This window comes from Perognathus longimembris, chromosome 24 (assembly GCF_023159225.1).
Source record: "Perognathus longimembris pacificus isolate PPM17 chromosome 24, ASM2315922v1, whole genome shotgun sequence".
NCBI classification, from domain to species: Eukaryota; Metazoa; Chordata; class Mammalia; order Rodentia; family Heteromyidae; genus Perognathus; species Perognathus longimembris.
Window position 1 is genome coordinate 1,309,244 of NC_063184.1, and position 72,089 is coordinate 1,381,332.

The window sequence follows — 72,089 nt, forward strand, 5'->3', positions numbered from 1 at the left end:
AAATAAATAAAAATCTGGGAATGGAGCGGTCACGCTAGTAGCACAGCACTACAGCCTTGGAGCAAAAGAAGCTCAGGAAGAACACCCAGGCCCTGAGTTCAAGCCCCAGGACTGAAACAAATATATATACACACATATCTATACATTAAATATAATGTTGTATATATATTATACATTTGATATTTATGCAATGTAGTATACATTATATTGCATGTATTGCATATATAACATTATATATGTTATTACATTTGTCATCATACATATATTAATATGTTATATATGATAACTATTACATATGCTATATATAGAATATGTGCTATATAATGCACAATATGGAATATAAGTTATGATATTTAATATATATTGCATATATTACATATAACATTATGTTATCTATTTGAGAGAGAGAGAATGGGTGTAAATAATGGCAGCCATTCAATTCTCCTGTGGGTCGGACCTTTCAGACTCCTGACACATGCACTGGTTGAGATTTCTAATGTATGTATGGCATTCAAATGTCCAGAGTGAACTCCTATCCTCTCCCCACCCCCTCCCCGCCCCACCAAATCTCCAAATTTAGCCTTGTGTGGACTCAGCATGAGTGTGGGTGAGAACCACTTTCTCTCCTGTATTTGTGCCCTCAGCTCCTCCCCATTAAGAATGAAAAGAATGGAGGATGGGGGATGGAGGACATTCTGCAGTCTAATTTGTCAATTAAGCTCCTTCCTCACTGTCATGGAAGTGTGGATGTACTCACACACTTTTCCTGCATCTACTTTCTTGGTTTGCTCTTCTGTTTAGATAGAGTGCACCCTCGTAATGAGAAGTGCTTTTGTGTGTGGGTGTGCCAGTCCTGGGGCTTGAACTCAGGGTGTTGGCATTATCCCTGAGCTGCTTTTGCTCGAGGTTAGTGGTCTACCACTTGAGCCACAGCTCTACTTCTTGTCTTTTGTGGTTCATTGGAGATGAGATTCTCACAAGCTTTCCTGCTTGGGCTGGCTTTGAACCAAGATCCTTACATCTCCGAATCTCCTGAATAACTAGGATAAGAGGCATGAGCCACCAGCACATGGCTGAAAAAGATGTGTGTCTCTTGGATATGTTTGAGTACTTGTCTGCATAGGAGAATGTCCTTATCTTATCCGCATAATGGTCTGGTAGTTTGGCTCCCTACACAACCATGCATTAGTCATGTTGCTCCAGAATTTGGCCTTCCTGGTCCCTATGAGACAGTCACCTCGTATCCTGATCATCTGGATGTGATGACTTCTTTTTTTTTTTTAAGTTTTTATTATAAAACTGATGTACAGAGAGGTTACAGTTTCATACGTTAGGCATTGGATACATTTCTTGTACTGTTTGTTCCCTGACCCTCAGAACCCCCCTCCCCCCTCCCCCGTTCCCCCCCTGAGGTGTTCAGTTCACTTACACCAAACAGTTTTGCAAGTATTGCTTGTGTTATTGTTTCTCTTATTTTACCCTTTGTCCCTCAAGTTTGGTATTCCCTTTCAATTTCCTAATTCTAATACCAGTATACATGGTTTCCAATACACTCAGATAAGATTACAGAGATAGTATAGATACATTCACAAGAAGGTGATACAAGAATATCATCAATAGTAGAAACTACAGATACACATGGGATGTTGAAAGTAGTTACAACTCTGATAGAACAATCATTTCCATAAAATGGCGTTCATTTCACTTAGCATCATCTTATGTGATCATAAGGGTATAGCTATTGGGCTCTTGTGATCCTCTGCTAATTATTCCCAATAAGGGAGACCATAGAGTCCATGTTTCTTTGGGTCTGCATCACTTCACTTAGTATAATTTTTTCCAAGTCCTTCCATTTCCTTACAAATGGGGCAATGTCATTCTTTCTGATAGAGGCATAAAATTCCATTGTGTATATGTACCACATTTTCCTGATCCATTCGTCTACGCAGGGGCATCTGGGTTGGTTCCAGATTCTCGCTATGACAAATTGTGCTGCAATGAACACTGTTGTGCTGGTGGATTTACTGTGATTTTGTTTGTGTTTTTTTGGATAAATACCCAAAAGTGGGGTTGCTGGGTCATAGGGGAGTTCTACATTTAGCCTTCTGAGGAATCCCCATACTGCTTACCAGAGTGGCTGAATCAGTTTACATTCCCACCAACAATGAAGTACGGTTCCCTTTTGGCCACATCCCCTCCAACAACTGTTATTGTTAGTTTTCTTGTTATATGACATTCTTACTGGGGTGAGATGGAATCTCAATGTTGTTTTGATTTGCATTTCTTTTATGGCCAGTGATATAGAGCACTTTTTCATATGTCTCTTGGCCGTTCTCATTTCCTCATCAGAGAAGTCTGTTTGTAGGTCTTTAGCCCACTTGATGAGCGGGCTATTAGTTCTTTGCGGTTTTGTTTTGGAGGAAGGTAATTTTTTTAGTTCTGCATATATTTTAGATATGAGGCCTTTGTCCGTTGAATGGCCGGTAAAGATCTTCTCCCAGTCTGTGGGCTTTCTGTTTATCCTGCAAGCTATGTCCTTTGCCATGCAGAAGCTCTGCAGTTTGATGCAGTCCCATTTGTCCAACCTTTCTTTGATTTGTAGCCTTTCTGGGTCTTTGTTCAAGGAGCCCAAGTGTTTCTCCTACTTCTTCCTTTAGTGTTTTCAGGGTGTCTGTTTTGATTTTGAGGTCTTTAATCCATTTGGAATTGATTTTGGTGCAGGGTGATAGATAAGGATCTAGTTTTAGTTTGTTGCATGTGTTGAGCCAGTTTTTCCAGCACAATTTGTTAAAGAGGCTATCTTTCTTCCAAACTATTGTTTTAGCCCATTTATCAAAGATTAAGTAGGCATAGTTCTGTGGGTTCATTCCCGGGTCTTCAATTCTGTTCCGTTGGTCTTCAGGCTTGTTCCGGTGCCAATACCAAGCTGTTTTTATTACTATAGCTTTATACTACAACTTGAAGTTGGGTATTGTAATTCCTCCAGCACTGTTCTTTCTGCGTAGGATTGTTTTTGCTATTCTAGGTCTTTGATTATTCCATATGAATTTCTGGATTGCTTCCTCTATTTCATCAAAAAATGGTGTTGGGATATTAATGGGTATTGCATTGAATTTGTAGATAGCCTTTGGCAATATTGCCATTTTGATTATATTAATCCTCCCAATTCAGGAGCATGGGAGGTTTTTCCATTTCCTTAGTTCTGACTTAATTTTGTTTTTCAAGATTTTAAAGTCCTCCTCAAAGAGTTCTTTCACTTCTTTGGTTAAGGTTATTCCTAGGTATTTTATGTTTTGGGGGGCTATTGAAAAGGGAGTTGCTTTCCTGATATCAGCCTTGGTCTTCGGGTCATTAGCATACAGAAAGGCCATTGATTTTTGAAGGTTTATTTTATACCCTGCAACTTTGCCAAAGATTTGGATCAGCTCTAGTAGCTTGGGGGTAGAGTCTATGGGATTCTTTAGGTATAGGATCATGTCATCTGCGAAGAGAGAAAGTTTAACTTCATCTTTTCCTATTTGGATCCCCTTTATATTCTCTTCTTGCCTAATTGTTCTGGCTAGGAATTCTAGTACTATGTTGAAGAGCAGGGGAGAGAGTGGACATCCCTGCCTTGTTCCTGATTTTAAAGGGAATGGCTTTAGTTTTTCACCATTTAGAGTTATGCTTGCTGTTGGTTTGTCATAAACTGCCTTGATTATATTCAGGAATGTTCCCTGGAATCCCAGTTTTTCCAGGGCTTTTAGAATAAATGCGTGCTGGATTTTATCAAATGCTTTTTCCGCATCCAGAGATAAAACCATGTGGTTCTTTAGCTTGCTCCGGTTGATGTGGTGGATTACATTAATTGACTTGCGTATATTAAACCAACTTTGCATCCCTGGGATGAATCCACTTTGATCGTGGTGTATGATTTTTTTGATGACCTGTTGAAGTCGATTGGCCAGAATTTTGTTGAGAATTTTTGCGTCTATGTTCATCAGGGTGATCGGTCTATAGTCCTCTTTCCGTGATGAGTCCCTGCCTGGTTTGGGGATGAGGGTTATACTGGCTTCATAGAATGAGTCTGGAAGTGAATGTTCTCTCTCAATTTCATTGAAGAGTTTGAGAAATATTGGTGTGAGTTCTGTTTTGAAGGTCTTGTAGAATTCTGCAGTGAATCCGGCTGGACCTGGGCTTTTCTTGGATGGGAGATCCTTTATTGCCGTTTCTATTTCAATACTGGATATGGGTCTGTTTAGGAGGTTTAAATCTTCATGGTTCAGTTTGGGGATATGAATTTTTTCTAGGAAATTGTCCATTTCTTCCAAGTTCTCGAATTTGTTGGCATAAAGGTTTGCAAAATAGTCCCTTATTATTTTCTGAATTTCGGTTTTTTCTGTGGTGATGTTACCTGTTTTATCTCTTATCTTGTTTATTTGAGCGTGCTGCCTTTGTTTTTTGGTCAGGTTTGCCAGGGGTCTGTCTATCTTGTTGATTTAAAGAACCTACTCTTTGTTTTGTTGATTCTTTCGATGGTTTTTTTGTCTCTAATTGATTTAATTCTGATTTGATTTTAATTATTTGCTTCTGTCTATTGACTTGGGGTTTGGCTTGTTGTTCTCTCTCAAGGAAATTAAGGTGGTTCCTTAAATTATTGAGTTGCTGTTTCTCCCATTTGTTGATGTATGCACTCAGAGATATAAATTTTCCTCTGAGTACTGCCTTTGCTGTGTCCCAAAGGAGCTGGTACTTTGTGTCCTCAACTTGGTTGAATTCCATAAACATTTGAATTTCCGTTTTAATTTCTTCAATGACCCTCTGATGGTTCAGCAGTGTGTTGTTTAGTCTCCATGAATTGTAGCAATTTCTGTGGTGGCTGTTTGAGTTGAGCTCTAATTTTATTCCATGTGGTCTGAGAGAATACAGGGAATGGTTTTGATACTTCTGAATTTGAACAGATTTTCTTTGTGCCCTAAGATGTGATCTATTTTGGAGAATGTTCCATGTGCTGCCGAACAGAATGTGTATTCTGTCCTTGCTGGGTGGAATATTCTGTAGGTGTCGATTAAGTCTAGTTGGTCTATGCAATTGTTTAGTTCTGTGGTTTCTTTGTTCAGTTTTTGGCATGTTGATCTGTCCAGAGGTGATAGTGGAGTGTTAAAGTCCCCAACTATCCATGTGTTTGGGTCTATGAGTGTTTTTAGAGCCAGTAGTGTTTGTTTGATGAAGTTGGGTGCTCCTGCATTTGGTGTGTAGATATTTAGAATGGTTATTTCTTCCTGTAGGAGAGATCCTTTTACTAGTATGTAGTAACCTTCTTTGTCTCTTCTTACCTTTTTTAATTTGAAGTCTATTTTGTCTGATACTAGGATTGCAACTCCAGCCTGCTTATGGGGGCCATTTGCTTGATAGATTTGTTTCCAGCCTTTCACTTTTAGAAGATGTTTACTTTTGCTGGATAGATGTGTCTCTTGGAGGCAGCAGAAGGATGGATCTTGATTTTTGATCCAACTTATGAGCCTATGTCGTTTGATTGGAGAATTAAGTCCATTAATGTTGACAGTTAGGATTGAGAGATGATCGTTTGTTCCTTTCATTATCACTATCTTGTTTTAAGCTGTGTCTTCCCATTTCTTGATCTGATGTTAATTATTTAGGGTTCATTTCTCTGTCTGTATTGGGATCTTGATTATTTTCCCTGTATAGTACATCTTTAAGGATTTTGTGTAAAGCTGGTTTGGTGGAGATATATTGTTTCAGTTTTTCCTTATTGTGGAAGACTTTTATTTGACCTTTGGCTATGAAGGAGAGTTTGGCTGGGTACAGAATTCTTGGTTGGTAGTTGTTTTTATTTAGAGTTTGGTATACTTCATTCCAGGCTCTCCATGCTTTCATGGTCTCTGCTGAGAAGTCTGGGGTAATTCTGATTGCTTTTCCTTTATATGTGATTGTTTTCTTTGCCCTAACAGCTTTGAGTATTTTTTCCTTGCACTCTGCTGAAGCTGTTTTGATCACAATGTGTCGGTGGGATTTCCTATTCTGTTCTGGTCGATTTGGGGTTCTAAATGTTTCTTGTATCTGTATAGGCCTTTCCTTCTGGATATTAGGGAAGTTCTCAGCTAATATTCTGTTAAATAGCTTGCCTATCCCATTAACCTCTTTCTCCAAGTTTTCCTCAATACCTATTATCCTTGGATTGGGCTTCCTGATCGTGTCTTGAATCTCCTGTAGCGATCTGTTTTGTCGATTGGACTGGATTTGTATTGATTTTTTATCTTTCTCCATAGAATCTAAGGAATCTTCAGCTCCCGAAATTCGATCCTCTGCTTCAGTTAATTGGGACTGTAGGCTATTTACTTGATTTCGAATCTCTTTTGCTTCTGACTGGTCTTTCCTGATAATTTCCATGTCATTTCTTAGGTCTTGTATGGACTTCTTTACTTCATTAACTTCATTACTTTGGTTTTGAGAGTTGTCTCTCAAATCTTTAAGCTGGTTAGCTATCTTTTCATTTGACTCTTGAAGTTCATTTATCTTTCTATTTGTGGATGCCATGAAATTCTCCATTAATTTTTGCTTTGTCTCCTCACGCTCTAGAATAATTGACTGAAGAGATTCGAACTTTTCATTTATCATGTTTATCAGTAGACTTTGTAAAGCATTTTGAGGGTTCTCTTCTATGTCTTTGATTGACTGCTCTGCTTCCTGCTTGTTTTGAGTGGGGGATAAGACTTCATTGTTTGCAATCTTTCTTGTGTTTCTTCTGCCCATTTGAATTGGGGATGCCAGTCTACCAGCACCTGTGAGCACCGTTTAAGACCCAAAGCAGCCCTTACCAAGCACTGTTGTGTAAATCTTACAAGTTCACAATTATGTACAGATACCCTGTATACCTGTCTATAAAATTAGATTTGGTGTTCCTAAAGAATACAATCTCAATATAACAACTGATCCTGGGCCCTGTATTCAGTAGTTACTTATTTACTGTTACAACCCTATACACAATTCTTGTTTTTATATTAAGTTCTTTTAGGACTGGCTTTCTCTATGAACCCCTTTGATTCACTCGGATTAAGCTGGGATACCCTCTATCCAATAATCAGGAGTCATTGGAGACTGGAGGTCCAGGCAGTAAGTCAGGAGGGTAAGTTGGAGGTAGTAAAGAGAATAGAGTAAAATGTATTGGGGAGGGGAGGTGGTGCTTTTGGTTTAGTTTCAGTGACATGGAAGTGTCAAGAAGAGTAGAATCAGTAGAGAGAATAAGGTTGCAATGATAGATAATGGAGAGTTAGCAGAAAAGGGTGGAGGTGTTCTTCATAGGAAAGTAAGTTTTATGGAAAGAGAACGCAAAGAGAGAAATAAAGTGAAAGTAGTGGGAGACAGATGCACACAACAGAGAAAAATTATTTTAAAAAGAAGATAAAATAAGAAGGAAAAATAATAAAAAATCAGAAAAGGAACAACCCAAACAAACAGAAAAGAAACAAAAAAACTTGATAGAACAAACAGGTAAAAATAGAAAACATGTAAAAAATAAATAAATAAATAAATAAACGACGTTTCTGAATTGAAAAAAAAATTTTTTTTTTAAAGTTTAAGAAATGTTGAAAAGATAAAAAAAAAAAAAAATGGAGTCTTCCTTGCTTGGGTGGTCTTTCCCCAGTCTCTGGTTTCCTTGTGATGGTCTGCAGTCTATATTCCTGATTTTCTGGGCTGGCAGAATTCAGCTTGCTCCTCTGTCTGCTGCAGGGCCTCAGCCTTTAACGCCTGCCTTTGAATAGGCTGTGAACTCAGCAGGGAGGGGCGCCTCTGGCCTGTTTTACCCAGCTGAGAGGTGCTTGCCTGTGCAAGGCTTCTGCCTCCTGTGCCGGGTGGCCACCCTGGCGGAGGTGGCTTTGGAAAGCAGCTCCTTTTCGGGCTGGGAATTGGGCTTCCTCTGTGATGGGACCGTTTAACTGTCTCAGGTTCCTCCGTCTGGTGTTTCCGTGCCGCCGGGAGCTGGTGGCTGTTTTCGCTTTAAATTTAAAAGTTCCAGCGGGCAGGGCGGGGCACCTCTGGCTAAGCCGAGGCCCAGGGCACACCACCGCCTGGGCAGGGGGCGTTCTCCTGGGTGGAGCTGGCTCTCACTGGTTGGTCCCTCTTGCCCTTTTCAAAGATGGCTAATTTGACCTCGCTTTTCCCAGGCCCGCTTTAGTTCAAATCTGGTCTGACCCTATGCCAGTGGCAAAGATGGCGCTTTGCTCTGGCGGTGGGGGCAGGGCTGCCTTGCCAAAGCTGCTCTGTGGGCGCAAGTGAGAATATCTTTCGTGGGTACTCACGCTTTCTCTGCGATTTCAGTTCGTCTGTGCTCAGGCGCCGGCTGGTCTCCGCTGTGTGCTTTACCTCCCTGGAGTGCGGGTTGCTGTGATGGGCGCTGTGCCAGCGCCGCCGACACTGGGGTGGCGGTGGGATACCACCCAGAGCTCGAATCTGTGTTTTCAGATGTGCAAAGTCGATTTTTCCTTCCTGGCCAGAATCCCTGTACTGTTACAACTTAAGCTGGTTGTATTTCTAGTGGTAAAAGTTTCTATGGGGTGAGAAAACTGCGATGCTGGAGGGAGCTGAGCTAGTGCACTGCAGCTGCTCTGCTGTCTTCCCAGAAGTCTGTGATGGCTTCTTTGTGGGCATGGAATCTGCTTTTTGTCCCGCTGTCTCAAAGTTGTACATCCGTGAGCCTCCATGTGGCGCAGCTCTGACCGCTTTGCAGGCTGCAGGGGTTTCTTTCTCTTCTCAAATTATTTTCCTAGTGACTTCACCCATTATTTATTCTGTTCTCTCTTGGTAGAACCTCTGTCATTCACATTTTTTTTTATTTTCTAGATTTACTTACAGGCATCAGCTTTAGCGGAGTTATAGAAAGGGGGAGATCCAAATTAAATACCTGTGTTTGGTCTCCCACCTTAACAATAAATCCACATGTACATATGTATCTACATACACATATATATGTATGTACACACACACACACATATTAGATTGTGCCAGGCACAGTGACATGTACCTATAATCCTATCACTCAGAAAATTCCAGCAAAAGAATCAAAGATAGTCTGGGCTACATTGTGAGACTCTGTATTTAAAAGGCGAGACCAGATTGCAGAGTGAGGTGCAGCAATCATGAGTTTATTTGCCAACTGGAACAATATTCAGAAATGAATATTTTCAAGTGCAGTTGTATCTCCTATTAAGTATTTTGACATGAGAAATGCCTATAAATTTGTGTTGTAAATTCTAAGACAATACTGTGAAGAATACGGAAATGCACCACTGTGCAGCTTTACAGATCATCTTTAACTCACTGCTATCAACTGCTTTCTCCAACTTCCCATTTCCTAACTCTTATTCTTAACATACAGAACCAAAGTAAAGACAAATGGTGGAGAAATTACACCACTTGAATTCTCCCGTGAAAAATACCACATTTCAGTTAGTAGTACATTTGGAAAGGTTAATTCACAGTCTAACAAAATTGGTACCAGGAAATAGGTTCTTGAAAGACAGGAAGTTAGAGCCAAGAGGTGGAGGAGTAGACAAATGAAGAGAAGAATAGGAGGAGGGAGAGGAAGTCATAAAATGTAATACATATCCTACAACATTAAGAAAATTGAGGTGAAGGGGAGGGTTGATAAGAATGTGGGAAATGATGAAAGGGTTGGCATCCGTTAAATGCTTTGTACTCATGAACTGATTTGTTGAGTGGTAACATTTTTTGTAAAAGTACTTAAAGACAATAATAATAATTTTTTAAATAAAGAAAAGCCAGACGTTGACGGCTCACTTCTATAATCCTAGCTACTCAGAAGGCTGAGGTCTGTGGATAGTGGTTTGAAGCCAGCCTGGGCAGAAAAGCCATGAGACTCTTAGCTCCAATAACGTACTCAAAAAAAGCCAGAAGTGGGGCTTTGGCTTCAGTGCTGGCCTTGAGCCAAAGAAACTCAAGAACAGCAATCAGGTCCCAGGACTGACACATAAAAAAGAAAGAAAGGGAGGGAGGGAGGAAGAGAGGAAGAGAGGGAAGGAGGGAAGTTTGACCTTAATATTTTGATAAAATTGAGAACACATTTCAGGATTAATGATGAAATATTCAAGTGCTCTTATACTTTAGACAATATTAATGCCAAATTACTGACTACTACCTCAAGGAGTCAGTAGTATATCATCCAACAATAGAAAGTTGGAATGATTAACTTATATAATAAGTTAAACAATGGAATAGTCAGGGGCTGTGAATGTAGTTTAGTGGCAGAGTGCTTGCCTAGCACTCATGAAGCCCTGGGTTCAATTCCTCAATAACACATAAACAGAAAAGGCTGGAAGTGGCGCTGTGGCTCAAGTGGGAGAGTGCTAGCCTTGAGCAAAAGAAGCCAGGGACAGTGCCCTGGTCCTGAGTTCAAGCCCCAGGACTGGCAAAAAAAAATGGAATGTTTAAGTCATTTCACATGAAATAAGAAAAAGACTATAGTTCTGAAGGAAGTAAGCACAGGCTCTTAGATCTTTAGTTCAAATATGTTTTGTCGGGGGGTGGTGTTAACAGGAGGAGGGCAGATGAATGGAGAGAGGAAAGGTGGGAGAGTACAGTCACAATATTCAATGTACTGATGTGAAGATGGAGCCAGGTAACTTGAGGGGATGTTTGGGGTGGGGTGGGGAGAGATGGAGAGAATGATGCAAGAAGTGACACCGATCAAGATGTTCCATACTCTTACACTGACATGTTGAATTGATGCCCCTTCACACAGGTATTCACAGTAATAAAATAAATAAATTTTTACAAGAAACGTGTACTGAGCATGTCCTTTGAGCCCCTGGCTCTGTCGCCATCGTGGAGGAGAGGAGGGTGGGCAGATGTGGGTGTAACCTCAGGGACTGCCTGGTCCAGTTGCTTTCCAGATGGCGGCCTGTGTTCTGCTAAGCTGTGGCTTCTTAGAGCTGCTCCGTCCTCAAATACAAATGCCTCTGGAAGCGCCTCGTGCCCTCTGCTTGCCTGTCCTATGGGCTATCACTGGCTACCGCACACACCGTCTTCCTGTCTACATGTTCTCAACCAAAACTCACAGGCTTTAGGTTGTGTGGTTTGTGATCGGTGAGTCAAGACCATCTGGGTTTAACCGCCACCTCTGACTATGTATTCATGGAGGCTAACTGACCAGTTTAAGCCTCCATTTTCTTCTATTAAAACAAGAATACTAACAATACAAATACTTAAGAATTACTAGCCAGATTGAGAAAGATGAATATTGTAAGTTCTATCTCATATGTGAAATCTAGGCCTAAATTTTAAAGAGGAAGAAAGAAAGAAAAACACCTGCCTGAGTGTAAAACTGGAGGACTGCTTGGGGGCAAGCCCCAGTGGGAGGTGGGTGGGTGGAAGGAGAGGGTGAACATGGTGGAGAATACTGGAGTACTTCATATGCTTGTATGAAAATGAAGAAACTCATTAAAACTTGTTCAGAGCCAGGCACCAACGGCTCACACCTGCAACCCTAGCTACTCAGGAGGCTGAGCTCTGAGGACTGTGGTTGGAAGCCAGTGCAGGCAGGAAACTCTGTGAGAGTCATCTCTTCAATTAACCACCATCACCAAAAGAAAAGAGAAAACCAGAAGTGAACCTCTGACTCAAGTGGTAGAATACTAGCCTTGAGCAAAAGAGCTCAGGAACAGTGCCCAGCCCCTTAGTCCAAGCCCCAGGACTGGCATGCACATACACATACATGTACACACATACACACACACCAAAAAAATGTTCATAAAATGGAGAAAAAGGAGAGTAGGAGGAGTAACAGAAGGGGTGAATTTGATCAGAATACATTTTGTGCATGTACAGAAATATCACAATGATCTCTATATAATTAATAGGTAGTAATAAAAATCATAGGAAAAAGTTATTGGGGGCAAAAAATAAGATAATACACAAAGCACTTTATATAATAACTGCTATAGAGACCCTCTAGTATTATACTAGCTGATCCATGTCTAATTCATTTATAAGCAGAAGCACCACTCTAAATCTCCAGTCACATCTCAGCCCAAGCTCTTATTTTTGTCATATTGTTTTTCTAACTCTTTGGCAAAAGGGCTTGTCTACAACATTTGGCAATAATCTAAGCAAAATTCAGGAGAAGTATTCAGACATTTGCCATCATATTTGTGCCTAGTAACAATTTATTTCATCCGAGGTGTCCCTCTAAACATAGGCCATGCTCCTGGAGACGTTCAGTCAAGCCATAAAGCATTTTTCCAACAAATCACAGCTGATGCTAATGGAGACACTTACGTAGCGTCTGGTTCGCAGTGGGTTTTGTCTAAGAGGTTGGGAACTTTATTGAAGGTTATATCATTGCTTTGAAATAGGGAAGTGGAACTTCAACTTCATCTTGTATTAGATAAATCTTGTATTAGTCATCGAGAGGCTAACTAGCAGTGTGTAAGCTTGAAAAGTAATAAGCAGACCTTGATCTCCCAACCCCTCTAATGCGTCCAATTGAGCCGTCTCCACTGACAGCACAAGAAATGAGTTTGATTCTGAGCTGCACAGAAGCAATTATTGCCTAGCGGCAATTCGTTCATCCATTCCTTCGTCTCCTGGGTAAGTATTTACTGAAGTTTTGCTATGTGTCACACACAATTCAACATGCTTGGATATAAGGCAAGAGCCCAAAGATAGGATCACATATTCAAAGAAACAAACAACCACAAAAAAAAAATAGACCCCTGTGTCTTTCCTAAGCTGAATTAGCCAGGAGCAATGTGATTAGGAGGATGACAGGAAGAGAGGCAGGAGCTGATCCTGCAGAGCTTCCCGACGGCAACATGTACTTTACATCTTGGACAAATAACAGAAAGAAAAAGAATATTGGAAGAGTTTTCAAAGGGGAAAAGACATGATCTGATATACATTTAAGATCACTCTGGCTGTAACATGAGTGTTCATTAATCTATCTTATAGGTAGGATCTTAAATGAAGGCGATAAGACCCTGTAAATCTAAGTTTTCATGTGTTCACTGTGAGGCCATTTTATATAAGGTGTGTCCCAGGATTGTTCTTGCTGGAAGGTTAAACAATTGGAATGACATTTATTTCTCTGACAGGTTTAAGATGCAATATCCAAAACTTTCTATATTTCAAGTACAGCAACATTTAGAGGTTTTCTTGAACATCTTAAAAAGTACTGACAATTCTTGTTGATTAGTTAGCCATTTTGCATAATATAGGAATCATCTGTTCAAAATAAAGTTTGCTTGAGGTAGTGGTGCATACTCATAATTCCAGCATTCAAAAGCTCAAGCAGGGGGCTGGGGACATAGCCTAGTGGCAAGAGTGCCTGCCTCGGATACACGAGGTCCTAGGTTCGATTCCCCAGCACCACATATACAGAAAACGGCCAGAAGCGGCGCTGTGGCTCAAGTGGCAGAGTGCTAGCCTTGAGCGGGAAGAAGCCAGGGACAGTGCTCAGGCCCTGAGTCCAAGGCCCAGGACTGGCCAAAAAAAAAAAAAAAAAAAAAAAAAAAAGCTCAAGCAGGAAGATTAAGAGTTCAAGGAGAGACAGGAATACAGAGTGAGTTTCGTGTCAGCATGCACCGAATAGCAAGACTTTGTCTATTAGTCAATTAACTAATTAATTTGGCTCTATAGTCCAAAATAGCTATCTGGTATCACCCACTGATTGAAGGAGAAAACTACAGACCAAATTTCTTATTGAACATGGATGTAAAGATTCTCAATGAGATACTTACAAATGGAATGCAACAGCATATTTTCTTTTAATTATTGGGCTGTGATGTAGCTCATTGCTAGGCAAGTGCAACATCCTGGGTTTGCTCCCCAGTACCACAAAAGAAAAGAAAAAAAAACAAAAAAAGCTTATAGATCATAATCGGTATGTTCTATTCCAGGGAAGCAAGGATTGTTGAACATAGACAAATCTACAAATGTAACTGTAGAACATTAACGCAGCAACCAGAGTATGTGATGATTTCAATAGATGTAGACAAAGCCTTTGATAAAATTCAACATCCCTTGATGATTAAAAAAAAGCCCTGTAAGATAGTAGGAATAGAAGAATCAGCTCTCAACACAGTAAGAGCTATCCACAGCAAACTGAAAGCCAAGGTTATATCGAATGGGAGGAAGCAGTGAGATTTTAGAAGAATCTGACCTCAGAACTAAGACAGCAGTATTTGCTCTTCACCACTCCTACTCAGCCAAAGCTAAAAAGAACCTTCCAGACAGGAAAGGAAAAGTCAAATTATCCTTATAGCAGATTCTGAATACTCTTTTCTGCAAAGTAGCAGGATACAAAGAAACATCAAAAATCAATAGCTTTTCTATATACCAATAATAACCTCAATGAGAAGGAAATCAGGAAAATATATCCTAGCACAATAGCCCTAAAAATGCCTCAAAATGAACTTAGCCAGAGGTGACAAATGAAAACCAGAAAACCCTGAAAGAAGTTGGAGAAGTCACTACACTGTGAAAAGACCTCTCATGTGCAACAGAATGAATATGGTGAAAATGACAATAGTACCAGAAGTGTGCCACAGAGTTACTGTACTCTCTGTCATAATTCAAATGATACTCAGGCCCCCGTGGAAGAAAGATTGTGGCTTAAGGTCATCCTGGGGAAAAGCACAAGATCCTCTGCAGAAAATAACCAAGAAATGTAGGAAGGCTGGAGCATGGATCAAGTGGTAGAGTGCTTGTCTAGAAAGAAACTCTAAATGCAATCCTATTCCCAGTACCACAAACCACTACCACCACCATCATCATCTTCATCATCTTCATCCAATGGCATCCTCCAAAGAACTAGAGGAAAGAATCCTCATATGGAACACAAAAGACCAAAATAGTCAAAACAATGCTGAACATAAAAAAAGACAAAGCCCTAAAAAAATAAGTGGTAGACAGTATTAGAAGGCCAGCAAAATTAACTGCAATACCTGATCTTGGATCATTTTCTGGAGAGAGGAATGGTATATCATAAGGACACACATCCTAATAGCCACTGACAGAATTGGAACGTACGTGGCATGTTTTGATGAAATGTTAGAACAGATTTGTGAAGTTGATAAACGTACAAGAAGTTTTTTAAAAACCTTTCCTTCCATCATTGGGAAATGCACACCAGAGTTCAATAATTAAGGGCTACAATAAAAGTAACTTCATGTATACAATCCATACAGAGAAAGAGCAAGAGCACAAACAATGAAATAAGTGGAAGAAAATATTAGCAAAGTTTGTAAGACTTTTTATCTCCAATTAACCAGCCAAAAGCTGGAAATGGAACTGCGGCTCAAATGAGTATTAGCCCGCAGTGGAAAAGCTCAAGGACAGTGCCCAGGTACAAATGAACAAACATCTCAAAGATCTGTCTGCCTGTTTGAAAGATTTGTCTTTAGATCTCAGGCTCCAGAGTAGTAGGATTACAGCTATTTGCCACCAGGGCCTGACGTAAACATCTGGGTATCTCTAGAGAAAACTTGTTAAGGAGCTGGGACTCAATCAGTTTATTGTACTTTTATGCATTCCTTCAAGATTCCATCCACAGAAAAAGGCAATCATCATTATTTAAGATAACAGGAAGGCCCATCACAATAGAACAGAATTTCATCTCTTTTTATCCACAGCCTTATCTGTAAGCCTTGACATTATAAGACATACCTAGCCTAAAGGTCAAAATAAATACAGTGGGGCTGGGAATGTGGCTTAGAGGTAGAGTGCTTGCCTCGCATGCATGAAGCCCTTGTTTCACTTCCCCAGAAGCACATAAACAGAAAAAAGCCGGAAGTGGCCCTGTGGCTCAAGTGGTAGAGTGCTAGCCTTGAGCAAAAAGAAAGCCAGGGACAGTGCTCAGGCCTTGAGTCCAAACCCCTGGACTGGCAAAATAATTAACACATACATACATATAATGGTTTAAAAAAAACACTTTATGGACTGGGGATATAGCCTAGTGGCAAGAGCGCTTGCCTCATATACATGAAGCCTGGGTTCAATTCCCCAGCACCACATATACAGAAAATGGCCAGAAGTGGCGCTGTGACTCAAGTGGCAGAGTGCTAGCCTTGAGCAAAAAGAAGCCAGGGACAGTGCTCAGGCCCTGAGTCCAAGGCCCAGGACTGGCAAAAAAAACAAAAAAACAAAAAAAAACAAACACTTTATAGCCCCATGTACCGATAAATACTTTTTCACACAAGGGCTCCACCTTCACTGATAGTGTGAGTCTGTATTTGTGGAGAGTTCTGGAAGCTTTTGTAGATATCTGGGGTGTTCTGCTCTCTTTATATCAAGAAGCAAGAGCTAAAGCTAGACAAGTTATTCCAGATCTAAAAGGTCAGAATGTTGCAATCAGCCAAATACACCTATCTTCAACTCTCTCTTCTAACGTTCCTGTTAGCGACTAAATGCATGTGCCTTCCCCCCAGTTCTGGCGAGAGGCACGCTGACAGACAACACCAATGGTGGAGGCCCTGCCCTCAACACTCATGTAGCTTTCTTTGGGGTAGAGAAGTAAATAAAGCAGAAGAGATCTTAAAGGAGGCCCCTGACCCAACAGGATTGGTATATTCTAAGAAAGGACCGGAGACTTTGCTTGTGCTTTCTCTCTCTCTTTTTTACCAGATAAGGACACAGCACACACATGATGGCCAATAAACCAGAAACAGAACCTTTACCAGAACCTGGAGTAGATGGCTCTTTTAATTTTGGACTTTCCATGCTTCAGAACTCTGAGGAAAATCAGCAGATGTTGTTAAAAACATTGAAGCTACATTATGCTGTGGCTGTCTGAGAAGACTGTGGTAGTTTCCATGGGAGCTCAAATTCATGTTTTTTAAAAAAGGAACCAGTCTCTAAGTTTTCCATAATTACCTATTCATTTTCAAAGCATTTACAAAAAGTCTACTGCCACAGTAGCCTGTCACAAAAGCAAGAACAGCAAGTAGGATGCCATCAGGTAAGTGCCCACTTCTTGGAGGCCATCTTCCCCATGTCTCTAACACTTCCCAACAGAATGCTATTTCCTCCCTCCCAGGATGCTGAGAGGTAGCTCACTAGGTTAATTGTTCAAATATTGAGTTTTGTTTGCTCCATACTGTTTTTTAAATGAGCATATATTTTGCCTGTACTACCTTTGGAATTTCATAACATCTACCAAAAGCAAAGAAAAAAATCTTACTCGAGTTATTTTTAAAACATGAATTATTTCTCAGGAGTAATATGTATGAAAAGATAATGAATACTGAAGTCTAATAAATTGAACTGTGCGATGCTAGTGCTTTCCTTCTGGCTTGCCTTAGGCAAAGAATTGGACTTCCCTGGTCCTCCATGCCCTCTTTTGATTAATAAAATAACAATGCCTACCTCGTGGGATCTGGTTTGATTAATGTAAAGATACTTCACAAACTTGCATATTAATGTTAGTTTGATCCCCACCTAATGTTGGGGGTATAGTAATCTCATAATGTTAATCAGGTAAACAACACCAACTACAATGGTTACTATGTGACATAACATAACCCTTCCCCTAAAAATGATTCTCAGGCCTACCGGAGCTTGCCTAGCATGTGTGAGGACCTATCTTAAATTCCCAGCACCTCTTTTTTTGGTGCTGACACTGGGTCTCGAAATCATGGCCTAGGCCCTACCCCTGTGGTTTTTGCTCAAGGCCAGCACTCTACCACTTGAGCCACACATATGAGTCTCGTGACTCTCTCATTGTTCACTTTTGATTTTACACATTATTAATGAAATCTCTTGGAAGATCTGCCCAAAAGACAATTTCTGAGCTGAGCACATTTATTCCTAGTGCAAAGCTCTGCTTTGCGTTGACTCCAGAAACAGAGATTAAGCCGTCAAGAGAGAATTAAAACCAAGTCTGTTGCGTCTCTCTCCCTGGCTTTTATTTGCAGCTCGTGAATGAGGATAGTCTCCAGGCTCCACAACATAACAAACAGGATTCTAGGGTTTCTAAAGTAAGAGGAAGAAAACAGAGCAGTGGAGAAAACAATGAAAAACGGATTGGGTAATAACAAGTGACTTTTGGATGTTGCTTTTGTTTTCTGTAGGCATTAAAGGCATTAAAGGTCGGGTAGAGTCGAGTCCCCTGTCTTCAGTAAAAACAGGTCTGTTTCAGAAACTGAATGAGTCCTTAAGGTTTCTGTTTGGTCGCTTGCCATTCGGTATTGAGGGTCTGATCTGTTGGGGTCTAGGACAAGAATTTTAGTGCAAAACAATGGTCTTCCAGTATTTTTTGTTTAACAGTGGTAATTCCAAGGCACCTTACACTGACCATTGGTCATCTATCAACCATGGCTGGCCTGCAGGATGTGCTCCGAGGTAGGAAGCGGATGGGGGGGGGGGGGGCCTGAATACCTAGCAAAGCCAGGAACTGAGGTCCTTATCTATAATCCTCACTCCTCAAGAAGCAGAGGTCCAGAGTACCATTATTCAAAGCCAGCAGGGGCAGAAAATCCATAACACTCCATCTCCAACTAATCAGCAAAAAGCATGACTAGGGACATCGATCAAGTGGTAGAGTAACCATCAAGCAAGTTGAGTGAGTGCAAGGCCTTGAATTCAAACCCCTGTGTAGAGAAGAGCTCAAATCAAAGTCATAGTACCAAAAAGGGTCTTATTTGTAGCCTTAGATGAGGCAGGCAGTGTCAGGCAGAACACTGGCCTTAACTCAAGTAGAGCTGGACTCCATCTCCATTCAAAGCCAAGGCTGAGGCTCTTGACATAGAACAGGGGCACCGTCGTGTAATCACAGAGAAGCTGAGCATCAAATTGGCTGAGATGCCTGAGGAACAGCTAAGACACTCCTGATTCCAAAAGTCACTCGTATGTTTGCCCTACTCTCAGCAGTCCATAGCTATAGAAGGAATAGCAGTCCTCCTCCCTAAGTGATGATGATGATAGCGATGACAATGATGTTGTGATGATAGTGATGGCGATGATTGGTGCTATCTGTCCTTAAATTCAAGGCCTCCTATCTACTCAGCGTGCTTGCTCATAGCTGGTGCTCTACCATTTGAACCACCATGCCAGCCCAGCATTTGGTTGCTTAATTAGTGATAGTTTCTCACTGAATTTTCTGTCCTCTTTGGCTTTGTTTAAACCACTCTCCTCCAGGCCTCAGCCTGCTAAGGAGTTAGGATTATGGACCTGAGCCACTGACACTCAGGGTTTGTTTTTTTAATGTATTAAAATCATTCTCCCTATTTTAACCATTTAAAATATCTCATTTGTTGTAAGGTGCCTCCGTCAGCGAGAAGCCACATCTTTTTTTTTTTTTTTGATTTTTTTTTTTATTAATTGGACATCATTTTTTTTACAAGGTGTTGTGCAAAGAGGGTGCAGTTACATAGTAGGGCAGTGTGTACATTTCTTGTGATATCTTACGACCTGTTTTTCTATCCCTTGTCTAGGTCAGGTTGACATATATGCAATATACAATGTATCAAGAACATATACAGTATTCACAGACTTGGTCTCTACTGTCTCTCCGTCTCCCTTTGTTAGCTGTCATATATCAGGGAGATCATGCCCCTTTGTTTTCTGTGTTCTAGGCTTGTCTCACTCAACATTATTTGTTCAAGTTCTGACCATTTCCCTGCGAATAACAATATTTCACCATTCCTAATCGCTATGTAGTATTCCATTGTGTATAAGTACCATATTTTTTGGATCCATTCGTCTGTGGAGGGGCATCTGAGTTGTTTCCATATTTTGGCTATTGTGAATTGTGCCGCGATAAACATGAAAGTACAAATGCCTTTTTGATATCTTGGATTTTGCTGTTTAGGATAGATGCCTAGGAGTGGTATGGCTGGGTCATAGGGTAGGTCTATATTGAGCTTTTTGAGAAACCTCCATACTGTTCTCCAAAGTGGTTGTACTAATTTGCACTCCCACCAACAATGGAGAAGGGTTCCTCTTTCCCCACAGCCCCTCCAGCATTTGTTGTTTCCTGAGTTCAGAGTATAGGCCATTCTAACTGGGGTGAGGTGGTATCTCAGGGTTGTTTTTATTTGCATTTCCTTTACTAGCAGGGATGTTGAGCATTTCCTCATATGTTTCTTTGTCATTTTTATATCTTCTCTTGTGAAGTCTCTCTTTAGCTCTTTTGCCCATTTCCTAATAGGTTTATTGGGCTTGGAGGGGCTTAGTTTTTTGAGTTCTCTGTAGATGACCGATATCAGGCCTTTGTCTGTTGCTGTGCTGGTAAATATCCTTTCCCATATCGTTGGCTGTCTTTCTATTTTGGTGGCTATGTCCTTAGCTGTGCAGAAACTTTTTAATTTGTAGTAGTCCCATTTGTCGAGTCTTTCCCCTATTTGTTGTGTCCCTGGGACTCTATTCAGGAAGTTCCTTCCTGTGCCTATAAGTTCTAGTGTCTTTCCTACTTTGTCCGAGAAGCCACATCTTAAGAGTCTATTAGAAAGCTGGAGTCTTCAGGCAGAGTCCTGTCACAGAGATCTGCAGCGCAGAGCAGAGCTTACACAAAGCCTTAAAGACAAAACCCACATGCTTGGGGTGGAGGCCAAACCCAACCAACGCTGACCTGACAGGAAGTAGCTCGGGTACCAGCAGACCTTTCCCACCCACGGAAGATATGCCTCGACCTCCATTCAGGGGAAATCTTCCAGGTGACTCAGAGGCGAGCGAATCAGAGCCACTCGGGGAAAGCTGAAGGCCAGCATTTGAAGTTAACAAAGCTTTCCGGAGGCAATGACATCCACATTTCATGAAACAGAGCCCTCCTAGCTCGCCTTGAGCTCGGCATCTTCATTCAGTGAGTGGCCTCGTTCACCCCTCGTCTTTTCAGCACTGAGATATAAATTCCTTCCATGCAGCAAGGCACCAGGATGCCTGTGAGAACAAGGTGGCGTTGCTTAGCTCTGTCACCTCACTCCCTTCATCCGCATCCTTATGCAACAGACGTGTCTCATCTTGAAAAACTGACACCTGCTACCCACTAAACAATAACTCACTTCCCCCGAGTCCAACAGCCATCATTCGATGTCTCATTTCTATGTTCTTAATCCTTACATTTATTTCTTTTTAACTGATTCACATCATTTTTAAAGTTTTCAGCTTTAATGGTGAACATACATTATACAAGTAGCCTTTTCACATATTATTAACTATTCTTTTACCAACCTAAAATTAAATGGTTGCTTCACTTTCTGTTCTCTGCCCTATCCTTGATTATTTTTACTTTAGTGATGACAACCCATCTAAAATGCCATGTTATAAAATATGTTGTGGAGGTCGGGATGAGAGGAAACATTAAGGAGCAGGTAGGCATGCATGCAAGCCCCCTGCTGATGGATGGGGCTTAATTCATCGAAACACTTTGTGACCCAGAATCTTAGCACAGATGGAATGACCTAGAGCTAATAGCAGAGTAGATGTACCATATCTTCCTCACCGAGGACTAACAGTCTAGGAGAACACTATGGACTCAACACTAGCCCAAATGTTTCCTTCTGGCTCTAATTCTGAATTGCCAATACCCAGCTAGGAAGATCAGATGCTCTACTTGCTGCTTCTTGCTTACTATACCCATGGAAGGAAGGGTGGAGTGTTAGCCCAATAGCCTCCACTCCTAGGCAACACTAGGCCCATGTAGTGAGGGCAGGAAATAGCCAGCCTCCACCCCCTCCTTTACCTTGAGATTCATTGCACTCCTTTGGGGCCTTTTGAAGGGAAATCAAGTCATCTTCCCTGGGGCTTCGTCTCTCTCCATCTTTCTCTCTCCCTCTCCATCTCCTCCCCTTTCCTCCTCTCTCTCTTCCTCTCCCTCTCCCATCCCTTTCTCTTTCCTCCTCTCTTGCCCTCTCCTCTCTCTCTCTCCTCTTTCCTTTTCCTTCTTTCTCTTGCTCCCTCCATTTTCCTTCCTCTCCTCTCTTTCACCCATGCCTGTCACACAGACATCTTTTACATGACACCTCTAAAGGATATAAAACGAACTAAAATATTCTATATATGTATTCTCCACCCTGTACAATGTTTTCACTGGGAGATTGTTTCAGAAACAACAGAAATAGTCTGCCTCCTAAGAAATGATTGATAGTTCTATACCTATGTCAATAAATAAGCAGCTGAACTGATTTAATTTCTCTAATCAATCACTGACTAACTGCTTCCAGGAGCACGCCTCTGCGAGCCAACCAATCAGGGACACGCTCACACTGTTTTGTTTTGTTTTTTTCATCTTTGTTTCTGGCAGTTGTGGGGTTTGAACTTAGAACTTCATGCTTGCTAGGCAGGCAATCTACCACATGGGTGACAGCCCTTTTTTTTTGCTTTAGTTATTTTATTTTGGATATCGTCCCATGTGTTTTCCCAGGCTGGCCTCAGACTGTACTCTTTCTACCTCTGTTTCCCATATAGCTGGGATTATAAATGCATGCCTAACATACCAAATTTTTTTGAGGAAATGAGGTCTTGCAAGCGTGTTGCCTGGATTGGCCTCAGACCATGCTCCTGCGACCTTCAAGTCCTGAGTAGCTGGGACTACAGGTACCGCCCACTGTGCTAGCACTTGCTGAAGTCAGTCAGTCAGCTGTCAGCTGACTCCATGGACCTCACTTCCAAGGCTGGTGTGAATACACTGTTGTCAACAGTGCTACGTGCTGCAGCCAGGCCTCTGGACTAATATTAACCAAAACTTACAGTCCCTAAACAAACTCTCCCCTGAAATGCCTATGCACAATCATCAGCCAGTTGAAGCAGCTTTTACTAAGCAGTTTGACTCTTCCTTAGTTAAATAAGCAAGAAATGGAGCCTTGCTTCTCCTCCCAGATTTCAAGTGTTGACCTCATCTATTCATGGCCTTCATTTAAAATGTTTCCATGTTGAGCCGTTGGCCTGTGGCTCGCGTCTGTGATCCTAGCTATGCAGGAGGCTGAAATCTAGGATCATGATTCGAAGTCCGCCTTAGCAGAAAAGTGCATGAGCATCTTACCTCCAATTAACCAGCAAAAACCCACAAGTGGAAGAACAGAACCAGACTTGAGTAGGGGGGAAGAAAATGAGAATGCAAGGCCCTGCATTCAAGTCCCAGTACTGGCACCAAAAAATATTAAATTAATATAATAAAATAAAATGTCTGAATGTTAGACTGAGTATTGATATTTCAGAGTTCTAGAACTCAGTATAGCAGTCATCTATTGTATGGTATTTGAACAAGTCTCTATTCATACCTGGCTATTTCTTCATAAAGAAGAAATGAAGAAGTAGACTATATGACTTAGTTTCTTTTTAGCTTACAGATTATATCATTTAGGGTCCTACAAATCCTTACAGCCTTCTAAGTATCTGTTTATAAATTCTTATCTCCGATATCTTAGTATCAACATATATTAACAATTGATATCCTAAAATGTGTAATAACTCAGGTAATGAGAGCCCTATTCAATTAAATACATGTATTAGCATGTGCAATTATAAATAGTTTAACAAGAAGCTATTGCCATTCCCACTTTTAGACTGGAAAACAGTGGCATATGTAAGGTGAAGATTCGACCCAGGCTGCCTAGATTCAGCAGCAGTTTGGCTAAAACAAGCTAACATGTAGAAAGAAAGACTGGTTTGGGGGCTGGGAATATGGCCTAGTGGTAGAGTGCTTGCCTCCCATACATGAAGCTGTGGGTTTGATTCCTCTGCACCACATATATAAAAAAAGCCGGGCTGGGGATATGACCTAGTGGCAAGAGTGCCTGCCTCGGATACACGAGGCCCTGGGTTCGATTCCCCAGCACCACATATACAGAAAACGGCCAGAAGCGGCGCTGTGGCTAAAGTGGCAGAGTGCTAGCCTTGAGCGGGAAGAAGCCAGGGACAGTGCTCAGGCCCTGAGTCCAAGGCCCAGGACTGGCCAAAAAGAAAAAAAAAAAGCCAAAAGTGGTGCTGTGGCTCAAATGGTAGAGTGCTGGCCTTGAGCAAAAAGAAGCCAGGGACAGTGTTCAGGCCCTGAATGGAGGAGGGGGGGGGGAGGGGAGGAGGAGGAGGGGGAGGAGGAGGAGGAGGAGGAGGAGGAGGAGGAGGAGGAGGAGGAGGAGGAGGAGGAGGAGGAGGAGGAGGAGGAGGAGGAGGAGGAGGAGATTTTTAAATATTCATCTTGGCTTCCAATTTAGACTTTACTTCTGTTGAACTTTTTCATTTACTCTTCCCAGCTCTGAAAAATCATTTTAGTCAATAACCTCTTTTATCATAGCATTATTAATTTTAACCATCTATCTTCTACCCTTAAGTATCCAAGTAATTTAATAAGCATATTAGATTAAAAAGAAACATCATTTCCTCAAGTAATAGTTTAATTTATGGTTGGAGTTTATATTGAATTGTCTTTTATTACCTTTCTGTTATACAGCAATTGAAGCAGCTATTTTGGTTTTAGTGATGGTACTGAGAACATAGGGAAAAGTTAGCTTCCCACTTTGTTTATTCTTATATTCATTATTTATTTATTCTTTATTATTTTTATTTTTGATGCTTTCTGTAGCTTCAACTCAGGGCATGGGCACTGTTCCTGAGCTTTTTCACTCTAGGCTAGTACTGTGCTACTTGAGCCACAGCTTCAGTGTAGCTTTTTTGGTTTTTAATTGGACATAGGAGTCTCCAGGCTGGCTTCAAATTGCTATCCTCAGGTTTCGACCTCCTGAGTAGTGAGGATTGCAGACATGAGTCACTGGCATCTGCCACTAGTTAGCTTTATTTCTCATCTCAAATCATATTCGGTGCACAGGACTCTTCTAGACAGCACCATTTCTATACTCTTTAAAAATCCAAACAAGGCCATTCCCAGCACTGCCCCAGACATCTGTATTTCCTGTAACCTTAGCAATCCTACCTCAACTCAATATTATCCCAGGCAAGAACTGAGTGCGGGGGAATATATGGCATGCATTAGGAACACAAACAGAACTGGGTGGCTATCTATCACTTGTAACATGATCACAGCCATTCACAAGGCTGGGATCCAAGGATCACAGTCTAAAGGTATCCTAGAAAAAAAAGGCCAAAAGACCTGTATCACCAACTAACCAGCAAAGAAGCTGCAGGGAGCCATGGCTCAAGTGGAAGAGTACCACCCATGAGTAAGAAACTCAAACAAGAGACTTGCTACATTTTTCCAGTATATATATTTGTGCGGGATATATCTCAGACGATTTCTTTGTCATGGTTGAACATTTTAAAAATTCTGAGATCTTCACAGAATGAAAAGCTAGGTTGACATATACAAAACACCACCGTCACTGGGCACCATCCCTGTAGTCCTAGCTGCTCAGGAGGCTGAAACCTAAGGATCACAGTTCAAAGCCAGCCTGAGTAGAAAAGTCTGTGAGACTCTCTTCTCCAATCAATTACCACAAAAGTTGGAAGTGAAGCTGTGGCTCAAGTAGTAGGGCACTAGCCTTGAGCAAAAAAGCTCATAAACAGTGCTCAGGTCCTGAATTCAAGCCCCAGAAACAGAATGTACATGCGCACGCATGCATGCACACACACACACACACACACACACACACACACACACACACACACACACAGACTCCAAAAAAAACTTACTGTGTTTCTGAGTTAGAGATGCCAAAATAACAAAATGTACCTTTTTGCAATTTTTATCATAATAAAAAAGAATAAAGACAGACCTATCAGAGGAGCTCAACAGCTAGGTACACATGATTATATAAGATGAGGCTAAGCAAAATGAGCTCCAAGAGAAGGAAACAGGAGGATTTTATTGTTGTCGTTATGTTTAATGTACTAGGTGAATTTCCTGTGGTGTATCCCCTGTGGTCACTGTATATGATTTTGATACACTGGATAATGTATATATGCTGACCTGAGCTAGGGAAGGAAAAGAAAAATGAGGGAGGGTGTAACAAATATGACTAGAAATGTACTCACTACCTTATTATGTAACTGTAACCCCTCTGTACGTCACCTTGTCAATAACTTTTTTTAAAAAAGAAGAAAGACATAACTAAAAAGTATTAGAAATAACAAAAGTAAAATAAATACACTGATGATAAAAATCAAAATAGTGATAGGCCGATGTTATAACATGATGCCATATCCTTTAAAAATGTAAGCAAAATTTTAAGTCTCATGGGAAAAAAACAACTACCTTACTGTGGCAACATCTTAGTGAGCACTGACTTCTTCTCTACTTCTGCCTAGAGGACAATTTCCACTCCATGAAGATAAGATATGGCCTTATCACAGAATTAAACTATAGGATTTTTTTAAAAAGTAACACATGCTATAATCCTAGCTCCTCAGGAGGCTAATATCTAAAGATTGAAGTTCGCAGACAGCCTGGACAGGAAAGTCAATATAACTCTCTCTTATCTCCAGTTAATCACCAAAGAGCCAGGAGTGGCACTGTTGCTCAAGTGGTAGAGTGCTAAAAAGCTAAGGGACAATACCCAGACTCTGGATTAAAACCCCAGGAACAGCGCAAAAAGAAAGAAGAAAAGAAAGAGTGGAAAAAGTAACAGTCACTTTCAGATTTAAGCATGACGATCTTCAGCTTTCACAAGATTTCTTTCTTCTTTGTGAACATCAATTACTGAAGTGGGTATTAAGATCTCAGAAACCTTTGCTACCCAGCACTGGAACAGGAAAAAGAAATGGATCTTTGTATCTCTGTCCTTGAGATTTAAAGGCTGTTTGTTGCTGTGTCCTAATTTATTTTTCTCAGACTCAAATCATCCTATTTGAGTCACCAGCAAGCCATTTCCCTTCAGAATGTGTACAAGAAGTCTGACAAACAAAGCAGAGATCTGAGAGAGTTCTGAGGACCAGGGGACATCCAGAAAGTGTGGGCACAGAGAGGCAGAAGAGGAAATAAAGAAATAGTTTACACCTCCAGCCCTAGGATCCCTAGAGTAGAGGAACCCAGTCTCCAAGCAAGGAAAGCCAGTGGTCTCTACTACAGACTCACAGGCCCTGCTGTGAGAAAAAATCCCCTGCAAGGACTTTACCTGAATGACAGACCACCGTCAGACAAGACAACCTTCTGCTTCTATCTCTGGCGGAGGAAATAGCTTCCACCAATAGGAGAGCTCAGATTACAGTTGTCCCAGAGAGCGGTTTAAGGTTCACAGAAAGGTTACCCATACAGGGTTCAAGCAGAAAGGAGTTTATTGGGAGGAGAGTAAACTGCTAGTCCACAGGAGATGGAGGCATGCAGAGGAAGAAGAGAAGGAAGAAGAGGGGGAACTTACAGTTGAGAGAGTATATAGGGAAAGGCAGGAGGTGCGACCACTGTCAGGTGGAAGGGATCTCAGAGCCTGGGGAATCTCTCACCGTGGGAAGGAGGAGTGACCAGGTTGGTTCAGGAAGTGACCTCAGCAGATGAGGAAGTGACCTCAGAGTCTGGGGTCCTTTGCTGACTCACGGTCAGGTGATTGACAGTCAGGGGATTACTGGTTTAAGGCAAATGATTTCTGGCAAGGCTGTGTGCTGTCTTTCACAAACAGGAAGTCAGGAGGGGGCTGTTCTCCCAAGCAGACCGTCCGGGCAAACTAACAAAAAAGAAGATTATGTGGCACAATCCTATGAGAAGAAGACACTGCAGATCTCCTTCATCCATCTTTCCAGTCTTCAGTGGTACAGACTTTGACCTTTCTTTAAATAGGAAGAATTAGGGGTAGGAAGTGAGGCTGTATGCACAGTTAAATCAGGTCCAAGTCATACACAGGTTCACAGGTGGCAGCTGGTGAGCTGATGCTCCATTATCTCTGGATTGGTCAGATGGGGCCTTGATGAAGTAAGAGACATTGATGTCTGGCTTTTCCTGAATTCCAAGATACCTGCAAAATGACTCCAGGACAATATGACTCTGGAGCATTAAATCCTTCCCTAGGACTAGATACTGGGGGGGAAAAGTCAGTGTCCCCAGGGTGGAAGAAGTTTGCTAAATTACCTTTGACCTCTAGAGCCTGGGTGGACAAGTTAACTATCTATGGTTTTAGAACTATATATTGTCCCACCTTATGCTATAATTAAGCCTAGCATTTGTCTTTAGATGGTGGGTAAAATACTAAAAACCAAAAAGTTGAAGGTCCTCAGATCTCAGCCTCTTGAACAGTTAGGAGTACAGGCATGAGCCATCAGTGGCTGGCTATTCCTTGAGTTTTAAATTGCTAGATGCAGCTCAGTATTAGAGACTTCCCAGGTGTAGCAAGCAGCTAAAACAAGACCTGCTTGTTAGGTCTGCCCAGGGGGGAAGGGGCTGTTCTTCCAGGCAGGCCTAACAACCAACACCTCTACTCTTAGCTACTCAGGAGGCTGATATCTGAAAATCAAAGTTGAAAGCTAACCAGGGCAGAAAAATTCATGGGACTCTTATTTCCAATTTCTTATCTCCAATTAAGTACCAAAAAAAAGAAAAAAAGCCAGAAGTGGAAGTATGGCTCAAACTGCCAGCTTTGATGGAGGGGATAAAAAGGCTAAGGGACAATGTTCAGATCCTGAGTTTAAATCACAGTACCAGCACAAGAAAAAGGAAGATAAATATAAAGATGAAAATAGGTGGAGAAAATAAATTCTACCAGGTGGAATAGCTAAGCAAACGAAGAGTAAGAAAGAAGTAAATATGACAAAAACTAACAAAATGACAAGAATTACTACATACCTATCAATAATAGCACTGAATATGAACGGTCCTAATTCTCCAATTATAAGACACACATGACAGGTTGGAATTAAAACCAAGCCATGATCACTTGTTGCCTACAAGAAATGCATTTTACTGACAAGACCAAACATTGAGTTAAGGTAAAAGGGTGGCAAAGATCTTCCAAACAAATGGACTCCAAAAACAGACAGGAGTAGCTACACTCTTCTTATAGGATCAAATAAACTTCAAAATCAGTCAGATGAGATCAAGGTCACTTCATAGTCATAAGGAGAAAGAAAATCTATCAAAAGGAAATAGCAATTTCTAATATCTATGCACACCAAATGTTAGAGCACTCAGCTTCATTAAATGAACACTACTGGACATAAAAGCACAAATAGACCTAAACACAATAATAGTGGGAGATTTCAATATCCATTCTCACCAATAGACTAGGTCTAAAAACTCAACAAAAAATTATTTGAATTAAATGACACTACAGAAAACATGTACATGGCTGACATCTACAGAACATTTCTTTTTTTTTTTTTTTTTTTTGCCAGTCCTGGGCTTTGAACTCAAGGCCTTAGCACCGTCCCTGGCTTCTTTTTTTGCTCTGCCACTTGAGCCACAGCACCACTTCTGGCCATTTTCTGTATATGTGGTGCTGAGGAATCAAACCCAGGGCTTCATGTATACGAGGCAAGCACTCTTGCCACTAGGCCATATTCCCAGCCCAGAACATTTCATCTATCTGCTACACAAAACATTCTTGGCAGCCCATGGAACCTTCTCCAAAATAGGTCACATTTTAGGACATAGAGTCTTAGAAAATAAAGTAAATTGGATTGTGTGTAACCACAATGAAATAAAACTAGAACTCAATAACAAAAAGTAACTCTAGAAAATAGTCATTCACATGAAGACTGAATAAGACACTGTACAAGGATACAAAGGAGGGAGGAATCCAAAAGCTCCTAGTGTTATACAGGAATTTGATAAGCAAGATAGGGAGAAGACACAGTTTGAGAGGCCGAATCAAGAGTCTTTATTACAAAGAAACTTCAAGTGCACTCATGTCCCAAAGAACGCTGCAGCCTCAGATGCAGTTAATACAAAGCCAGCAAAAATCACATGATTTGTATGGGGAAGTAAACCTATCAAAAGCGTGTTTACAGAAGCAAGGCAAGCTAGGTGGACCAATCTGGGGCTTAGGGCAAGAATTCCCTGGAGCAGGACTTTCCTGGAGCTAAATAACACATGACACACATGCAATTCAAAGAATGATCTATTTTGCCTCTAGAGTTTTTAGGACTGGGTGAAAAGTCCCCATCATCTATTAAAATGCCAAGATGGTGGTGAGGACAAGATAGCATTACTTAGACCCAGTATTCATATTTCATTCCCCACTGGTTTTAGATACATAAAATCAAATCATTGATCCTTCAGTGAGAAGAATTGGGCTCTTAGGACCATGAGCTGAACCAAGTTAATATGATTTTGAACAAAGGTTACAAGACAATTGAGAAGACATGGACTTATGATGGTTTGACCCAATAGAAGAATTAAGAGCCCCATGGCTACAGATATCAGAGTGGTTAGCCATGGGAACCAATTAAACAATTTTGGGAACCAGTTCTGGGAATTTGCAAATTTTGGCTTTCTTGTTTCTATGTTTTGGTCTCATCATAGAGAGACTCTCCTGTGTTAGAACTGGTTCAATCACATAAAGACAGCATGTTTCTCCTAAGGCCGTTGAGAGCCCCCCCTGTTGTAGAAACAGAAAGTCCAATCCCATTGGGGGTTTGCCTGGGCTGATGCCAACTGCCATCTGAGGAGTCTCCCACAAAGTTGGCTCGATATGATCAATAGTCATGTAATAAGGAGGCTTTGAACTTAAACCCAGATCAGGCTGGTTACGGTTTATAAATCTACATACCCCAGGAAGAGTGTCAAGCCAAGAAGGCTGCAGGAAAGGAGTCGCCAGGCAGGATAAAGTGTCATTGTGATGCTGACATCTTTGGGGAGGGTTGGGGGTGGCGAGTGCCTCCCACCCTGAGTCTGCCGGGTTGAGCCACGTGTGGTGGAGCCAGGCAGGGCTCCTGAGTGCATTCACCGTGGTGGGAGTGTCAGGACAATGAGGTAGGGTCCCTCCCAGGTGGGAATGAGGCCATCATTAATGGACTTTTTCCAGAGGGAATCTCCGGGTTGGAAGACATGGACTGGTGGGGAGCAGGGCAGTGCCAGTGTCTCCTGGGCCTGCTTATACATCTCCCTCTGAGTTGCATGCTTTGAATAGCAGGTTGGGGTTGGGATCAGTAAAGACGTTGGGGGCCCCACTGCTTTGAAAGCAGCTTCTCAGGCAGCGGCCTTGGCTGTTTCTTCCTGCTGCCACGGAATCTCCTTTCCGATGCCCTGGGCAATGCACCAGAGCAACCACTTGTGGAAACCAGATCACCTCCTATTAAGCTCAGATTTTCTGGGCAGACATAGAAGCTTGGGCCTATAACCGTCTCGCGTGGTGAGGTCTTCGCACTCAAGGGGGTTTGTACGTGTTACCACTCTTTTCCTACGTCTATTTTTCCTAATAAATTTGTTTCACTTTCTCTCCCAAAATGACTTTGGTCCCTCAATCTTAAGGGAAGCTTATGGGTGAAAATCCATCTTCTGTAACTGCTTCTGAAGTGCCAGACTGTAAAGTCAGGCCCCATTTTACCACGTGAACCCCATTTTACCACGCGAACCCCACTTTACCACGCGAACCTGATATAAGCAGGCCCTGTGAGCAGATCCAGGATAAGCCTATTAGGGCCCAGTCAGTCTAGAACTCTAACCGCTGGGAATGCTTAACTCTGACCACCCCTAGAATAGAACCCTGAGCCAATCAGATTTGTACCTGTGTCCTAATCTTGCTTGCTTGAACACCTGATTGTTGTAACTTTGTTCTTTGCCTTTATAAGCCCTGTGTAATCACAGATCAGGGCTTCCTCCTAACCTCCGCTGTGTCGGTGGGTAGGACGAGGCCTGAGTTGCAGCTCACTTAAATAAAGTCTTGCCTTGCTATTGCATTTTGGAATGTCTGAGTCTCGGTGGTCTTCTTGGTGGTGGTTTCACGACTTGGCACAACATTTGGGGGCTCGTCCGGGATGGCCCCAGAGACCCCCGAGACCCCAGACTCCGAAGGTAAGAAAATAGCACTGTTCATTCTGTGTGTCTGTGTCTGTGTGATTTGTAGTTTTGTTTTCTGTTTTGGCCAGCCGCCTGAATCTGAACCTGTAGGTAGTGAAGGACCAGCCGGAGTGGACACGCTCGTATGGGCAATCCTGGAGGACTTGGGGAACACCTCAAGCCCTCCACAGGGGGCTCAGGCTTCCCACTACCACCCTGAACCTGAAGGACTGGACCAGGAGGCCCTTCTAACAGGTGCCCATCCAGTCCAGTCTATATTCGGGGTTGTCTGGTCCGCTCCTACACAGGAACGGGAGAGAGAGAGCCTCAAGACTGTGTGGTCTGCCCCCTCACGGGGGCAGGAGAGACACAGTGAGACTGTGTGGTCTGCCCCCTCACAGGGGCAGGAGAGACACAGTGAGACTGTGTGGTCTGCCCCCTCGCAGGGGCAGGAGAGACACAGTGAGACTGTGTGGTCTGCCCCCTCACAGGGGCAGGAGAGACACAGTCGAACCTGTAAGCCGCGACTCCCTAAGTCTGTCTGTAAGTGTTGTCTGGTCTTTGTGCCTGTGATTATTTTTGTGTGTTTCTTTCTTGCACTGTGCCTGAATGACAAACAGATGATGGGGAGCGTTCCTTCCACTCCCCTGGACTTGACTTTAGCTCACTGGAAAGATGTACAGGTGACAGCCCACAATCAGTCAATCAGTGAGAGTGTCCACAAAAAAGAACTCTAGGGGGACCCCCACCCAGCCTTCTTAAGCAGAAAATTGTTTGGTGTGCTAACATGTTTTACTAAGACTAAAAATGTTTTACTAAAACTATCAAGCCCTGGAAAATGAGGCTGGAGAATGCTAAAATCATTTGTTAAAGGTTTTTGTCTTAAAATGTACGGCCGATGCTTATTCAGCACTTTAAGATCTTTTGAAAATGTATGTGTGTGCATGTGTGAGTGTGAACATGTTCAAGACTGCAGTATGATGCAAAACTAAGTTTAAGTTTAAATTCAAATGGTCATCAAGTTTGGGCATTACCAAATGCTTTAAAGGTATTATTGCATTGTTTTAAAGAGGAACTAGAGTTAAAAAAGGATTTCTCGGGGTTCTTTAATTAAAATTTTTTTTAAAAATCAGAGCTAAGTGTCAGAAATTTGGATTTAAAAGGATATATATATATATATATATATATACATATATATACTAAACTAATGGGGATAGAAGTAAACTCTCATTAACTCTTTGTATGTAGGAAAATGGCAAAATGGGCCAATGTTTCTCACTAATATATTGGAAAGCTTAATGGATAAGTATTTCTAATTGTGATTCTTGCATTAAGGAAAAATTCAAAGGTCTTCATGCCATGCAGTAACTGGGACTGAAGAAAAAAAAAAAAAGAGGCTCTTTTGAAACAAGCAGCCTGTAGGCAAAGGGCAGCACCTGGTTTCAGACTGCCTGTGAGCTTCAGTTTTTCCAATGCAGATAAAAGCTAAAGTGTTGTGTTAGTGTTAAAAAGGCTTTGGAAATCAAGAATACATTTCTAGATAAGAAATGTGGAAGTAAAATTGTCCTAAATAATTATTGCAAAGTGAGAAAAGGAGAATTATGGCTACCAAAATGTTTAATTGCCATTCCAGCTTCTTTGCAGGTTTTTTGTAACAGTTTCCAGCAGGCCAACAGAGAAGCACAGGTGATTCCTGAAAGTTTGTCAAGATCTAATACTAGCCCTTAATAAGTTCCAGGTAAGAGAGCATGCTTAAAAACTACTTCTGTGTGGACCACCTTGTTGCTTCTAATTGGAGTAAAGTGGCCTCTTGTAAGACTCACTGATCTGAAATCTGTGGTTCGAAGCCAGCCCGGGCAGAGAAAGGTCCATGTGAGAGACTTGTCTCTAAGCAGCCAGCAGAATGCTGGGAACGGAGTTGTGTGGAGCTCAAAGTGGTAGGGTGCTAGTCTTGAGCTGGAGAGCTGGGGGACAGCGCTCAGGCCCTGAGTCCAAGTCCAGTGGAAAGTCATTCCTCCTGGGACAAAGTGATGGAGCATCCAAAGGCAGTAAGCCGCTCCTTGGATGGCAGAGATGGTGTCAGATCCTGGAGTCACTCCTGTTTGGCCTCTCAAAAGTTAATCAAAGCAGGGAAGTCCTAGAAGAATAGTTCATAAGCATGCCTTTCCAATGCCCATGTCTGTCTACTGGGCAGGAACTTGCCAGTCATCTGTGATAGTAGTCAGTAAGGGTAAGTTTGTCAAATGAGAGGATAGATTAAAATCTCAACCCCCTGCATTTACTTAAAGTTCTGACTGGCAGTGAGAATTTTAAGCTGATACATCTGTTTAGGGAAAAAAGCTTGTAGACCTGAGATTGTGTCCTTATTGAGATCTGTTAAAGGCCTGCAAAGGTAACTTTTTAGGTCATCAGAGATCAGTTCCCCAGCCAGTCAGGAGAGCAAGCGTTGGGTGTCAGATGCACGTAGACTGTGCTGAAAATCCCTGTGCCTAAATCAGCCAGACAAGTCAGAGTTCCTGGGAACAGACTTTAGTAGACCCCGGGCCACGAGCTTTGCCTCCTGTGCCCCAGTATTCCCAAGAAGACCTGGAGTGGATAAATAAAATTCCCATGGCCCACAAACCCCTGGACAGAGAAGGAAACAATGACTGGTGGAAAACTTGTGAAGGGAAACTTATCTTGCCACAAGGGCTGGGTAAGGGGATCCTTAAGAGAATCCACCGAGCTTCTCACATGGGAACCCGAAGAATGCAGGACTTGCTCCGACACTCCAAAGTGAAAATTAGAAAGATCAACTTATTGAAAATATTGTTAAAAATTGTAAGGCCTGTCAGCTCACCAACACCCCCAATCAACCAGTCCTCCATGGGGATAGGCCAGGCGTGTATTGGGAAGTAGATTTCACAGAAATTAAACCTGGAAAAATTTGGATACAAATATTTGCTAGTTTTTGTAGACACCTTCTCAGGATGGGTTGAAGCCTATCCAACAAAGCATGAGACCACGAATGTTGTGGCTAAGAAGACCCTGGAAGAAATCCTACCCAGGTATGGCTTCCCATCCACCATTGGGTCAGACAACGGACCGGCCTTCATCTCAAAAGTAAGTCAGGGAATAGCTGCTGCACTGGGGACGGATTGGAAATTGCATTGTGCTTATAGACCCCAGAGTTCAGGACAGGTAGAGAGAATGAATCAGACTCTAAAAGAGACCTTAACTAAATAGGCCTTAGAGACTGGCGCAGACTGGGTGTCACTCCTTCCTTTTGCTCTGCTTAGAGTAAGAAATTCTCCCTATCAGCTTGGCTTTACTCCTTTTGAAATAATGTACGGGTACCCCCCCCCCCCCGCCCATTATCCCTAGCCTTCAGACTGAATTGCTTGCTGATTTGGATAATGCTGATTTTTTGTGTAAACTTGATTATTTGCAGCTCATGCACAAGAATATGTGGCCCCAACTTAAGGCATTATATGATTCTGCTTCTGTCCCTACCCCCCATTTATTCAGACCAGGGGACTGAGTGTTCGTCCGGAGGCATAACCCCAAATCCTTAGAACCACGGTGGAAGGGACCCTAGACAGCAGCCACTTGGGTTCATTGCTTCCACACCAGGCCAGCTGGCCCCTTTGCCCTGGACGATGACTACTGTGATGAAACATGGGAGGTCTCTGAGCACCCGACTCAGCCACTTCACCTTTGCCTCAAGAAAAGAAAGTTAGACTGAACATTGTTATAATTTTCTTCTTGCCTTCTTTCCCTGCTACCCAGGCTAATGTTGATGTTATTTTGGCAGCTCACTCCAAAGTGAGGTGACACCCTTATTTTAGGTATTTTGGGCTTGCTCAGAAATACAGGTATAGCCACCCAACCCTTAGAGCACAGCTGAGAAGTTTATGTATTTTGTTGCTTACATTTGGATACTAAACACTATACAGCTAACGGTAAGTCTGTATAGCTGAAAGTTAATTTTCAGTTTGCAGTAATCCTGCAGTCCCTTGGTAAAGTAGACTAAGGTTATAGGTTCCTGGCTAGGTAAGGTCAACGCCCCTGAGTCAGCCTGAAGAAGTTACAGAAGATGGATGATCTTCACCCATCAGCCCCCCTTTAAAACCGAGGGACCAGAGTTGTTTTGGGGAAGACGAGGCAGGATAAACTAGAGGCATGAAAAACAGAGGTACAGAGACTGTACTTGTGAGAAATGGTGACAGGCCCTTTGGTTACTACTTTGGGCCCTATTGGCCCATGCCTAATCTCTATATCATCCCCTAGACATGCAAGCCATTGAAATGGACAGAATGGAGCCATGATTGGCTCCCAAGGTACCAAAAAGAAAAAGGGGGAAATGAAGTGCCAGACTTTGAAGTCAGGCCCCATTTTACCACGTGAACCCCATTTTACCACGCGAACCCCACTTTACCACGTGAACCTGATATAAGCAGGCCCTGGATAAGCCCATTAGGGCCCAGTCAGTCTAGAACTCTAACCGCTGGGAATGCTTAACTCTGACCACCCCTAGAATAGAACCCTGAGCCAATCAGATTTGTACCTGTGTCCTAATCTTGCTTGCTTGAACACCTAATTGTTGTAACTTTGTTCTTTGCCTTTATAAGCCCTGTGTAATCACAGCTCGGGGCTTCCTCCTAACCTCCGCTGTGTCGTGGGTAGGACGAGGCCCGAGTTGCAGCTCACTTAAATAAAGTCTTGCCTTGCTATTGCATTTTGGAATGTCTGAGCCTCAGTGGTCTTCTTGGTGGTGGTTTCACGACTTGGCACAACACTTCAAGCTGAGTAGAAGTCATATCCTATCTTATCTAGGGGTGACATGGGAAATTTAGTTGTCAAATTACCAGGATCAGATGTCATTAAGAGATTTTTTTTACTCTAAACTGGAAAGGAAGCCATATGAAAAATTAGGGAAAATAACAAGCCACAGAAATAATACAAGAAACAACAAATCAATATCCCCCACATATTAGTACCCAAAAGAAAAATAACTATTTTTAACCAAGTGGCTCTACAGAAGCATAAAGTAATGGGTTCATTAAAACTGGAGCAGATGGAACCAACCCAGATGCCCCTCCGTAAATGAATGGATCAGGAAAATGTGGTACATATACACAATGGAATTTTATGCCTCTATCAGAAAGAATGACATTGCCCCATTTGCAAGGAAATGGAAGGACTTGGAAAAAATTATACTAAGTGAAGTGAGCCAGACCCAAAGAAACATGGACTCTATGGTCTCCCTTATTGGGAATAATTAGCACAGGTTTAGGCAAGTCACAGCAGAGGATCACAAGAACCCAATAGCTATACCCTTATGATCACATAAGATGATGCTAAGTGAAATGAACTCCATTTTATGGAAATCATTGTTATATCACAGTTGTAACTACTTTCAACATCCCATGTGTATCTGTAGCTTCTACTATTGATGATGTTCTTGTATCACCTTCTTGTGATTGTACCTACACTATCTCTGTAATCTTATCTGAGTATATTGGAAACCGTGTATACTGGTATTAGAATTAGGAAATTGAAAGGGAATACCAAAATTGAGAGACAAAGGGTAAAATAAGAGAAACAACAACAAAAGCAATACTTGCAAAACTGTATGGTGTAAGTGAACTGAACACCTCAGGGGGGGAAAGGGGGAGGGGGGAGGGGGTATGAGGGACAAGGTAACAAACAGTACAAGAAATGTATCCAATGCCTAACGGATGAAACTGTAACCTCTCTGTACATCAGTTTTATAATAAAAACTTTAAAAAAAAACTGGAGCAGAGTTATACACAACATCTAACCTTCTATAGCAGCACAGGTTTCTTCTTGGGCTACAGTAAGGATGTCTAAAGAGGTCCTCCATTGAATGACAGCTAATTAACAAAGAGATCCCTTTGGCAGCATCACTGAAATTTTCCTGTATGTGTTTTCTGAAGGAGTTAATATGCCATACACCATCCTCCAGGGTTACAGTTGTAGGAGTACTGAGGAGAACTGCCTAGGTTCCCTTCCACCTAGGTAACCGTTGATCTGAAGAAGTGTAAAAGCCATTTTTATAGAGCAGGCCGGTGCAGCCTGTTTAGCACTCCCGTTTGCAAAAGAGTTTTTCTGTCTGCCTGGGGAAGCTGCTCTTTGGTGACCCCCAGAACGCATAATGGTTATGTGTGAAGGTTTCCAGATAGCTTTGAATAGGGACACGATCTCAGGTCCATGCTCTAATGAGCAGTTATCATTAGCTGAGAACCCTGTTTTAGAAAATGTGTGCATGGGCATGGAGTAAAAAGAAAGCAGGTTTAGAGTCTGTAAGGCTATCTATAAGACCTCTTTACATGAGAATGTGAGGTCTGTTAGGCCCCATGGCCAGGTGTCGAGAAGAGTGTCTTGATTTACTCACACTCCAGCCTTACCCTCTCTTCCTGACCAGCCGAATTCACACACTGGGGGACTGGGCTTTTTGGTAATTTTAAACTATCCCCCATTTGACAACGCTAGTGCTTCACTCCCCACTGTAATTACAAATAGCAGGTGACGAGAGCAAGGGTGGAAGTTCCAGCTCAGTTACAAAGTAGGCAGGAATGGGCATGAGATGAACATGCTTGTGAACTCTTTTTTTTTTTTTTTGTCCTCCTGGCTTTGCTTGCTTTTAAAGGGGCTGGCACGAAGTGACTCCATTCAGGATCTGACACCATCCCCACATGTGAGCAATTGTTGCTGTTGGTTTTTTTCCCCAGCAGCCTCTGGATGACCCCTCATTGCCAAGACATGCTTAGTCCCAGGGGGTGTCTTCTCCATGCTAGGATAATGTCCTAGTTGGCACTTTTGCTCATTGCTGGGATGACATGTCCCAGCTAGCCAAATCCCACGTTGGAGGTGGGAGACTGACAGGTCAGGTGAGCGTTGGTGCCAATAGATCCTTTTATTTCCAATTTAAGTAAAAAGGAGATCAGTAGAAATAGTTTTTTGTTTGTTTGTTTGTTTGTTTTTTGGCCAGTCCTGGGCCTTGGACTCAGGGCCTGAGCACTGTCCCTGGCTTCTTCCCGCTCAAGGCTAGCACTCTGCCACTTGAGCCACAGCGCCGCTTCTGGCCGTTTTCTGTATATGTGGTGCTGGGGAATCAAACCTAGGGCCTCGTGTATCCGAGGCAGGCACTCTTGCCACTAGGCTATATCCCCAGCCCAGTAGAAATAGTTTTTAAGCAGGACTTACCTAGAGCTTATTAAGAATCAAAGTTAAATCTGACAGACTTATAAGAGTCATCTATCCCTCTGTGGGTCTGACCAATAGTTACCAAAGATCAAATCTGTATAGGCAAAAATCAATAGTAATCAAACAATCTAGTTATTTTAGGATGCTAATTAACATTGAAACAATTATCACTAAGCCTTTATGATTACAATGAAGAACAAAGGTTCATTTGGTGTCCTTTTAACTCTATATCCAGGGCCACTTCCTGCAAGGTCCTTCTGCAATGGAAACTTCCGGGGAGATGGACCTTATACTTACATACTTGAGAAACAAACATGTTAGAGAGGAAAAGTAGCATTCTCGTTTTACATACTTATTTAAAAGATAATCATTTCAAGGACTTTGACATAAACAAATACAATAGTTGTCAAACTTAATAGCACACAAACAATTACTTTTATAGATGGACATAGAGAATGGGATACTGGTTTTACAGTGTATTAATCCTGACCTTAAAAACAATTATTTAGATCAGAATAATAGCCAAGTTAATTATATACCAACCTCACTAACTTTACCAGTAAGCTGTATCTTATAAATTCAAGACATACTTGAACCATCTGCTACTTACTCAAACCTTTGGTTGTTAGTCTTATATCTTCCTTTCTCCACTTTGAAACAAACATATAAGACAATTCTTATTTCCCAAATTATTCCTTATCCAAAAGAAATCATTTTTCCTCAATTTTCTTTCCAAAGCCTTTCTTTACTAGCTTTCCTCTTTACACTCCCTTTGCCTTAATTTGCATTTAAAATAATCCTTAGATAACTCAAATAGCATAGGTCCTTTTTTTTAAAAAAGCAATGTAATAGTCAAGTCTTATGATCTTCTTTGCAATTTGAGTTTAAAAGCCTATGTTTTTCTTTTGGCCTGCAGAGCCAGTTAACTTGGTTAACATGACTCTCTGGTGTCAGAATGAATAAGTAGACACACAATAGATACAGAAGGTTTTTCTCAAGGCAATTTCATGCAAATGGAAGCAATACTTTTATTCTACCCAGAGCCAGACTGCCCTGCTAGGTTTTTGTCCCAATCCCAATTCCTTGCCAAGGAGTTAGGCTCACATTCTAAGTATAACTGAATACCAAGGTTAGAAAGGCGCTATTAAAGATTTATCTCTCTAACTTGGCTGCTGATCACAAGCAGCACAGATAATCATTAAAATTGAAGTCAAAAAGGAAATAATTTCAATACCAAAATATATCACCATACAAAACAGAAGCACTATAGTTTGATAGAAAAGACTACTCTTTCTTATACCGTGATATCAATTTTTAATGTATTAAAATAGCAGATTCTTTTGAACATATTCACATACACATACACACACACAAGCACACACTTGTGCACAAAGGTCTTAAAGCATGCTTTGGTTTTACAAAATGAGTATCAGCTGTAAGTCTTCTAAAACTCCACTAGCAAGAGATATTTTTGCCCATAGCACTACAGAATCATGCAGTCAGTATCAGGAAAACAAACAATACCCAAAATTCAAGACAAAATGCAAAACACAAAATTTTTACCAGCAAGGAACAGAATTGAACAGAATCGCCATTCTTAAACAAACAGAGCTTACCAAGAATGGGAAACATATAAAGGAATTTTGGTAATGAGACACATTAGCATGCAGAGGAGGCAGTGGAGTAGACAAAGAGAGACCAAAAAAAGCTAGGATTGCCGTAGGGAGAGAAGGACGACACAGAAGAATACAGCCTGACAGACAAAATGGCATCTGATGTCTTCCTGAGACCAGACAGATGTTCTTGTCAGGCCCATCTGACAAGGAACAATCCCTCAAAACCAAATTCAGGAAGGCCAAGTGAGTTAACTCACCAAGGGACAAGACACAAGGAGAGGGTGCACAAATAACTGTAAGGGGCAACGATCAATGGCACAAAGATCAATTGGTACCATACCAAACCAAAACCCTCTTCTGATGTCCCAAGGCTTGAGGGCCTGTTGGGGTCTTGATTACATCCAATCCCCTTCCACAACAGTCCAGATAGATAGGCTGAGGTGCCAGACGTTGAAGTCAGGCCCCACCACGTGAACCCTATTTTAGAATCGAACCCTGAGCCAATCAGATTTGTACCTGTGTTCTAATCTTGCTTGCACAGCTGATTGTTGTAACCTTGTTCTTTGCCTTTATAAGCCCTGTGTAATCACAGCTCGGGGCTTCCTCCTAACCTCCGCTGTGTCGGTGGGTAGGACGAGGCCCAAGTTGGCAGCTCGTTAAATAAAACCTTGCCTTGCTTTTACATTTCGGAGTGTCTGAATCTCGGTGGTCTTCTTGGGGGTGGTCTTGCGACTTGGCACAACATTTGGGGTTTCGTCCGGGATAGCCCCAGAGACCCCAGACTCCGAAGGAAAGAAAACAGCCCTGTTCATTTGTCTTGTCCTGTAATGTGCCTGTTTGTTTGTCTTGCTTTTGCTTATTTCTTGAAGGGGTTGTCGAAGCAGATGCACTTACTTGACAATCCTGGGGAGACTGGGGGATGTCCCAGACTCCTCACCCTTAAAGGGGGATCTCTGGAGCCCCGCTTTCAACTTGAATTCACTCTTTCTGCATCCTTGCAGGAGGATGTGTGGGCCAACTTGGGAAATCTCCAGTTTTTCTTGTTCTTGATCTTGCCTATGTTTTTTTCCTTCTGTATTAATTGTTTTGGTTTCTTTTCTTTTGTAGCCTTTTGGACTAAACATCTGATCAGAGCTATGGGTAACGTTCTATCTTGGGGACCTCCATCTAGCCCCCTAGATTTGACTCTAGCTCAATGGAAGGAGATCAAGGAGATAGCTCAGAACCGAGGTGTGGCCCTTAAGGAGGAAAAGTGGATTACCCTGTGCAAGTCAGAATGGCCCACCCTTGAGAGAGCTAATTGGCCACCTGAGGGAAGCTTTGACATCATTAAGATCAGTACCTTACAAAGTCTAATCGAAGCCCCTCGTTCAGGCTATATAGACCAGATTCCTTATATAGACACCTGGAAGGAACTAGTTGACAGGGACACTCCAGCTTGGGTTCGGCCTCCACTCCTTCCCCTACCCCAATATTCACTCAAAAAACACGGGGTGACTCCCCCTCCATACGCCCCACCCCAGTTAACTCTCCAAGAGGAGGACTCTGAGGAAGATGTTTCAGCTGTGCCCTCCACCCCGGTGGGCCCCGCTCAATCAACTCGCCGGCGCCAAAGAATTGCCCTTCCCCTACGCCCTATAAGTCCTGTGGATGCGGACAGTCGACAACAATTCCAAAACTGGCCATTTGCTACTAGTGATCTTTACAATTGGCGTGCCCAAAATGCCCCCTTTTCTGAGAAACCTCGGGACTTAATTCGCTTGTTTGAAACTATACTTTTCACTCACCAGCCCACTTGGGATGATTGTAGCCAGCTTTTACAGGTACTTTTCACCAATGAGGAGAGAGGTCGTATCCAAGAAGCGGCCCGGAGACTTATCCCTGGCCCCAGCAGAGCACCCATCACGGATCCTGCCTTGATTGATACCTATTTTCCCCAGACCCGACCAGCATGGGACTACAATACGGCTGAAGGTAGGGAGCGACTCCTTGTCTATCGCCAGGCTCTGCTGGCAGGTCTCAAGGCGGCGGCTCGCCGACCTACCAATATGGCCAAAGTTTATGATATCAGACAGGGAGAAAGTGAAAGTCCGGCAGCATACCTTGAGCGTCTTATGGAAGCCTTTAGTCAATACACCCCATATGATCTTGAGACCCAGGAATCTGCTCAGATGATTATGTTTGCCTACGTAAATCAAGCCGCACCGGACATAAAGCGGAAATTGCAGGCTCTAGACAGGCTTGGGGAAAAATCTATTAGGAGTCTAGTAGCAGTGGCGGAAAAGGTTTATAATAAGAGAGAAACAGGAGAACGAAGACAGGAAAGGAGTCTGGCTAGGATTTTGGAACAACAACAGAAGGAACTCAGGGAAATCCTGACCTCTATGCAGGCAGGAAACTTTAGACAGTCCTCCTCTCCAAGTAAGGAGCAAAAGCCCAAACCCCAACCAAGGATGGGGAAGAATCAATGTGCTTATTGAAAGAAGGAGGGGCATTGGATCAAAAACTGCCCAGAGCTAGCCCAGAAAAAGGAGGAAAAACATAAAGTAGGATCAAGAGTGTTGTCAACCTTAGAGATGTCTGAGGACAGTGACTGAGGGAGTCGGGGTTCAGATCCCCTCCCTGAGCCCAGGATAACATTAAAAGTGGAGGGGAATCCAGTCATGTTCATGGTAGATACGGGAGCAGAAAATTCCGTATTACTAGCCCCGAGAGGGCCGATGTCCACTAAAACAACATGGATCCAAGGTGCAACGGGCACTAAACCCTATAAATGGACTACTCAAAGAACAGTGGACTTGGGAGCGGGCCAGGTAACCCACTCGTTTTTAGTCATCCCTGACTGCCCCTGTCCATTGCTTGGACGTGATCTCTTAACGAAAATGAAAGCTCAGATACAGTTCACAGGCAGTGGGACTTCTGTGATGAACTCAAGAGAAAAGCCTGTTAGTATACTAATAACTAGCAAGTTAGAAGAAGAGTATAGGCTATACCAGCATCTCAAGCCCGAGTCTCCGGAAAATGAGTGGCTACGGGCATTTCCCCAAGCATGGGCAGAAACTGGGGGAATGGGACTGGCAAAACATTGTCCTCCAATTTTTGTGGAACTTAAAGCCGGAGCTGACCCAGTAAGAGTTTGCCAGTACCCTATGTCACTAGAAGCAAAGAAGGGGATCACTCCTCACATCAGAAAATTGTTAGATTTAGGAGTTCTGAAGCCCACGCAGTCAGCCTGGAATACTCCATTGTTGCCTATAAAAAAAAGTCTAATTCCAATGATTATAGACCAGTGCAAGACTTGAGAGAAGTTAACAAGAGAGTAATGGACATTCATCCAACAGTCCCAAACCCATATACCCTGCTGAGCTCCCTGTCACCGAGCCATGTGTGGTATACTGTGTTGGATCTAAAGGATGCTTTCTTTAGCCTGCCCTTAGCCTCACAGAGCCAAAGCTACTTTGCATTTACTTGGCACGATCCTGAAATCGGGATAAGCGGTCAATTGACCTGGACCAGGCTGCCTCAAGGATTCAAGAATTCGCCTTCAATCTTTGATGAGGCGTTACATGAAGACCTAAGTGAGTACCGCTCCCAAAATACTGAAATAAGTCTATTGCAATATGTAGATGATTTGTTAATAGCTGCTCCAGACAAGGATAGTTGTCTAAAGGGAACAGCTAGGCTCTTAAAGACTCTTGGCAATTTGGGCTATAGGGCCTCCACTAAAAAGGCACAAATTTGTAAACCTGAAGTCACCTATCCGGGCTTCATATTAAAAGAGGGCAAGCGTTGGCTGTCAGATGCACGTAAAGAGACTGTGCTAAAAATTCCTGTGCCTAAGTCAGCGAGACAAGTCAGAGAGTTCCTGGGAACAGCGGGTTTTTGCCGGCTGTGGATACCTGGGCTCGCTGAGATGGCCAAGCCTTTATATGAAGCCACCAAAAACCTCCCAGAATTTCATTGGACTGAGCAGATGCAAAAAGCCTTTGAGGCAATCAAGAAAAGCCTTCTAGAAGCCCCAGCCTTAGGCCTACCTGACGTGAATAAACCATTCACATTGTTTGTGGCCGAAAAGAAAGGAATAGCAAAAGGGGTGCTCACCCAGCCAATTGGGCCCTGGAGACAACTGGTCACCTATTTGTCAAAGAAATTGGATCCTGTCGCCGCTGGGTGGACTCCGTGCTTAAGAATAATAGCTGCAGTAGCCCTCTTGGTAAAAGATGCAGATAAGTTGACTCTGGGACAGAATCTGACTGTGGCCACTCCACATGCTCTAGAGGGGGTGCTAAAACAACCACCTGACCGATGGATGAGCAATGCCCGCATGGTCCATTACCAAACGTTGTTACTTAACCCGGCACGTATCAGCTTCTGTGTACCAACAGCATTAACCCCAGCAACTCTGCTGCCGGATCCAGATCTGGAAACGCCCCTGCATGATTGTGAGCAGATCCTGGCCCAAACACATAGTCTCCGGCCAGACTTGCTGGATTTACCGCTATCACATGCCGAGCACACCTGGTTCACCGATGGCAGCAGCTTCATTCGAGATGGAAAAAGGTTTGCGGGTGCGGCGGTTACTACGGACACTGAGATATTGTGGGCAGAGGCACTCCCTCAGGGGACTTCTGCACAAAGAGCAGAACTAGTGGCACTAACAAAAGCTTTACAGATGGGAAAAGGAATGAGACTAAATATCTATACGGACAGCCGGTACGCTTTTGCCACTGTACACATCCATGGAGCCATTTACCAAGAAAGGGGGCTACTGACAGCTGAAGGAAAGGCCATTAGAAACAGACAGGAGATTTTAAGCCTCATCCGGGCCCTATGGGAACCAGCAAAGATTGCCATTATGCATTGCCCGAGTCATCAAAAGGGAGTTGATTCGGTGACTAGAGGGAATAATCTGGCTGACCAGGCAGCTAAGGAAGCAGCCCTCCAGCCCAGAGCAGAAGTATTGACTCTAGTAGACCCAGGACCACGAGCTTTGCCTCCTGTACCCCAGTATTCCCAAGAAGACTTGGAGTGGATAAAAAAAATTCCCATGACCCACAAAACCCTGGACAGAGAAGGAAACGATGACTGGTGGAAAACTGGTGAAGAGAAACTTATCTTGCCACAAAGGCTGGGTAAGGGGATCCTTAAAAGAATCCACCAAGCTTCTCACATGGGAACCCGAAGAATGCAGGACTTGCTCCGACATTCCAAAGTAAAAATTAGACAAGGAGATCAACTTATTGAAGATATTGTTAAAAATTGCAAGGCCTGTCAGCTTACCAATGCCCCCAATCAACAAGTTACTAAAGGAGCTCGCCTCCGTGGGGCCAGGCGTGTATTGGGAAGTAGATGTCACAGAAATCAAACCTGGAAAATTTGGATACAAATATTTGCTAGTTTTTATAGACACCTTTTCAGGATGGGTGGAAGCCTATCCAACAAAGCATGAGACTGCGAATATAGTGGCTAAGAAGATCCTGGAAGAAATCCTACCCAGGTATGGCTTCCCATCCACCATTGGGTCGGACAATGGACTGGCGTTCGTCTCAAAAGTAAGTCAGGGAATAGCCGCTGCACTGGGGACGGATTGGAAATTGCATTGTGCTTATAGACCCCAGAGTTCAGGACAGGTAGAGAGAATGAATCAGACTCTAAAAGAGACCTTAACTAAATTGGCCTTAGAGACTGGCGCAGACTGGGTGTCACTCCTTCCTTTTGCTCTACTTAGGGTAAGAAATTCTCCCTATCAACTTGGCTTTACTCCTTTTGAAATAATGTACGGGTACCCTCCGCCCATTATCCCTAGCCTTCAGACTGAATTGCTTACTGAATTGGATGATACTGAATTTTTGTGTAAACTTGATTATTTGCAGCTCGTGCACAAGAAAATGTGGCCCCAACTTAAGGCATGATATGATTCTGCTTCTGTCCCTACCCCCCCATTTATTCAGGCCAGGAGATTGGGAGTTCGTCCGGAGGCATAACCCCAAATCCTTAGAACCATGATGGAAGGTGGCATCACCACTTGGGTCCATTGCTCCCACGCCAGGCCAGCTGAACCTTTTGCCCTGGACGACGACTACTGTAGTGGATGGGAGGTCTCCAAGCACCCAACTCAGCCGCTTCGCCTTCGCCTCAAGAAAAGAAAGTTAGACTGAATATTGTTATGATTTTCTTTTTGCCTTCTTTCCTTACTACCCTGGCTAGTGTTAATGTTATTTTGGCAGCTCACTCCAAAGTGAGGTGAATCCTGCAGTCCCTTGGTAAAGTAGAGTAAGGTTATAGATTCCTGGCTAGGTAAGGTCAACACCCCTGAGTCAGCCTGAAGAAATTACAGAAGATAGATGATCTTCACCCATCAGCCCCCCTTTAAAACTGAGGGACCAGAGTTATTTTCGGATACTACTTTTGGCCCTACTGGCCCATGCCTTACCTCTATATCATCCCCTAGACATGCAAGCCATTGAAATGGACAGAATGGAGCCATGATTGGCTCCCAAGGTACCAAAAAGAAAAAGGGGGAAATGAGGTGCCAGACTTTGAAGTCAGGCCCCACCACGTGAACCCCATTTTAGAATCGAACCCTGAGCCAATCAGATTTGTACCTGTGTTCTAATCTTGCTTGCACAGCTGATTGTTGTAACCTTGTTCTTTGCCTTTATAAGCCCTGTGTAATCACAGCTCGGGGCTTCCTCCTAACCTCCGCTGTGTCGGTGGGTAGGACGAGGCCCGAGTTGGCAGCTCGTTAAATAAAACCTTGCCTTGCTTTTACATTTCGGAGTGTCTGAATCTCGGTGGTCTTCTTGGGGTTGGTCTTGCGACTTGGCACAACAAGGCAAAAATCATTCAGGAGGCTAAGACCTGAGGATCACAGTTCAAAGCCAGCCCAGGCTAGAAAGTCTGTGAGACTATCTGCAATGAATCACCAGAAAACCACATGTGGCCCTGTGGCTCAAGTGGTAGAATGCTAGCTTTGAGCTGAAGAGCTCAGGGACAGTGCCCAGGCCCAGAGTGCAAGCCCCATGACTGACAAAAAATAAAGGCACAAAAGTCACTTTGTTGCTGAAGGATTCACCCCCACCGTATTGCCCCAGGATCAATCAGACACCAGGCAAAATCCCAGGTATGAGCTGACCTGCTTTAGTGTGCAGGCAGGGCAATTCACCTAAGCCCACCTGCAAACAATCCAGTACAGGTCCAAGGACAAGCCACCAACTTCCTAGACCTAGTGGCGCTTTCCATAACCTCTGCCTCCTTGGTCAGACCCCAGATAAGCCTGGTCCCAGTCATCCCTCTCACAACCTCCAAACCCACAGGAAGGTCTGTGCCCCGCGCTGTTCCTCAATAAACAGTCCTTGCCTGTGATTATCGAGTCCGGCCTATTCCTTTTCTATTCTCCATTTTCCCAACAATTGCTATGAGGAACTAAACCTATCAAAATCATGTTTATAGAAGCAAAGCAGGTTGGGGGAACAATCAGGGGCTTAGGGCAAGAATTCCCTGGAGCAAGACTTTCCTGAAGCTAAATAACACATGGAATATCTGAAATTCAAAGGATGATCTATTTTTACCTCTATGGTGCTTAATAACCCATAACACAGCTGCAGTTCAAAGAATGCCCTATATCACCCCTAGAGATTTCAGAACTGGGTAAAAAGTCCCCATCATCTACTAAGCCACCAAAATGGCAGTGAGGACAAGACAGCCTTACTTAGACCCAGTGTCCCTAGTCCAATTAAATCTCATGAAAATGAAAATACAACCTCCCCAAACAGTTGAGACACAGCAAAGGAAGTATGAAGATGAATGCTTACAGCTATAAATAACTACAGCAAACACACATGCACGCACATGCACACACGCACACACACACTCACGATCTCAAATACATAGCCTACTGGTGTGTCTCACACTCCTAGGAAAAGAAGAACTTATCCAAACCTCAAATGAGCAGATGGAAAGAAATAGTAAAGATTAGAGGAGAAACTAATAAAAATAGAGTCTAAAATAACTGTACAAAGAATTGATGAACAGGGACTGGGGATATGGCCTAGTGGCAAGAGTGCTTGCCTCGTATATGAGGCCCTGAGTTCAATTCCCCAGCACCACATATACAGAAAACAGCCAGAAGTGGCCCTGTGGCTCAAGTGGCAGAGTGCTATCCTTGAGCAAAAAGAAGCCAGGGACAGTGCTCAGGCCCTGAGTTCAAGGCCTAGGACTGGCAAAAAAAAAAAAAATTGATGGACCCCAAAACTGATTCTGTAAAAGTAGGCACAAGTTTGACAAAGGTCATGTATTCTCTTATATATGTATGATAAACCTAAAAGACAAACATTTATAAGCATATATAAAATTGTGTGTGTGCATGCACGTGTGCTCACACGCATGTTTAAAAACTTGTTGTAATTGTGGGGCTTTTCAGAAGGCTGAAATCTGAGGATAGTGGTTCAAAGCCAGCCTGAGCAAGAATGCCCATGAGACTCTTATCTCTAATTAACCATGGAAAAGCTGGAAGCAGAGCTGTGGGTCAAGTGTAAAGCGCTATTCGTGAGTGAGAAGACAGTGCCTAAGCCCTGAGTTCAAGCCCCAGGACCAAAAACAAGAGAGAGAGACAGAGAAAAGAAAATGAAGGGCAGGGATGTAAACCAGGTGACTGTAACAGTGGGAGGTGGAAAGTGAATGCAGGGCAGGGGAAGGTGAAAGAACATGGATGAAAGACTTCATGTGCACATGTGAAAATGGAGCAAGGAAGCTCGTCAAGATTAAATAGGGAGGGGCTGGGGGTATGGCCTAGTGGCAAGAGTGCTTGCCTCGTATACATGAGGCCCTGGGTTCAATTCCCCAGCACCACATATACAGAAAACGGCCAGAAGGGGCGCTGTGGCTCAAGTGGCAGAGTGCTAGCCTTGAGCAAAAAGAAGCCAGGGACAGTGCTCAGGCCCTGAGTCCAAGCCCCAGGACTGGCCAAAAAAAAAAAGATTAAATAGGGAAAAGGAAGGAAGGATGAGGGAGACAGATGGTGTGAGTTGGATCAGGTACATTGTATGCATATATAAGCACAGCAAAATGAACCTTTTTCATACAATTGGCACTAATAAAAAAAAAGTGTGTGTGTGGCGGGGAGGGGGGGGGGGGGGGAGAGCCAGCTGCCAGTAGCTCATGCCCATAATCCTAACTATTCTGGAGGTGGAGATCTGAGGACTGAGGTTCAGAGACAGCCTAAGCAGTCCTTGAGATTGTTATCTCCAATTAACTACCCAAAAGCCAGAAGTGGAACTGCCGCTCAAGCAGTAGAGTGCCAGCCACAAGCCAAAAAAAGCTCGGGGACAGCACCCAGGCTCTGAGTTCAACACACACACACACACACACACACACACACACACACACACACACACACACACACACGCAACCCATATCTAGATCCCCTTTCCCTCATCAATATTTTTATTTTTCCTCCCTAGCACCTACTACTATCTAGCTTTACAGTAAGCCCCACTGGTGTGCAGAATTGTAGCATGTAGTTTTGACCAAGCACAAGCAAAATGGAATAATAAATTTTCAACATCAAAAGAAATTTCAAACGCAAACCATTTTCACGTCCACGTGCTCTGTGCACAGCTCATTAATGCAAAGTTCCCCATCAGCTCTGTGTTGTCTCAGTTGTGTTTAAATCATAATGGAATCTGTCTTCCTCTTCTTAGCTTTGTGAGAATGGGCCTTGCAGAACAGAAATGGTTCCCCAAAGTAAAAGTTAATGATGCTTCATTGAAGTGTAAAGTGAACATTTTATATTTGTGGTTAAAATGTGTGCCTTGAGTGGGAGTTGAAGAGCTTTATGAGCAAAAGGAACCAATCACACTCAGGCCAGTACTGAACTCTATGAGCAAGCAGAGGCATGCGTTCAAGGCAGTCTCCTTCATCTCGTCATTCCTTCTGCTACCACTAGGAGGAACGTCATGAACTAAACTAACCCCTCTGTATATCACCTTTATAATACAATAAAATGTGTCTCTTTAAAAAAAAAAAACATAAATATGATTTACTTTCCTGCCTATTTGACAGAAGACAGAGAGGTCAGGATTCAACCTAACTATATACATGGCTTCAATGTCTAGGATTTTTTGTGTGTGTGTGTGTGCCAGACCTGGGGCTTGAACTCAGGGACCGGACATTGTCTCTGAGCTTTTTTGCCTAAGATTAGCAACCTGTCACTTGAGCCACAGCTCTACTTCCAGATGTTTTGGAACTCAATTGGACATAGAAATTTCACAGGCTTTCCTGCCCAGGCTGGCTTTGAACCCTGTCCCTCTGATCTCAGCCTCCTGAGTAGCTAAGGTTGCAAGCATGAGCCACCAGGGCACAGTTCTATTTTTCTTTTCCATTTTCTTTTTTTGAAACTATAATAGCAACTTCACTTTTAAAAGGAGATCTTAGATATATGAGAGAATATGTAAAAATGCCTCATGGCAAGCAGCAACCTACTGTATCAAAAGGAAAGAATCAAAAACAGCCACAAACAGAACCAAATCAGAATGACTTCCTACGAAGCCAGCAACCTCCAATTGCGGAAGAAAATAGCATAGGTGATGCAAGTTCAGTTGCTAAATGTTCCCAAATGGAAGGAAGTCTGTGATCTGAAACAATGACATTATGTCATAAAATACAACGCAACCAACACGGGAGCACAGTGTGAAAGCAAAGACTCCCGAATGCTTGGCCTTTCATTTGTGGCCCCTACTCCTCAAGCACCCGGGAACCTGTTGTCTTAGCAACTATTTGTGTCACAACTAGCCAGGTGCTGAGTTTAAGCCCTATGACTGACAAAAAAATTAATAAATTAACTTTCATCATAAATCCATGTGATCGTTCACATTCTACACCTTGCTAGATCTAAAAGCTTTCCGAGACCCACGGGCCAGCCAACACTCCTGGTAATCACACTTCATTCAACGCCTAATCTATGGGACACTGTGTAGTAGACACGCAAGCTCTCAGCTGCCCACATTCTCCTCAGAGCTCCACAATTATCAAAGCTTTTCTTCAGTTCCTCTCACTGTTTATCAATTGCCTTTAACAGCTACCTGGAGTGATAAGTGAACACAGTACACCAAGCACAAACTACAATTACCCAGCTAGACATAAGGGAGGGCAGAACATCCAAGAACTGAGGAGGAAGTGAAGAGACCAATGTAGGATTCCTAAACAGATTAGGAGTTAGGAATATTGTAGTCTATCTTCTGTCTTCTATCATATGAGCAGGAGAATAAGTCAATAAAATAAATCAACCCAACTTTTTCCTGGTCTTGAATTTTCTTTACTGAAAGGTTGTTAAGAATAAAAATACATATATTTTCACTTAGGAGAGTAAATGACCTATAACTTTCTTTTCTTCCTTTCTGTATTTTCATATGTTCATCACTAATTAACATTGTACGTGGTGGCCAGTGCTTATAGGGTTGACTATAAATGCAGAAGTGGATTAGAGAAAGAAAAAAGATAATTAAATAACCCAGGGTAGAAGAAAAATCAATCCTACTTCCTGACATGAGAACTCTAGACAGACAGACAGACAGACAGATGATAATGGTAGACAGATTATATTAAGTTAGATTAGATAGTAAATAATCTCCCTAGAACACTTTTGAGAAACTATACTTAGCTGAGCTCTCAAAGGCTCTTTGTCAGATATAATTTCAAGAGTAGAAAACAACACTTTATAATCCAAACATCCTATAATATTTGTGGCATATTAAAAATGATACTGCTAGAAAAGTTAGGGGTATTATAGTGTTTTATGGTACTCAGGAGAGGATTCTAGGTAGGTCCTTAGCCTCTAAGGATTACAACATCACAAAGGTTTATAACAGCTTCTAGTGAGTGTCACAGACTCTGGAATAGGACTTCCTGGACCCCTACACACCTTGACCAAGGAAAACTTGGAGCTGGGCTCCAGTGTCTCATGCCTGTAATCCTAGCTGCTCAAGATGCTGAGATCTGAGGATCATGGTTCAAAGAAGCCTGGGAAGAAAAGTCTGTGAGACTTGTATCTCCAATTCTAAACAAGAAGTAGAACTGTGACTCAAAGCAGTAGTGCACCAGCCTTGAACAAAAAAAAAAAGAGCTCAGGGACAGTGCCCAGGCTCCAACTTCAGGCCTCACAACTGACATAAAGAAAAATCATAAATATCAGGCCAAGCCAAACACAGAGATTCATTGAGGTGAGGGTCTGTCAGATGCATAGCTAACATGGGCAGTAAGAGTTGTCTCCAAAAGTAAGAAAACAAGAGTCTGAAAAATACAAAGAGCACTGTAAGGAGATGGGAGATAACTATGGGCCGATGGGCAGGAAAATTCCAAATGTAGCACTGACTTCTGAAAAGCATTAAGACCTTCTTAGGGGCTGGAGGCATGGTTCAAGTGGTAGAGTACCTGCTCAACAAGCACAGGCTCTGAGTTCAATCCCCAACACTATCAAATAAACAGAGAGAGAGAGGGAGAGAGAGAGAGAGAGAGAGAGAGAGAGAGAGAGAGAATTTGTTGACAGTTTTTAAGATCTCTAATTTGACAAGTCACCAGCCTTGGCTGAGAATAGTCAACATCCCTTAATGAGATATGTTCAGTAAGTATCTGGGTGAATTTCATGGAAATATACTGATTTACTTGGGAAGGAGAATTTGAATATCCAATCATTTATTATTGCTTTCTAGGACATCTTACTTTATTCTTTCCTTCTTTCTTTTCTTTTTTTCTTTTGGCACCAGCCCTGGGGCTTGAACTCAGGGCCTGGGCACTGTCTCTGAGCTTTTTGCTCAAAGATAGTGCTCTGTCACTTGATCCACAGCTCCGCTTCCAGCTTTTCTTAATCAAAGATAAGTGTCACATGGACTTTCCTACACAGACTGGCTTTAAACTATGATCCCTAGAACTCAGTCTTCTGAGTAGCTAGGATTATAGGACTGTGCCACCAGCATTTGGATATCTACTTTTAAGAATCTCCTTTTATTGCTCTTTTATTTATTGAATTTTTAAAGTATTCTCATTCACCTGCTCAGTGACATATAGAATCATTTTGATCTTGTCCCTTAATAATTTTCCTGAGATTTTGCCTGGGCACTATTCCCCCTTTGCTAATTAATTTGGATTAACCTATTTTACAAGTTTTCCTTCAATTCAGGTTTTATCTTATGTCTCTCGTGGATTTTTCTTTTCTCAAGTCTGACTTCATAAGAAAAGGCGGTTTGTTTTGCACATTGCTCCTTGAAGAAGATCAATCTTTCACTTTGCTTTCTTCTTTGTAGGGATTGAAATGAAAGCAATTGATTTTTTATATATTCACTGTATGCGTAGGTAGTTTACTAATGCCTCTATTAATTCTGTGAGATTTTTCAGCTGGGACTCTTGGATTTACATAGACTATTTATTTTACTGTCTAAATAATGAACACATCCTTGTGTTTAACCACCGCACTTTTTAATGTACTCCTCTCCCTCTTGTCTTCCCGGCTGTTTCTCTACATTTTTTGCTTTATCCTTCTCCCCTCACCAAAGGAATCTTAAACCTTCCCAAGTCTAATAGCTGGAGGGCCTCTCTCTCTGGGTGATTATTTTAAAGATTTTACTCCCAGCTCAAATCTCTCATCTTTGACACAGATCCCTATTTCCAAAAATTGTACATTACTGATGCACCCTCAGTTTGTCAAACCCAACACATTCACTATGAATTTATGGTTGGAAACATCTTGGTTTTGTTGATTGCTGACAACATCAGGTTGGTTGGTTGGTTTTTCCTTCTCTCAGTTTTCCAGTTCTTCATCCTCCTTTGTCTGCTCTGTTAGTCTCCACAAAGCTTTGGTCTTTCTCACTGAGCCTGGCTCTGCTTCCTCCTTTGTTTTCTTTTGCTCTCTTGAGGTTACCAGCCCACTGATGCTTTCCCTGGGGCAGTCCGGGCTTTCTCTCCTCCCTAAACCACCACCTTCAGCCAGGTTCTAGCCATTCACGCCTGTAATCTTAGCTGCCAGTGGGTTAGGATCTGAGAATGGAAGTTTGAAGGCAGCCCAAACAGGAAAGTCTGTGAGGCTCTGATCTCCAATGAACGATCCCCCTCCAAAAAAAAAAAAAAAAAGGCCAGAAGTGGAGATGTGACTCAAGGGGTAGATCACTAGCCGTGAGCAATGAAGCTCAAGGACAGTACCCAGGCCCTGAGTTCAAACCCCCACCCCACACACAGAGAAAACTTCAGCCTACTGCTCTCCTGCCCAAGATCGACATACAGCACATCCTTACTTTCCCAGGTTCAATCCCAGCCTCCCTTACTTGAGACCTTGGGCAGTCTGTAAAATACACAAATAGTGCCTGCCTTCCAGGTCTGCGAGAGGATTAAAGCGTGAGAGAACATCCTTTAAGCAAGCTGACACACCCGGGTGGTGTGCTGGTGAGCAAGAGGAAGGGCGCGGGGCTGGGGTCAAGGCTGACCCTCACAGAAGAGGCGCTGGCCCAGCTGGGCACCCTGTTCCCCCTCCCAGCTCCGCCCTGGGGAAGGAGGCCAGGGTGGGGCATGGGGCGGCACTTCCCACTATGGGGTGGACAGTTGCACCAGGACCACGCTTGTCAGGGTGGGCAAGTGTGAAGCAGGCCAGGAGGGAGTGCTAGCGGCTCAGCGAGCACACGAGGGTCCCCCTGACACATGGTGGGGTGGGATGGCACCGGGCAGCCCTGAGCAAGCCAAGCTCTTTGCAGGGGTAACAAGGTGTTATCCCGGGGTAACAGCAAGGTCTGGCTCCTTCCATGGTGACCCTGCCTGCCACCCGGGGCTTTCTACCACAGTCATGCAGTCCTGTCCTGCGAGGTGAGGTGCTAAAATTCTATCTGAAGGTTGAGAAAAATGCCCCCCAAATCTCAAAGCAGTGCTAACATCAGGGCTGTCTTCTGTGAAGAAAAAGCAAAACAAAACAAAAAGTCTAACTGCATCCCACTTTGGATTGGCAAGGGTAGAAATAGATATGAATTATCTTTTTTAAAAAAAGATAAAAACAACAAGAAACCTGCTTTAATCACCAGCTAATTACATTCTGGTTTTATTGCTTGCCTTATTTAGTCTTCTCCTCCTCCTCTTCTTATTTATTTATTTAGCCAGTCCTGGACCTGGAACTCAGGGCCCAGTTGCTGTCTCTGAGCTTCTTTTGCTCAAGGTTAGCGCTCTACCATTTGAGCCACCGCGCCACTTCTGGCTTTTCTGATTATGTCATGCTGAGGAATCGAACCCAGGGCTTCATGCGTGCTGGGTAAACACTCTATCACTATGCCACATTCCCAGCCCCTCCCTCCCTCTTTTTGGACTGGCCCTGGGACTTGAACTCAGGCCTGGGCATTGTCCCTGAATTTCTTTTACTCACAGCTAGCACTCTACCACTTGAGCCACCGCACCACTTCTGTCTCTTGGATGTTAGCTATTTGGATATGACAGTCTCACAGATGTTCCTGCCCAGGCTGGCTTCGAACTGTGATCCTGAGATCTCAGCCTCCTGCTTAGCTAGGATGACAGGCATGAGCCCCCTGCACCGGACTTCCTCTTCCATTCTGACAGCTGGTCTGCACCGGCTACCAGGATCCTCTTCCCCTTTCTTTTACATAAAACAAAAGACATTACTTTTCCTCGCAGTTTGTATTTTTGTTTTCCGATATTGTACCTGCAATACTTTCCCTGAAACATTTCCTGGCAGTTCGATGACACTTTGCATAATGGTCAATTCACTTACATATAAAGACAGTCATTTCCTGTATGGTTTTTACCTTAGTAACAAAACAATGTACTTTACTTTCCGTAGATGAAAATGTACCTGGGAAAGGCAAAAATGATCCCAGTTAAAGTGGAAATCAACCACCACCCTGGTGCCTGGTCTCTCCAACAGAATTACCCTTCAGTTTTTATTTGTTTGTGTGATTAAATAACACAGGTGGTGCGTTTTCTCAGGTTGTGACTTAACACCTTGCCATATCAAGCCTTACTAGTTCAGGAAGTCTTGTTAAGATTCCAAGGATGAGTGATGGCTTTTCTTTCTCAACATAAAAATCAGGTCGTATTTTAATATTTGGTTGCCTATGTCTGGATCTAGATTTTTCTGAAACAGTTTTGAATCCAGGACAGCTCATTGTTTAAACGCTAGGATGAGACGGCAGGAATGAGAAGCTGAAGAGCTGTGCCACACTGAGCTTCTGTCCCTTAGAGCCTCACAGAAATCTTCTCCCTGAAAGACTGACATGTTTCCTGCTTCAAATGGAGGAAGTGGAGGGCTAAAATATCACTGATATCTTTTATTTTTAATACTTTTGCTCTTGAAATATCATTTATGAGTCAAAGACCATCTTGGCTTGACTTATTCTTACTTACAGCACTTTGTGGCTGTGATTGCGTTTAATAAATCAATAAAATTACTCATTAGAGCAAGACTGATTATTTTCCAAGGCACTTTCCTCCTTAAAATAGTTTTACGTACTCCTGCCCAGGTGAAATTTTATTAATCCCAACTCTTATTAAACTACAATGGAAATACAGAGCCCCTCCCTTAACCAGAGTAAATACACTCCAAGACCTTTAATGATAGCCTGAAGCCGCAGAAAGGCCAGATCCACAGGGATCTGGCTCACACCTGTAATGCCAGCCTCTCAGGAGGCTGAGATCTGAGGATTCTGGCTCACAGCCAGCCAGGACAGGAAAGACCGTGAGACTCTTGCCTTCAATTAACCACCAGAAAAGCCAGAACTTGAGCTAGGGCTCAAGTGGTAGAGCACTAGCCTTGAGCAAAAATAAATGCTCATGGTTAACACCCAGACCCAGGACTGGCACAAAGGAAGAAAACAAAAAGAGAAAGAAAAAAAGAAAGTGAAAGAGAGGGTAGGAGGAAGGGAGGGAGGGGGGGAGAGGGAGGGAGGGAGGGGAAGGAAGGACCAGATTCTATATACAGTATGTCCTTTCTTACATATGCTTACATATAGTAAGGTTTCAATTTGAAATTAGGCATAACAAGATATTAACAATAACTAATAATAGACCAGTTGTGAAGATATACTGTTACATGAAATGAAGGTATATACATGTTCTCTCTCTCTCTCTCTCTCTCTGCCTACTCCCCCCCATGCCATAGAAGGGTACTCTATACTTGCCCTTCACCTTGAGATGATGTGAGATAATAATACAGCACCTGTGTGATGACACAAAGTGATAAAATAAGGGTTATAAGGAAACATTCAAATATTGTATTAAGCTGGGCACCAGTGGCTCACACCTGTAATCCTAGCTACTCAGGAGGCAGAGATCTGAGGATTGGGGTTTAAAGCCAGACTAGGGGAAAAAGTCCAAATGATTCTTATCTCCAGTTAACCACCAGAAAACTGGAAGTGGTGCTGTGACTCAAAATGGTAGAGTGCTAGCCTTGAGCACAAAAGCTCAGGGACAGCACCCAGGCCCTGAATTTAAGTCCCACAACCTGCCACAAACAAAGACAAAATACCGTGTAAAGCTTACCTGAACAGAAGAATCACAGCATGAAAACAATAGGCTTGATGACGGAGGTTGCTGTGGACTAGCGACTATAGAGTACAGCATGGCACACTGGGGAGGAAAAAATGATTGTGTCCCCAAAGGATGGGGAGGGACGGGACAAGGTTGCATGATTCTGCTCAGAAAAGCACACACTGGAAAACATGCAATGGTTTCCTTCTCAGATTTCCCCTTTAGTATTTCCAATGGGAAATGCTAAGTCTGGGACTCCGATAAATGATACTGGGGAAATCAGAATGATGCCTGTTGGAGAGGGTCTGCTGTTACCAAATGATTTCATACATAGTCATTTTCTTTTCTTGGATATTTCAAACACAGTAGCTTCTTGAAAGGCTATACTTAAAATCATTTGTGTCACTATTGAACACTGTTCTGTGAGATTCTCTATGTCCCTCACCCAAGGAAATAGCCAATCTCTGTGGGTAAATTTCTTGAATTTGTTCAGTCTTCCTCACATCTGTTCACTGAAGAGCTAAAATTTACGTGTGTTTGCAAAGTTTTCAACTATTTTGTTAACTCAATTGGTTCTCATCTTAAGAAACAATGTCAATTTGCAGAATGTTTAGCCACCAGGGTGATGGGTGCTTGTACACACATAATCTCTTCCCCTCTATGTATTTATGAAGTACTTTATTATTCATTCTACTTAAGAAGTGAGAAAGCTAAGCATCAGAAACTGTAATTGCTCAGGTTTGTAAAGAACTGGGACTCAAACACAGGAACATTGAATCTCAAAAGCTCTTATTCTGTTTTGAATTTGCAAGTATAATCTGCTTGATTTTAAATGGTATGTCAAAATATAAGCCATATTTTATATGCCTAAAAATATAACTCATGTTTATTAAATGCATTTGTCAGCCACTGTCAGAAGTTTTAACAAATTGTAATTACTTTTGTGAAAGTTCAAATTCCCTTGTCTGCTATTCGCTGTAGAATTCCTCTTGAAAGCATTCTCTTCCTCCCTGGGCCCTTCCTTTTATTTACTCTGCCATCACAGCTTGCCTAGAGGTTGGATTTATTCTTCTTGACATGAGTATGTTCATTCCACTTTCTCAATTCAAATGAAGCACTATTTCCTAAGAAGAGACATAACATAGCCACTCTTCATTTCTCACTCTCAGCACTAAAGGCAGCATCAACCCAGCCCTTTTCTTTGGTACCAGGGTTTGAACTCAGAACCTTGCCCTAACTAAACAGGTGCTCTCCCACTTGTGCTATGCTTCCAGCTCCTAACTCCGCCTCTGAACAAGGAGAAGCACAGCTAAGCCCAATTGTGTCTGGTGGACAGAGATCCTTGTATACCCAGGGTGGCTGCAGTGCTACTCACAACGGAAAAGCTAGGGAAGCAGCCCAGACACCTCACAAATGACAAATGGGTGAAGAAAATGGGGCCTCTGTCAACAATAGTGTTGTTCAAGCACAAGGGAAAATGAAATTAATGTTGTTTGTAGGGAAATGGATGGAACTGGAGCTCATCAGGTTAAGGAAAAAAAGAAAAAGTTCCCATATTGTCTCTTATATGAAGATGCTACACCTAAAAGTAAACACTGTGTGTTTGTGTGTCTGTGTGCATGCGCATATAATCCTAGAAAACTCAGGAGGCTAAGATCTGAGGATCACAGTTCAAACCTAACCTCGGGCAGGAAAGTCTATGAGACTTTTTTTTCTTATTTATTGTCAAAGTGATGTACAGATAGGTTAGCTTCATATGTTAGGCATTGGATACATTTCTTGTACAGTTTGTTACCTCCTCCCTCATTCCCCCCTCCCCCTCCCCTTCCCTCTCCCCCCAAGAGTTGTTCAGTTGATTTACACCAGTTTTGCAAGTATTGCTTTTGTAGCCGTTTGTCTTTTTATCCTTTGTCTCTCGATTTTGATATTCTGACTCTTATCATCAACTAAACACCAAAAAGCCAGAAGTGGAGCTGTGGCTCAAGTGGTAGAGTGCTAGCCTTGAGCAAAAATACTGAGGGATGGCACCCAGGCGCTGAGTTCAAGCTCTATGATCTGCACACATAAATAAAATAAATTAAACAATCCAGATAACCAAAGAAAAGTTTCTAATGCCAATCTCATAAGGAAGAATTATTAGATAAAGGAAAACTTGTTTTATTCTCAACCTTATGAGTGCTTACTTGAAAGACAAGAGGAAAGATTAACAAGAAGAAAATCGAGAATTCATGAGAATGTATTTCTCATACACATGTGAGACAATCATGGAATAAGTAATAAATTTGCCAGGAGACGGCTTTGAATTCCTCATAATATTGCATTTTCAACAAAGAACAGTGCACATTTAGAGAAGTAGAAAGACAAAGGAAACTAATTCAGAGTCTAGAAAAGGCAAATAAATGGTAGACCCAAGCTACTTAGAATCTATATGGGTTTCTTAAAGGTAGATTCTCATACAATGTTTTCTATAGATTGCTCATGAGGTCAAAAATGGTTCACTCTACTCATGTAGTTAGTTCTCTTTCTTCCTTGTGTGTGTAATAGGGAAGGATACAGGACAACTTTCATGTTTATGGGCATATGTCCTGCCCTAGGAAAACAGAGGAAGAGCCAAGAACTTGTCTGCATCTGCCTCTTAATCACTCAGAGCTCAAACCCTTATGCCAAGCCAGCATCTTTTGGATGATTTAGTCTGATCTCTCACTAACAAGGATTTTAATTCACCCAAAAACTATTTACTAAAGGTCTATCCATCCAATGCATGGTGCTAGGAGCAAAACTTGAGGAAATACTCCATCTCATCATGAAATTCTCTTACTGTTGGTCTCTGATCAGCAGATCAGAGATGAGGGTGAAAAGTGTTTAACATTTTCCACTTTCCTCTATTTTTTATGTTAGATTTTGTTTCTGTGAGCTTTGCGTGTATTAAATCTTGATTCTTTTGTGTGCATGAGTGTGTGCATGTATATGTATGCTCGTGCACATGTGTGTGTGTGTGTGTGTGTGTGTGTCCTGGGGCTTGAACTCAGAGCCTGGGTGCTGTTCCTGAGATTCTTTTACTCAAGGCTAAATCTACCCTACTTTGCCACAGCTGTGTTCCAGCTTATTGGGGATAGTTTATTAGAGATAAGAGTCTCCCAGGCTTCCCTCTCTGGGCTGGCTTCTAACTGATCCTCAGATCTCAGCCTCCTGAGTTGCTAGAATTACAGATGTGTGCTACAGGCAACCAGCTAGATCTTGATTCTTGAAATTAATATTAGTCCTGCTGACCAACTGCAGACAGGAAATGATAAAAAATGTTTACAAATTTACCAATGTAGTCTGGCTTAAAATATATCCATGCAGGGGTAGGGATGTGGCTCAGTGGTAGAATATTTACCTGGTCTTAACAAGAGCAACAACAAAAACCCCAAAGCTTGCGTGCATACACACCTATATACATGCATACATTATACACACAAAAAGCTTTTTTAATTGAAGAGAAAAAGAACAAAGCAAATGATAAGACCTGGGAAAAAATAAAGGCAAGATGTAGAGAAACACAGCTGTCCTGGTTATCTGTGGGACATTAATTCCAAGATCTTTCCCAGCTGTAACTCTGACAATGTTCAAGTCCCTGTGCAAAACTGGATCACATCTGCATATAAACTATATTCATTTCCTTAAATATTTCAAATCTTGTCTACATCACGTAAAATATCTAATGCAATGTAAATGCTTGGCAAATAGTTGCTGTACTGTGTTGTTTAAGAATGATGACAAGGAACACATCTTTATATATTCAGTAGACAGTTTTCTGTGTCTTGTTTGGAGTTTTTTGTTGTTATTGTTGTTGTTATGCCAGGCCTGGGGCCTGGGCGCTGTCCTTGAGCTCCTGTGCTAAAAGGCTACTGCTCTACCACTTGAGCCACAGCTCCACTTTTATGTTTTTGATACTTTGTTGGAAATAAGAGTCTTACAGACTTTCCCGCCAGGGCTGATTTCAAACCAGCTGATCTCAACCTTCTGAGTAGCTAAGATTATAGGCATGATCCACCAGCACCTGGCTTAACAGATGTTATTTTTATCTGACTGTGTTTGACCCATGGTTGGTTCACTCTGAAGATACAGAATCCACAGATACAGAGGTAATACAATACCTTCTACACGGCACACAAATGCCAGCTCTAGTTGAGTTACTTTCTATCTTCTCTTACTTGTGTTATTTCTCTTCCACATTCTCAACTTGATTGTCTGCTGAGTTTATAAAATTTAAATCTTCTCTTCACTTATATTTCTTGTTTATTAAATTTATTTTATTATTAAAATAAATAAATAAATAGATAGATAGATAAATTTATTTTATTGCCTTTAAACAGTTATACAAGCAGGTTTCAATTCACCATGTCAACTGATGAGTACAATGTATCTGTTCACTTACATTTAAGTCATCAAAATACTGTCTCATAGATGGGCACCGATGGCTCACACCTGTTATGCTACTACTCAGGAGGCAGAGATCTGAGGATAGTGGTTCAAAGCCGGCCTGAGCAAAAATGCCCACGAAACTTTTTTTTTTTTTTTGCCAGTCCTGGGGCTTGGACTCAGGGCCTGAGCACTGTCCCTGGCTTCTTCCCGCTCAAGGCTAGCACTCTGCCACTTGAGCCACAGCGCCACTTCTGACCTATTCTATATGTGTGGTGCTGAGGAATCAAACCCAGGGCTTCATGTATACAAGACAAGCACTCTTGCCACTAGGCCATATTCCCAGCCCCCACGAAACTTTTAACTCTAATTAACCACCAAAAAGCTGAAAGTGTGGCAGTGGCTCAAGTGGTAGAGCACGAACCTTGAGCAAAATCTCAGGGACAGCACCCAGAACCAGCACCAAAGAGAGAGAAAGTGTTTTTTTCTCATGAAAGTTTTCTAATATGTAAAATTTTTGTCACAGTACTTTATAAAGTGTCTTATTTCAGATGAGCAGGTGTTCTGTGTTCAATCACACACACACACACACACACACACACACACACACACACACACACACAGAATCCCACTTCCTTTTCTGTTCCTGAAGAAGGAATGACAAAGCTCAAAGGCCCAAATTGCATTTGAAGTTATAGAATCAGCATTCAGATGTACCTTGCAGAACACCATTGGAGAAGGAATTGACAGAATATTTGAAATATTTGAATATTCACCTGTGGATTGCTTTGAAAATGTATCACAGTGCACAAGACTCTCCTATCTTGAAAGGTGATTTCCTGATCTCCATGGGGCTTTAACTGAATGCCTCTGCTCTGCGCTGGCTGATGGCCTGTCTTCCTCTCCTCTACGCCAGCCACCCATGGGGATTCCAGCAGAGAAGGAGGCAGGCTGCAGAGAGAGTGTAAGTCCTGGAGATCCTTGGCACAGTAGTAGCAAGGAGCCACTGAGTCACCTCAGACTCCCTGCCTGGACCAGCTCACCAAAACTACAACAGGGGGACACAGAGTTCTTTGTCACGGATCAACACATCTCCTGCAGCAAGATCACACAGAACTCCAGGGGAAGAGAGGCTATAATTTACTGTAGTGTGCTAGCTCCCTTCCAGCAGGCAAAGACTCAGAGGAAGGCCTCTTCCTCTTCCTCTTCCCAGCCTCCTCCCGTCCCCCCAACCCCCGGAAACAAAGCAGAGGCACTGAGTGTGAACTCAATCTTGTGGAGAGAGAATTCACCTGTTTTTTGTTTGACTAATCCTTTCCTCTGAACAAACACGAATCTGGACACAGAAAAGTGCTTCACTCCTAGTTCCCTCAACTCCTAATGCCTTAAAAAAGCCTCATTCTGTCGCGCACTCAGATGCTGACACACGCTTGCCTGAGTCATTCATAGTTTGTTTCTTTGGCTAGGAATTTGACATTTGACTGAGAGAATTAGGAAGTTTATCTGCAGGCCAGGTTGGGGTTATTTGGGAAGTATCCACTCGCATTGGGAGAGAGGGTCTTCACTGAAATAGTCACCTGAAGATGAGATTGTTAGTCCTCTATGACTGGGTCATTATTAGAAAGGAAAACTGAAGACAAGCTGGGCACCCTGGGAAAATGCCATGTGAAGATGAAAGTAGAAATCAGGGTGACAGAGCTAAGTCAGAGAACATGAATGATCACCAGTAGCCCTTCAGTGTCCACCAGCACACCATGGTGACCACCAGAAAACCACAGTGACCACCAGCAAACCACAGTGACCACCAGCAAACTGCAGTGGTCACCAGCAAACCACAGTGGCCACCAGCAAACCACGCTGACCACCAGCAAACCACAGTGTCTACCAGCAAACCATGGTGACCACCAGAAAACCATGCTGAACACCAACAAACCACAGTGTCCACCAACAAACCACAGTGACAACCAGCAAACCACGCTGACCACCAGCAAACCACAGTGACCACCAGCAAACCACAGTGGCCACCAGCAAACCACAGTGGCCACCAGCAAACCACGCTGACCACCAGCAAACCACCAGTGACCACCAAACCACAGTGACCACCAGCAAACCACGGTGATCACCAGTTGGAACTAACCAATAATTTTGAACCATTTGATTATTTGGGGTTTGTCTAGGTCTTGTTTTTCTTTTCTTTTGTTTCTCTTTGTCCATGTTTGGGCCCTGAACTCGGTATCTGACACTTCTGATCTGTGGCTCCTGCTCTACCACCCAAGCCAGGCCTCTATCCCCCTTCTTGTTTTTCTGAAAGCTTGTGGTGCATCACTAGAATCTTGCATAAGAGGAGTTGGGGTGGGGAGGGATGCTTAACACAGGAACTCATAGTTGCAAACTTCCCTCTTATAAAGACCTTCGCTGTGTCCCCCAGCTCCTGGCAGAGTATTCTCACTCTCTTCAGATTATTTTGGATTTCCCCTTGTTTCCTCAGTTTCCTCACAGACCCCTCCAGTAGTCAACAGTGTATAGTAACTGTGTTGACCAGAAGCTGATAGCAGGAGTCACAGCTGGAGATGGACCTCCTTCTCTTCCCTCCATCCACTTCCCTCCTTGCAAATCACATCCTTCAGCTCCTTCTTCCTCCTCTACCTTCTCCTGCCCCCTCCCTACTTTTTCATCCCTCATCCATCTCACCCTGAGCATCTTAATGAAGGAATTGGTGGAAGTAGTTGCCTGCCTCCCACACATACTGACAATGTTCCAGATTACTTCTTTGAGGTCCTTAAGGAAGAAATACTTCAAAATGTGAGTGCCATATATGACTGTGAAAGCCAGGTCATTTTTACCAGCTACCAAAACTATCAAAAATATGAGGGGTGTGTATATCTGTTCTTGGGTTATACAAACAAATCTAAATATTCTAAAGAGATCTAATAAAATAAAAGATCCAATTGCTTCTTGCTCAAGTCATTTCATCTATATCCAGCTGTGTCCACCCCCACAAAACCATGGCCGGTCCAGGACTTCCTGTCTCCAACCCAAACTCCCTGAATCAGAATCTGTGTTTAAACTCCTCCTGAAGAGTTCATTATTAGTCAAGTTTGGGAGCTACTTCTAAAAAAAAAGGAAAGAAAGGGGGAAAAAAAAGCCATCCTGGAAAATACTAATCACTCACCTTCTTCACTTTCTGTCATGAACAAATCCATAATTTCTAATATTCTTTGAGCCACTCAACATCACCCTTCAAGTTCTAGCAGGGTATTCTACAAATCAAAAGGACATTAGCATAAGGGCACCGGCCTAGCAGCTAGACTGTGAAGCTGGTCTCTACTGGGGAATGTTGTCTGGGCCTAAATCATGCAGAACTCAGGGAGAAAGCATTTCCTAGCAGAAGAAAGAATAAAAGAATGTAGCTCGGAGAAGTGGCAGCCCCACAAGCTCTATTGATTTTATAGGGAGCCTGACTTGCTCTCTTTAATTTCCCCATTGGCATCCCTATCTTCCCAAGTGCCTCCAGGCAGGGCTGTGGGCTGGTGCCAGCCTGCCTCGTGACTTATTTTCAGCCAGGGCTTCTGTTGGGCCACCTCTAAGGATGATCAAAAGGATATCCACTTGCCTCACTAAACACTAAACCACACACAAAGAGCAGCCATGTGGGGAATGTAGTTGTACTGAACACAGGGCACACGGATAACTCACCACTAGCTGAAACATAAAAAACATGAAGGTGCAGTTTATAGATGAGTAATTGTTATGAACTGGGGTTCCAGTGATACTTGAGACATTTAAAACAAATCGAATCCTGGTTTCAAAGTAGTAAAAGAGCAACAATACCCTTGAGCTGGAAGCCACCACATACAGGAAGTATTGCAGAACAGAACGTTCTTGATTATTCACATGAGCTGGTTAAATTGGTATTATGCTCATCAGAAGGCCTGGGTTCTCTAACAGAGAAAAAGTTCCTTCCTCAGGCAAGGAACTTGCTCAAGGAGGGAGCAGTCACGATCACAGTGGCATTTTAATTCAACTGTTCACTATCTCCATGTGAGCCGGTGCCAGTGGTTCCCACCTGTAATCCTAGCTACTCAGAAGACTGAGATCTGAGGATCCTGGTTTGAAGCCAGTCCAGGCATGAAAGCTAATAAGACTCTTATTTCCAGTTAACTACCAAAAAAAATCAGAAGTGGAGGTGTAGTTCAAGTGGTAGAGAGCTAGCCTTGAGCACAAAGGCTAAGAGATAGTGCCCAGGCCCTGAGTTCAAGCCCCAGGACTGGCATTAAAAAAATCTTCAGGTGAAAGACTGAAGGCATGGTATTGATATTTCTACTCATAAGTGGAATTTCATTCATTACTTCCCCTGGCCAACCCCTATCTTTGTTCAGTGAACAGTGAATAGTTAATGAAAGCTTTTAATCATTTGATTTCTGTGGCAATCAAAGAAAGGCTTTAAAGAGATGGATGCACAGGTCAAGTGGTAAAGTACTTGGTGAAAGAAAGAGGTTGGGCAGGCGGGAAGGAAGGAAGAAAGGGATGGAGGGAGGGAGGGGAAAAAGAGAGACAAGAAAGAGAAAGGAAGGAAGGAAGGAAGGAAGGAAGGAAGGAAGGAAGGAACGAAGGAAGGAAGGAACGAAGGAAGGAAGGAAGGAAGGAAGGAAAGAAGGAAGGAAGGAAGGAAGGAAGGGAGAGAGGGAGGGAGGGAGGGAGGGAGGGAGGGAGGGAGGGAGGGAGGGAAGGAGGGAAGGAAGGAAGGAAGGAAGGAAGGAAGGAAGGAAGGAAGGAAGGAAGGAAGGAAGGAAGGAAGGAAGGAAGGAAGGGAAGGAAGGAAGGAAGGTGTTGGGGTCTTTAGCACCCCCGGCGCGCTCCCCCAACCTGCGGGAGAGACAGGGAAGGCATGCCCCGACCAGATGAGCCAAGAAAGGAGAAGGGTCGGCAGGCTGCCCGCACCCAGCGGAGGACAATCAGATGGCCTGGGAGTCAAGTCAGCGTGAGATCTCGTTTATTGGGGAAGTACGTGCCACTAATATAAGGCACAGGAGCCAATCAGGTCAAAGATCGGCAGGAAGGGGAGGCATGAGCTGTCCATCAAGGGCAGAAGAGCCGGGGTGTCACAGCCCACAGAACCGCCTCCATGTTATAACCAAAGACACTTGTAGCAGCTGCGCATTGTTGTTAGGTGCCGCCATCTTAGCCACACGTGGCCCCAAGACTGAGAAACAGGCGGGGCCAGCTAGTTGACTTCCAGGTGTGCACCACAGGAAAGAGGGAAGGAAGGAAGAAAGGAAGGGAATTATTTGTATTTGCTTGGGTACAGTGCCTCATACCGGTAATCCCAGCTACTTGGGAAGCAGAGTTCAAGACAGTTGTGGCTCACAAGCAATCCAGGCAAAAGAGTTGCAAGATTCTATCTCAAAAATAACTAAGAAAAGAAGCAAGCTGGTCATAACCAATGCCTGCCATCTCACCTATGTGGGAGTCATGGGTAGGAGCATCATAGTCCAATTATCAGAAAAATAACCTAAGTTCAAAAGATCTGGAGGATTAGCTCAACTTGTAGAGTTCTTACCTAACAAGCACAATGCTCTGAGTTTAAAACCCAGCGGCACCAAAAATAAATAAATAGAAACCCAAGGGCACAGGTCATGCACAAATAACAACAAGAAGTGAGATGCTCTCCTCGTGGGATCTTGTGCTTCTCTGGTTTGTTTGTAGGTGTCTGTGAGCTAGTTTTTAACCACTCAGATGAATACTTCCTCACCTGGGGTCCCTTTTAGAAAGTTCCCAATGATCTTCCAGAAATGGACGCAGTGCCTGCTGTCCTCAGCCACCTCCCCGCTAGCCCACATTCTCTGCTATTTTTACCCCTCGCTTTCTCCCTCCATAAGAAGGTAAACATCTTCCTGTGCCTCCGCAGAGCAGGTGATCCATCTTCTACACATCCCCGATGCATACACATCTGCGATCCTATGTCTCTGGACTCGCCCTAAGCCACTCACCAAGATATTTTTCCACATAAGGACAATGTCTACCCTACAATTAATTACTATTGAGGTAACAAAACATCCTCACTCACAAGTCATCCATACTAGAATTCCCCTCTATCTTCTAGGAGGACTCAGAGACACATTTGCTTCCAGTGACAGTGGTTCTTAGAATACACAGCGACTCTGCCACTAAGAAATCATGGAGGAGGAGCAAAGATCAGAGAGGCTTATTAATTCACCTACAAATGTTATATGGGAATTAAATAGTGAGATACAGAGAAGCCACATTTTTAGAGGTGGGACCAGTGAAAGCCAGTGACTGTGAACAGACTCATGTTCATGCTCCCCAAAAGCCTTGCAGCCTCAAATACACTCAGTACTGTTAGGAAACAGAGCCACAAGAGTAGTAGACTAAAGAAAGAGCACAAAAGCAACCGCAACAAACCCGATCAACTCTAGTAGAGAACTGAAGAGGGACGCCACAGTGACACTCTGAGGAGAGTCAGGAGACAGGAGGGATGACACAAAATAGAGGCCTGGGTGGTAGGGCCTTAATAGGATCATGGTCAGGGGGCAGGGCCACAGGGACCTTGAGAGTTCAAAGAGTCTCACAAGCTCATGGTACAGGTCTAGCAGGTCCAGTATCCTGTTGTCCAAGTCCCTGCCCCCCATCTGATTCTAGGCATCTAAATGCCCATCACCTGGGGGTGGGGGTGGGGACGTGAATTTCACTTCTGTGAATTCTTGGAAAGTCCCTCATCCACCGTGTTGCTAAGATGGCACCAGCTAGACCCAGGATCCATAGTTCACAGACACTGAGCTAAAATCTATAGAGCGCAAGGCCCCAAGTCCAAATCCAGGACACAGCGGTGGCTTCAACCTGTGTGGTAACAATTTGCCAAGAGACTTCTCATTGCTGGGACAAATGGCTAAGGGAAACTGTTTAAAGGAGGAAAAGTTGACTTTGGCTCACAGTTTCTGAGGTTTCAACGTGGTCACCGGAGCCAATGCTTTGGACCTAAAACAGAGCAGGTGACAGGACTGTTGGAAGAGGAGAGGCTCAGAAGATGGCAGCCAAAACTCAGGGAGGAGAAACTGAAGGATGCATCCAAGGGCTCACCTTCAGGTACCTACTTTCTCTAACTTCTAAAGGTCTATGCAAAATATTAATTCAACAATGGATTGAACCATTTATTAGATCAGAACCCTCGCTATCCAATTGTCCCTGGAAATTTGCTCACACATACAGCCAGAGGTATGCTTGGCTAATTAATCTCCTGTGAATCGCCCAAGCCAATCCATGTGACAGTCAAGAATAACCAGCACAGGGCATATCACTGAAGAAGAATGGACAGAATTGAAAATACAGATTGAGATACAATCGGTTAACCATAAAAGTCAGCCGTAGTCCATTATTGAAATAAGCAATTCAAATGTGAGTGGAGAGTTACTGGTAGCTTGCTTGCATAACAACTTGTGGATACAACAAAGTTCATGCACAGGAGACTCCCTAAACAAGTAAGGTGAACAAATAAGACCTTAAGTGAGGACCAGTGAACAGGGGGAAATAAACCATAAGGACTGCCAGGGGCTCATGTCTGTAATCCTAGCTACTTGGGAGGCTGACATCTGAGGGTAGTGGTTCAAAGCTAGTCTAGCCAGGAAAGTCTGTGAGCCTTTTATCTCCAATAAACTACTCAGAAAAAATGAACTTTGCAGGGAGTCAAGGGAGAGGGAAAGTGGGAGACAAATGAGGGAAGAGGTAACAATGTTGGACATGAAATATGCTCATTACCTGACTTTGTAACTGTAACCCCTCTGTACATCACCTTAACAATAAAATTACATTAAATTGTTTTCAAATCCACAAGTGGAACTGGGGCTCAAATGGTGGAACACTAGCCTGGAGCACAAAGAGGCTCAGGGACAGAGCCCTGGCCCTGAGTTCAAGTCCCAGGATGAGAGAGAGAGAGAGAGAGAGAGAGAGAGAGAGAGAGAGAGAGAGAGAGAGAGAGAGAGAGAATGTGATTTTCAGAGCACACATATCTAGAAAAACCTTCCTGCCATTAAAAAGGGAGTGGGATAGAGAGAGCCAAAAATGGCTCCAAAAATCCAACTAGGATCATAAGGTGTATGCCTAATAGTAAGTGTATTATCTAATAGTAAGTAATGAATGTAGGCAACATCCAGGAGAAAATGTGCACCCCCAAAATATCCACCCAATGAGGAAATGGGGGAGGGACTTTGCCTTCAGGATTAAATTACTCGTTGCTACTATACACAGTGGGCCAGTCCATGAGACACCCAATCTTGCAAGACCACCATTCAAGTCTCCCTTTTGCTGCACTTCTTATCTCTGGGTCAATCCTTTGAGTTTGGACTGGGTAAGTATATTGTCACATAGTTGATTAAAAAAAAATTGAGATCCTGCCCACAATCCTCCAACAAAATAAGCCAATAAATCGGATGCATAACACAAGGACTAGGAAGCCCTACCATTGTATGACGACTTGATAATGACATCCAGGCTTGTATGTCACCACTTTCTCATCTGCAACTTTTACCCCTCGGTTTCCATCCTCCAATTATCCTGTAGCCGATGATGGCTGAATCCATTCATGAGCAGCAGGAAGAGGAGTTGAACCCATTCCTGTGTGTACCTTACACATCCTGACTTTGTCCTATCATTACTTCTAAACAATAGGATATAACTTATACTTGCACAGAATTGGTGCCACATGCAGTATTGTACGTATTCTAGAAATGATTCAAAGTATACAAAAGGATGTACTGGTTAACAAATGCTACGATATTTTTGTATTGTTTTGTGCAGGCCCTAGACCTTGAACACAGTGTGTAGACATGATCCCTGAGCCCTTTTGCTCAAGGCTGGTGCTCTACCACTTGAATCACAGCTCCGCGTCTGTCTTTTGAGTGGTTGGCTGGAGATAAGAGTCTCGCAGACGTTCCTGCCTGAGCTAGCTCCAAACCACCATCCTCAGACCTCAGCCTCCTGAGAAGCTCGGATTTCAGGCATGAGCCACTGGCTCCCAACAATGCTGCACCATCCACTTTCTGTATGCAATCTAAGTACCTGATCTAGGAATCCGTGGTAGATCTGGAATCAAATCCCCAAAGTAATCTCTTTCAGTAGACTATTAACGTATTACATTGACCGAAGATTGAACCCCGTGTGGGGATAGTAGTGCTGTTTCCCCAGATTGTAGTGACTGTAATTTGTACATCTTAGAAATGTGCAGTGCAAGGACTATGCTACTGCTCTGAGAATTTCAGGGAATGCGGGTGATGATTAGAAGAAGATGCCTAGAGTCTAGGGGAAAATTACAGCCCCTTTGTCTGAGGATGAAAATGACTGGAGATAGGAGTAGAAGAGAGAGAAAAGGAGGGGCTATTCATGGGAGTAACATCCCCGTGGAGACAGAGGGCATAAAACCCAGTGCATCCAGGAAGGGTTGCCTTTAGACAGAAGATACAGACACACGGGGAGAATGCACAGGCCTGGGGGCTTCTATACTGCTGAGGAAACAACTT